General features: G+C 30.7%; 3 protein-coding genes, 1 long non-coding RNA gene and 2 pseudogenes across 4 annotated transcripts; 2 read left to right on the top strand and 4 right to left on the bottom strand.

Annotated features, from left to right (window-relative positions):
• LOC110653941 (disease resistance protein At4g27190-like) overlaps window positions 1–8,924 on the bottom strand; it is a 9,683-nt pseudogene extending 759 nt beyond the window's left edge.
• Window positions 8,925–12,504: 3,580 nt separating this feature from the next.
• LOC131173300 (uncharacterized) lies at window positions 12,505–13,504 on the bottom strand. Its single transcript, XR_009143549.1, has 3 exons — window positions 13,347–13,504; window positions 13,223–13,269; window positions 12,505–12,901 (listed from the first exon to the last, which is right to left on the bottom strand). It is a non-coding gene; the product is annotated as an uncharacterized LOC131173300 (long non-coding RNA).
• Window positions 13,505–24,691: 11,187 nt separating this feature from the next.
• LOC110661343 (uncharacterized) lies at window positions 24,692–50,582 on the top strand. Its single transcript, XM_058134318.1, has 16 exons — window positions 24,692–24,828; window positions 24,942–25,262; window positions 25,379–25,468; window positions 25,582–25,652; window positions 28,098–28,180; window positions 28,430–28,586; window positions 28,839–29,003; window positions 29,120–29,174; window positions 30,560–30,637; window positions 30,861–32,930; window positions 33,784–33,861; window positions 36,528–36,599; window positions 37,080–37,154; window positions 47,011–47,082; window positions 49,820–49,891; window positions 50,419–50,582. The coding sequence occupies exons 1-16, from the start codon at window positions 24,801–24,803 to the stop codon at window positions 50,580–50,582; spliced, it is 3,651 nt and encodes a 1,216-aa protein (XP_057990301.1). The 5' UTR covers window positions 24,692–24,800.
• A 1,037-nt stretch (window positions 50,583–51,619) lies between these two features.
• Window positions 51,620–55,444, top strand: LOC131172794 (disease resistance protein RPV1-like). The gene is made up of 5 exons (XM_058134317.1): window positions 51,620–52,104; window positions 52,369–53,513; window positions 53,598–53,842; window positions 53,926–55,114; window positions 55,383–55,444. The coding sequence occupies exons 1-5, from the start codon at window positions 51,620–51,622 to the stop codon at window positions 55,442–55,444; spliced, it is 3,126 nt and encodes a 1,041-aa protein (XP_057990300.1).
• A 1,845-nt stretch (window positions 55,445–57,289) lies between these two features.
• On the bottom strand, window positions 57,290–60,175 carry LOC131168965 (uncharacterized). Its single transcript, XM_058134316.1, has 6 exons — window positions 60,166–60,175; window positions 60,029–60,085; window positions 59,496–59,557; window positions 58,822–58,963; window positions 57,762–58,324; window positions 57,290–57,622 (listed from the first exon to the last, which is right to left on the bottom strand). The coding sequence occupies exons 1-6, from the start codon at window positions 60,173–60,175 to the stop codon at window positions 57,290–57,292; spliced, it is 1,167 nt and encodes a 388-aa protein (XP_057990299.1).
• Window positions 60,176–63,992: 3,817 nt separating this feature from the next.
• LOC110661583 (leucine-rich repeat receptor-like serine/threonine-protein kinase BAM1) lies at window positions 63,993–68,589 on the bottom strand (annotated as a pseudogene).
• Between the last annotated feature and the right edge of the window lie 3,500 nt (window positions 68,590–72,089).

Raw genomic sequence — 72,089 nt, 5'->3', positions numbered from 1 at the left:
TAGAATCTCATTGCACCCTTCAATTATGCAGCACTTCAACTCATTAATATTCTCAATGCCAAAGTCTGATAGGCTCAAAGCTCCCTTGTGGCCAATTAGTTCAAATGTATCATTGCTTACAACAATCAACCTTGATATTGTTATTGCATTATCTATATTTTCACCATTTGCAGATTTCAAGCACCTACAGTGCAGAGATCATGGGTGAGTATATGTTATAATTAATGGGCTTGGAAAATATATATATATATTTGATTGGTGTGATTACTCGTTATAAGGTGAGTGATAAAAAAAAAAGTGCTTACGTTTTAATGGTAATAATAATAATAATAGTAACTTCTCAATTGCCTAAAAATTATTCATTCAAATTAATTACTCCTATTCATAATTCAATAAATTTAATGTACTATTCATACATGAAAATCGTTAACTTATTAAATAAATGACTACTAAATTGTATCTAAAGTAATCAAGAATCTTTTACCTGGTTGAGTCATGCTGACTGACACAAAATTGGAATGTGAAGTTGGGATCTTGCCATAGCTCAGTATTATGAACAAAGCTCTTAAAAGATTCCACATCATGAAAGCAAAATGAAAGAGAAGTTAATTTTGTCAACCTAGACACCTCTCTTGTTATATGTTTTACAACATTGTTCCACCACCGATTCTGTGCTTTCACTTCAATGACTAATTCTTCCAGCAAAGAGAGATTGGAGATGACACCCTGATGTTCTTCCTCCTTGCCTGATTCTACATCATACCTTGAAAATGACATGCGTAAGCACCGCAGCTTTTTCATTTGGCGAATTTGGATTGGCAAACAATAAATGCCGGTGCCCCGAATGTCAAGAACCTCTAGATTCTGAAGTATCATTTCAGAGGGGAGTTCCAACAATTGGTCACAACAACTTAGGTAAAGCACTTCCAAACCTTCCAAGCAAAATGGAGATGGTAATTTTTTGACTCTGGTGCCATGGAGGTCTAGAACTCGTAGTTTTTGCATAGATTCAAAGAATTTATCAGGAATTGCTGTTAATGCCAAATTTCTTTGTAGAAACAATGTTGAGAGATTGATGCAATTAAGTTTTTCTGGTAAGGAGCTCAATCTATGACTGTTGTCCATCAAAGAGATCCGTTCGCCTCTTCCCATTGCTTATCACTCAGCAGCTCTTCTAATCCACCAGCTTTTACCAAAAACTTCAAATCTTCCCATTCTGATGAGATCTTCAGCGCCATATTTCGAAGCACTTTGTTCATCTTTAGACATTTCTTCTTCTCATCTTTCTCCAGCAAAGATGCATCAATTAGATCACCCACTATTAGATGCCCACTAGCCACATCAAGAATGAATTTTTCGGCTTTGCAGCATTCTACCAAATGATTGGTGGAAATTTCGTAACCTTCTGTGTGTAATGCACAATAGAGAAAGCAAAGCTTTTTATCCTCACGATCTAATTCTTCAAAACAAAATCTAAATTTATTGAGGACTTCAACCATGCCGTCAACATCATAATAATCCCATGTTTGAAACTTCTCAAGCAATTTCCGCCAATTCTTGGAGTCTTTCTGTTTGAAAAACCCTGCTACTTTTTCTATTAAGAGTGGCAAACATGAACAATGCTTAACAACTGGCTCAGCAACTCCTCTAAATTCTAGATGCTTGCCTTTTGTACCCAGTTTTTCTTTGAATAGTGCAACCGCTTCTTTTATTGGCAGTGGTTTCAGGTCTTCAATCGCATCAATATCCATACCCCAACAAATATTTTGCTTTCTTGATGCTAATATCACCTTGCTGTCCTTCTTGTTGCTGCAGATGCCGATATCACCTAGGTCCAATATATCCCATACATCATCGAGAAGAAACAAATACTTCTTGTCTTTCAACTCTTCTGATATTCTAAAATTTATCTCACTTTTGGTCATACCTTCTATTTTCAACTTGAGCCGTCCAGCGATTTCCTGTCTCAACTTTTCTTTTGCCAATTCCAGAGCTTTGAGCTTTAGCTCCCTCAACTTTTCTTTTTCCAACTCCAGAGCTTTGAGCTTTAACTCTTCATTTTCACAGTTCAATTTTCCTTTATTCATTTCGTCTTTCGAATTTTCTTGGTTCATTTCGTCAGGTAGAGTAGCAAAAATGACTATATCGAATGCATTAGCTTTTTCACTATTATTTAAATTTTTCATGATTGCCGTTTTCCCAACTCCTACTGTCCCCCAAAGTCCAATTCTTTCTACATTTTCATCTTCAAAATATTCTGTCATCTTTGTAAAAACCGTGTAGAGTGATGACTTATCTTCTATTTTTGGTGCAGGGACTCTAATAATGGGTGGTATTCTCTCCACCGATACTTGTATTTTGCTCCCCTGGTCCAAACAACTTTGTAGTTCATCATGCATCTTTTCCAGGACTTTGCTAAATTCAAAACGCTCCTTAAAGCTTTTCTCTTCTGCAGTGGGATACTCGGATTCCAGAATCTTCACTGCTTTTTCAAGTTGATTGACCTTATCAATCCACGCTTGGCATTGTTGGGTAGGCTCATTTTCCTTATCCTTATTTATTTTGTTCAGCACATCATTTCTCATGCCATAGAGTATTTGAGCTGCACCTTTCATCATTTGATAATTCGTGTCGGTACAATTCACAAACTCATTCATTACATCAAATGGAGGACCAAACAAGCTTCTCACTTCTTCGTAAAACTTAAGTAAAATTCCACCAATTAACGCTCCCATTGACTCGAGCGCCATGCCTGCACTAGAAGTTTAAAAGAAAGGGTAAATGTGTTTACTAAAGCTATCTATATTTAAGTTGGGACAATTTTTTTTAATTAGACTTTTCTATGATTTACTCGAATTATTTACTCAAATTAATCTAAAGAATGGTCCAATTTGATGATAAAAGATGATTAACCACGACAAAAGTTTATGATATTCCAGAATTCACGTAGCAACTTTGTCAAAACTTATAATTAAAGTTGATTCTTTAAAATTGGATTTCTATGAATTTTAATTTATGTACATATTAATAATTTATAGTCATAGACTCATAATTAAAATAACAATTTTTGATGCAGCGTGTAACACGAAAAAGGATCGACACAGATCAAACACTTGAAAAACAAACAAAATCTAATCCAAGACCTTAAAATAACAAGACTTAATCCAAAATCTAAGATAAAATAAAGCAAACACCACTTTACTAAAGTCTATTAAAATCTACAGAATATAAAAATACATTGCTATGTATAGAGTTTATAATTTCTAATCTAAGTATGAAATAATTAAAAGACCTAATATATATGGGAAAAGTATGTAAAAGACGTAAACTAGATTAAAAAAAATAATGTTTTAGAGCCTTAAACTCAATAGGAAATAAGTTATAACTAATTAGAAACCTAAATACATCAGAAATTGAAATCCAAGTCGAAGTAGGATTGAAAATCACATCTTAACCCAAAAAAAAGCTGCACAACTCATGCCCTGGTCGTAAGAATCAGGAAATCTCATGCCCTGGCCGCGACATTCGCGCAAGCATAATTATCAAAGCTATTAATCTCACGCCCTGGCCATGGGATTTTGGAATTCACATCCTGAGTGTGATTTTTCCAGACCTATGCCCCATCATTCATGTTATGCCCCGCATCATTTTCAATTTCAAAATTAATTTATCAATTAGAGTTGCAAGGAATCAGTTCATAAAAAAAGCTTGGAATATATTTGTTTTACTCCATGCTAATAATAATAATAATAATAATAATAATAACAACAACTTAATAATCTATACTAGCTACAAGATAAAATTTCGAGCACTAAATTATTAATTAGTCCAATAACATTGTTAGTTAATTATTTTATTTTTCAGTGCATTAATTACTATATTTTAGTGGCTACATTAGTATCTACAATCAGATTGAGAGTCATAAAACAGAAAAATAAGTTTATATTAAGTTATGTCAAATTAAATGAAAAAAATTAATATGAATATTTCTTTTGTTTATATTGCTCTTATTGAAACTCAAATTCATGATCTTATAGTTTTGCAGATGACTCTAATATCACTGAATTAAAATTTATTAACATATTACAATTTGTATGTTATTAAAAGTTTGTGTATGAATCTAAAATGGCGCCGAGTAAAAATTTGGTGAAGAGATAGAGGGAATAGAGGAGAGAAATTTCACTCAGAAAAAGCTAATTAAAATATGATTTAATGATTAAAAACTAAACTTTTTCGTGCTTTTTTTAATTTTGTTTATAACTTTTAATTTTGATATTTTTATCCAGAACATTAAAAATTGTCGTAAACTGATTTTTTTAACTCTATTTCTAATTGATCCTCACGATCATACAATCTCACCACTATAATTAATACCTTTTAAATTTTATTTTAACACTCATATTGCATCAAAAATTTTAGCCATTTGAATAGATCGGGTGATTTTGTTATTCCAATCTCTTGTTATCACCAGTCAATTTTATTATTATTTGATATATTATGGGTATCAAAATGAAATTTGAAGATATTGATGATTTTGAGAAGGTTAGATTTATATGGGTGACTATAGAAAAGCAACTCAACTCAACTCAACTAAGCCTTTATCCCAAAAATTTGGAGTCGGCTATATGGATTTGCTTTCTCCACTCTGAACGATTTTGGGTTAAATCCTCAGAAATGTGTAATGCTTCTAGGTCATGTTGTACTACTCTCCTCCAAGTCAATTTAGGTCTACCCCTTTTTTTCTTTCTATCCTCTAACCTAATGTGCTCTACTTGTCTAACTGGAGCCTCCGTATGTCTACGTTTCATATGACCAAACCACCTTAATCTCCCTTCTCTCAACTTATCTTCAATTGGCACCACTCCAACCTTTTCTCTAATACTCTTATTACGGACTTTATCTAGTCTAGTATGGCCACTCATCCACCTTAACATTCTCATCTCTGCAACTCTTATCTTAGATGCATACGACTCTTTCAGTGCCCAACACTCACTACCATATAACATAGCTGGTCGTATAGCTGTACGGTAAAATTTTTCTTTCAATTTATTGGGAATCTTACAATCACATAAAACTCCCGTGGCACGTCTCCACTTCAACTATCCGGCTTTAATCCTATGACTAACATCCTCCTCACATCCCCCATCTATTTGAAGGACTGAGCCTAGATATTTAAAGTGATTACTTTGGGGCAGTATCACTCCATTCAAACTAACTCCTTCCCCATCACCAGTTTGGCCTTCACTGAACTTGCAATGCATGTATTCTGTCTTCGTTCTACTTAACTTAAAACCCTTTGACTATAGAAAAGCACAAAAACAAAATAATAATAATAATAATATTTTGTCAAAATTAATATGTATGTCTCCCGGTTTTTAAAATCAATGGTTTAGTCACTATATTTTGGCTCTGCCAAATTACTGAAAATCCTTTCATCCATATTTGAAAATAATGTATTTTCTTTTAGTTTGACAGAGTCAAAACACAAACGAATAAACCATTGATATTTGAAAGTTCAGGGGACATATATGTTAATTTTGACATAATCCAAGGACAAAAAAATAATTTTTCTTCAAGGATATTTTGGTCATTTCTCAGATAATTAATGAAAAATCAACAGAAAATTGGACAGAGGTATTTGCAGTTTAATGGAGTCAAAATACAACAACTAAGCATTGATTTCTAAAAATCAAGGGGCATATGTGATAATATTAATGTTACTCAGCTACTCAAGAATAAAACAGTAATTTACTTTGAAATTATGTTGGCAAAATATGAAATGTTGATTTTTTTAGTCATTGAGCATTCAAATATTATGCAGTATGCTAACCTGAGCACATGTCAATGTTGTTGTCAGAATAATTAAAGGCTTATTTAAGGCAAGAGAATTTTATTAAAATCAATGTGCCATTTTTTAAATGCTACAAAATGAGTAAATTTCACACATTATTTTTGAATTAGGGGTATTATAATAATGTGGTTCTTGAACTTTAATTTCTAATATAAAACTATCTAAATTTTAAATTAATGAACAATAAAATCCTTGTGATTCATTATTGCTGATTTACAAGTAAAAGCCTGAAGTGGTAAGTGCAAAAGAAAAACATACATACATACATACATACACAGATAAAGTGACTAGTTGAATCAGATATTTCTTTTACGAATTAATTGCAAATTAGCAAAGGCAATTTTGAAAAAAGATATTCAAAATATAGCTTCAAAATAAAATTTTGCAAGATGACAAACTATTTTTAAGTATTTTTTATTTTGATATCAAATATATCAAAGGAGATCTAAACTCTGTTCCTCACTATCCCACTCATAATTTTTACAGAATCCAGCTTGATTCCCAGAAAACCTCCAGGAGATCCAGTTGATTCCTAACAAAATTCTAGAAAAAACTCAATTGCAAAGATTTTTATGCTGCTTAAATTATATTTTAGATTTTCATCCAAATCTAAATAGGCTTCTCAAACCTTTAAATGATTGTTAAAAGAAAAATCCATCGCATCACATTCCATTGGAATTGGCCAAAAGGGACAATAAAAGCAGTTTTAGAGCGATCTTTAGGATTTACCTGAATCTGCTAAAACCCAGATTTCATATCAGACTTTGAGAAAATATTGGCAATATAAAGTTTTAGCACACCATTGGAAATCGGCTGATTGCTATCCAAAAGCAAATCCAACATCCTACTGTGATTACTTCATCTTCAGAAACAAAGCTAAAAAACCCTATATTTAAACCTTTTGAAGTTTCAAATTCAAAATCCAATTGTTCCCAACCCCGGAAGAATATATATATATATATATATATTACTTAAAGGTCTTTAAATATTTTAGTTAATTACAAAATCATCTATATATTTTACAAAATGATCCATAATATTATAACTATTTACAAATAAATCTTTACATTTTTGTAATTAATAAACATATAAAGATTAATTTGTAAATAGTTATAATCACTAAAGTATGAATTAATTACTTTAAAATCCTTATATTATGTTAATTATAAATTCATCCACGTTTTAACAATATAGTATAAAGCATAAATACAATTTAATAGTTAATTTTGTAATTAATAGTTCTGTTGTAAATTTAATTATTAATTATGTTTGAAATTTTAACATGTAATTTATAAATTTTTAATTTGTAAAATTAAAACAATTAAAATTTTTAATTTTGCCACATCAGAGACTATTTTGTCAATAAATCAAATCCTCAAGAACTATTTTGTTTCATATTGAAATTCATAAGTAAAGGGCATTTTAATCTTTTTTTTTAAATTAATGGTAATTTAGATGAAAATTTGGATAAATGGACTAATATATAGGTTTTTAAAATGTCAACAGCTAAATAAATGAGTTTTAAAAATACAGGGACTAATCTGTAGATTTCATTAAACATCAGGGACTAATATATAAGTTTTGTCAAACTTTAGAGACTAAATTGTTTCAGATAGAAAATATTGTAAAAAGCATTTTGATCATTTTTGCTAAACTTAATGGCAACTTAACCGCTGCAATTCAGTTAGAAAATATAGAAAATATAATAAAATTTTAACTCGGTCCCATTTGATTTGTCCGTTCTATGAAGAAAAATAGATATGCTACAATTCAGCCAAATCTAAAAAATGTAGAAACTTGCCTAGCCTAGCTTGGTCTATAGGCTAAAAGCATATCACTCACAGTAGATTTAAGTCCCCACTCCCTCAATCCCCCTACATAAAAATTAAAAAAAAAAAAAAAATCTAGAAACCTCAACAAACAGCTCAAAACAGAATTTAAATCATAAAGTTGCAAACAGAAACATCAAATTCAATCAAAACCCATTTCAATAAATTTGAAAGTAGAAGTATAAGAATCTATACTCAACTCAGCCAATTCAACTATAAATTCGACACTGGGACACAAAAAGTTGAACATATTAATCAAAATTACTGATTGTTTTCCATTGAACAAATTAAACTCAGCCGATTCAACTACACTCAAGCCCCTTTCAAATTCCTGCTTTTTATGCTACATTTTTCCTTTAGTTTCCAGCAACCAAAAACCAAACGTATTAAATTAAAACATACAGATTAAGAAGAAGGGAAAAAAAAAATCAAACATTAAAAATCTTACATTCAAGTGAAAACTAGTGGAACCGAAGTTTATCAGCACAAAATCTTAAATATTTAATCGAACATTAAATTTTTAAATTATCAACACAAAATCGCATGTAATACACGTGTAGTAAAAACCAGTGGAACAGAAGTTAGGAAGATTAACCCGCTAACTTCGCCATCCTTGTTCTGACCCAAACATTCTACAAATGGAGATGCGAAATCGTATACATGAACAAAAAATCCACAGCAGAACAGGCAGTGTATACAATAGATTGAACCACATATCATATTATGTAGAAGGGAAAAGAGAAGAAAATCAAAGAAATCATTTTTCAGAGTAGCGTTTTTTTCCTTTTACCTTTTTGGTGTTTTGCGGCCGAAAATAGATTAATTAGATGGTGGCAACGTCTATCGATCGTTCCCCAGATTCTGAGTTAAAGGTGCATTTTGCCCACTGGATTGAGCTAAGAACGAACCAGAAGAAAGTTATCAAAGGAAAGAGAGTTACAGAACCAAGGAAAAAAGAAAGACACTCGTAAAATCAGTAATGAAAATGAACTGTAAACAATAAATCGATCAACACCTTCCTCAGTCGCCACCAATTTAGTCAATTATAGGATGAATCCAGCGATACTGACCAGAAATTCAAATTCAGAAGAACCAGAACGTGCAACCCTTCTAACACTTAGGTCAACCTCTTGCCCTTGCACAAACGAGCAAAGGGAAGGGGTAAAGTAACTTTCTCGAGGCCGGTTGGAAAATGCTCGCTTTTCAGCTTCACATTTCCAACTCCTAGATTACTGTGTAAATCTCAACCCAAGTTTAAATTATACTTACTGTCCTCAATTTATATTATTATAATATTACAGCCATTTAATTACAAAATATAATATAAAATTCTCTTAATTCCTAAATTTTACATGATAAAATCTCTTTAATTTTTAATTGCTAATTTTCTAATTAGATACTAATTTAAATAGATTTAATGTGGCTAAGGATAACAACTGGTCAGATTTTTACGAGTACACGATCTGATCGAACCCTAATAGGATGAATTTGGGTATTATATAATCGGGTCGAGATAGATTCGAATTTAAAAAATAATACCCATAATGGGTTCGGATTAGATTCGAATTTTACATAGTGAATATCCGTTACCCGAACCGATTTACATAAATAATTAATTAAATATAAAATATATATTTTTATAATAATATTATTTATAAATTTTTATATATTTTATTTTATATAAAATAAAATTTAAATATTTTATGAAATTATTAAATTATTAAAATATAAATTATTAATTAAAATAATTTTTTATACAAAATATTAATTAAAATATATAAAATTAAATGGGTTCGAATTTTTTTCAGGTAATAATAATCCGATTTAAGACGAGTTCGGATAGTTGAGAATAAATATTAAATGGGTTTGGGACGGGTTCAGGTTTTGATAATATTAATCAGATTCGGATTCGGGCGTGGTGATTTTTGCGGGTACTTTACCCGTTGCCATCCTAAATGTGACGATTGATCAGCATTTCTCTCTCTTTTCTTATGCACAATATAAAATTATTTTTTTTACTATGAGAAGAAAGATTCAATTTACATATAGCTTAAATGAGAAAAGAGAAATGTTAATTAAGTGTTATGCTGAAATCGTCCAAATCAGCGTCTGATTGAAAAATCAGTAATTGAAAGCTGAAGGGATTTTACTGTATCATATTTGAAAGTTGATAAATTTTATATTAATTTTTAAATTTAGAAACTGTAGTGTTACAACTATATAAATTCAGGTACGATTGTTAAAATTTATCTTTAACAATATACAATAATAAAATGCCTAAATTTTAATTTATAATATAAAAATTTATATTTAATTTAAATAACAAAAACCCTCTATAACTTTCAGATTTTTACATTATTTTTATTAATGTAATATTTATTAAATTTAAAAAATTATATACACTTATAAAAATAATATTTTAAAATTAATTTTTTTTCTTTTTTGTTCTCTCTTTATTCACAATACTAATAATTCAAATCGCACATCGACACTTTAATAATCTAAAATTTTTTTACCTTAATTACAGAAAATTTTATGTGACTTGAAATAAAAATTAGGAGACTTTAAGTTATAGATTAAAGTTTATGTGATACCTTATTATTTCGTAATAATTTACCCCTGTATAGAAAGAAATTCAGTCAATTTGCGAGTTGTAAACTATTTCGAGTTTTTTTTTTTTTTTGCAAAGTAATTTTTTTGCACTTATTTTTTGCTTTAAAATTTAGATTGATTAAGTTGATTCAAACGGATTATTTAAGGTTAGATCATATTAATAGTCAAGTTAATTCTCAATTAAATTATCAATTTTATAAATGGTTGGAGTTTGAATCATTAATTACTAGTTTTATGTGAATTAAGAACGTTGCACATCACTTTGTATTTGGTAAATTTTGGCCAAATTAGCATACTGAGTCAAAATTTGTCAACTCTATTGATGGTTAATGATGAAACTTTGATGATTTATGGTCAGCAATTGAACGGCAAATTTGCAATATTCAAATTTTAGTGTTATATTTATAATTTTAAAATAATAATAATAATTGATTTTTGAAAATTTATCGTAATGTTATATTTATTAAATATTTCAAGTCAATGGTTGTGAATCTAAAAGCCAAAAATTATTTAATTGTTGAATTAAATGTATAATAAATTATCTAAATTATGAAATGTAGCATCAAAAATTTAAAATAATAAGATAAAAAAGATTATTTTTCAATATAATTGAATTCTTGTATTTTTGTGTTTTTATATTTTATATTTATTATTTATATGGTTAGTAAATTTTTTCTTGGTGTTAAAAATTATTTTAAAATGTTGTGTTTTACGTAAGGAAAAAAGGAAGAGGAAGAACTTTCATATTTTTTCAAGTACAGCTGTTATATTTTTATTGAGTAGTTTATATTTATTAATTTATATGATTATTAAATATTCTTGGTATTAAAAAATTATTTTAAAAAATTCAGTTTTTTAGTCATTCTCTCCCAAGAGAGAGAATAATGTTTTAGCAAAAAATGTAAGAGAGCAAGAAAAACAGTGGATAAATGGAAGAATGTGAGTTGCAATAGTGAGCTCCGGTGACTTTCAGCTCCAGCCGACCCCTTCCCCGTCCTCCTCGAACTCTAGTAATCATGAGTGGATGAGTGGTGGAGAGTCAATAGAACGGTATTGTAGCTAAGGACGGAGCCAGAAAATTACTCTAGTAGAGTTAAAAAATTTTCTTAAGGTTTTGAAGTTATAAATACATGACCACATAAAATAACTTTATTTGATAACGGTGTAAATTAGTAATTTTTTTTTATCTTTCTTTTATTAGAAACATACCATTTATATTTAAAATATTTATATTACATTTCTGAAAAAATAAATAAAAAAAATTATAATTCTTGTGAATATAAAAAAAAAAAAAAAAGACAGAGATGAAAAGTAGTATAAGAGAGAACCATTAAAACTTCTTTGGAATATAATATTAAGAAAATTTTATATTTTTTCATATTAATTGACTTAAAAGTCCAAAAAAATATAGAGAAAGTTTTAAATTTTTTTTTAATAATTTGATTGTACTTTAATTTTATATAATTAATTTTTAAATGGGTCATAAATAGCTTTTGAATGGAGTTTATTCTAACTTATATATATATATATATATATATATATATATATATATATATATATATGGTGAATTGACTCCTCCCTTGTCCATGTAAATCTGCCATGATAGTAGCATCAAAGAAGCGATGGCTAAAGCATTCTCTTTTTGTTTGATTTTGTTGACAGGAATTAAATTTTAGAAATTAAATTATTTTCTATAAAAAATAATTATTTAGGGTTTTTGACATATTTCATAGATTAATATATAATTTTTTCTAAATTAAAATGTAAAAAATATGATAATATTGAAAATATATATATATTAATTTTAGAAAGAAAGACTTGTATTATTTGTACTATAAGAAAGACTTGTATTATTTGTACTACAAGTGCAATTACAATTGCAATTTCATCCGTTGAATTATTTAATGTTTTTATATAATTGCAATTAATGATTAGACATAAATTGAGAAGATGTTTGACATTAATTCATACTATTAGGATCAATTATTAATTTTAATAAAAATGATCAAAAGGCTATTTATTATATTTCCTATAAGAAACAATTTAAACTCTAAGGTTTGGTAAAATCATAGATTAGTTGAGGTTTAGGGAAATCTTTTCCATTTCAAAAATTCAACCGGACAGAATCCGACCATAAAATGGATCATTTAATAGGGAGTTTTTGACTCGCTCGACCTGTAAATACAATATATAATAAATTGGGAAGCTCAGCTCACCCTCCTCATAATCAAATTATCATAATTCAAATGGGAGCTCAGCTCCCTCATCCAATCCCATATCACACGCACGCCACGCACACACACTGCTCCAAATTACCACAAACAACATCCATGACACTTCAACAATTATGAATGCAATATAAAACGTGCCTAATGTTCAACTACATAAATACATTTTTATAAGTGATGCATGGGCATGCTTGATAATTCTAATTTTGAGGAATCCTTTCACAACCAGTCCATTCCCTGCTTCAGAGAATAAAGAACCTTCCTTTCCAGTTCTTCAATGAAGAAGCTAGATTGGCAAATAATTGGAAGTTCGGTTGCGCTTGAAAGAACCAAAACTCATCATTCTTTTGGGCATCTTCCTTTTTTCTTGTTCCCAAACACTACAAATTGAAAAAAAACTTTTTCAATTATTGCTAGATGTTTGGCTCAGCCATTGCTCAGAAGCCCACTAGCAGCTGTCGTACTCGGCAATTAAAATTAATAGTCTCAATCATGTTCTTTCATGAAAGGCATATGTAACCGTGTTTTGCTCATAATTATAATTTTATTGAGTCTATAAATATCTTATGATAATTTACAATTAAATTCTTTAATTATATTAAACTTAAGAAATTTAAAATTTTTTTACTACCTAACATTTGAAGTCTAAAGCCTAAAAAAATGGGTGAAATTTAAAATAAAATAAAATAAAAAGAAATGACCTCAGAGTTGGTGAAGACTTCTTATAATGGGGTAGGATTGGTACAATCTGCATCAAATTTAAAATAAAATAAAATAAAAAGAAATGACCTCGAAGTTGATGAAGACTTCATATAATGTCAGTACCTGGGGGAGGAGTGGTGAAGCCCTTGTGGTCGTGCATAATCAGGAAGTCCCTATAGCCGAAATTTCATATTCATCTCAGCATCATGCTATATTTTTAAAAATTAAAGAAATGGAGGCTATATTGGTAGTATTGAAAAGGAATATGACCTCGAAGTTGATGAAGACTTCATATAATGGGGTAGGATTGGTACAATTTGCATCAAATTTAAAATTAAAAAAATAAAAAATAAAAAGAAGGGAAAAGTCGAAGAAATTGCATTCAGTTTATCTAGACGGAAGAGTGGAAAGTAAAGGGCAAAGCTTTTGTTAAAGTTTCTATGATTGAACCCGACGTCCCACATGCTATGCATAAGAGCCCCACACGCTTTTGTTAAAGTTTCTATGATTGAATCCGACATCCCACGTGCTAAGCGAAAGATCCCTACACGCTATTGTTAAAGTTTCTATGATTGAACCCGACGTCCCACATGCTATGCATAAGAGCCCCACACTCGCCTGTCAAGGTTTCTATGATTACATAAATGCTTAATTATTATAATAGTTAATTAAATATTTAATTTTTATAATAAAGATAATTAAGGTCCATCTAACATCAATAATAAACTCTTCATCCATTAAAATTGTAAATACTTATGCAAGCTGTAAAAGTAGATTGTAATATAAATCCATAAAATTTTATTCAATTTATTCATATATAAAAAAATAATTATAAAATAATGATTTTTATCATTAATTTTTAAGAGTCATATTAATTATGATAAATTATATTGATTCATAATGCTAACAGTCATATTAATTATAATTAGTTATGTTAATTTTATAATTAATTGTGTTAGTACACAACGCTAACTAACAGTTATAAATTGTTTTCCTATCTTTTGTATATATGATTTACAGGTTGTCTAGACGAGATTTTTTTTTTTCTTTTTCTTTTTTTTTTAATTTTTATTTTTAAGATATATCAATAAAAAAACCTTCAAAAATTACTAACCGCAGGTTTTGATTTGTTTTATTATATCTTGAAAGTGATTTGTCAAAACTCTGCAGCAATATACAAAGAGACAAACATTCCTTTAAAAAAAATATTCTCACGCCTCAAAATAAACAGTAAATTTATTTTTACTTAATGTTTATCTCAATAATTTTAAAGTGAAATTCACTTTAGAATCTATGTCAGAGTTTGCAATTAAGATTAAGAATCAAGAATTTTTAAACAGATTTTAAAAAACATCACTTTCTCAATTTTTTGTTTGCATTTTGTTTGGCTTTATCATAAATACTCTAATTCCTTTCGACGAAAGGGCCGGCACAGGCTGGCAACCGACTGATTGATTAAGAATTTTGTTAAGTTTAACAATTAATTAATTAATTTTTAATTTTTTTATTCAATTTAAAATTAAATGGCAACTAGATTTTCAATTTAATATAATTTATATTAATCAATTTAAACCAATAAAAAAAAATTTTTAATCTAACAAAGTTATTTTTTATATATGTTTGTTATTATTATATTATAAAGTGAATGTGAATATATGTATTTTCCTTCTCATTATATTATGACTTTTAAATTAATTAAATAACATATTAAAATTTAAAATACAAATTTATGAAAAGTTATGATTAAGTTGAAAATTTTTAGCTGCACTGAGTCATAATAAAATGAAATGAAAAAAAAAAAAAATTGCAATGGAAGAAATTGCGTTCAGTTTTGGTAGAAAGAAGAGTGGAAAGTAAAAGGAAAAACTTTTGTTAATTAGTTCCTATGATTGAACCCCAGGCGCTAAGAGTAAGGGCCCCACACGCTAAGAGCAAGTTTGGAATTCAATCCCAATGAATTATTAGGGATAAATTTCAACAACTGTCCCTGAACTTATACAGTTGTAACACTACAGTCCTTTAACTTTAAAATGTAATATAAAACCCCCTAAACTTTCAAATTTTGCACAGTAAAATCTCTCTGACTTGCAATTACTAATTTTTCAGTTAGAAACTGATGTGAATAGCTCCTGCATGGCACTTAGTCAATATTTCTCTCTCATCTCTTATGCAAAGTGTAAAATTATTCTCTTTACGTATGAAAAATTATTCTGTCTATAGAAAGAAAAATGATTCAATTTCTATATGGCTTGAGAGAGAAAAGAGAAATACTGACTAACCTCAATGCTGGAACTGTCCAGGTCAGCGTCTAACTAAAAAATTGATAATTGGAGGTTAGAGGGATTTTACTGTGTAAAATTTGAAAGTTGAGGGGGTTTTATGTCACATTTTTAAGTTGAGGGACTGTAATGTTACAACTAGATAAGTTCAGGAACAGTTGTCAAAATTTATCTGAATTATTAGACCCACTCTGCTCTACTGTTTTGCATTTACTTTTTGCTGATTAATAGTCAATTTAGTATTATTATTGAAATTATTGTAGAATATTAAAAAATATTTTTAAAATTAAATTTAATAAATTTTAATTATAAAAATATTAATATAATAAATTTTTTTTTTTTTAAATTATTTTTAGGGTAGTACAAAGATTTAGATCTCTGAGAGAAATATTGTAATTGGGGAAGAAGGTGAGAACTACGCTACTAGCATGTAGAGTAGTGAGACATGTACCAATTACTGCGTGTACATATTGTAGGAATCATGTATCTAGGACAGATACCGTTGCAGTTACTAGTAATCCCCTTCTACCATGTAGTGGTGTGATAGTGCTACTGTAGGTCCTCCATTCATAATGGAAATTTTGCAATCAAAGGAGTCTATTAGGCCTTTTGAAAAAGGGCATATGTAGAATGAAGATAGACCGAATACTGTGTTGTTGGGTTACGAGTCTATCTTCTATTCCATGGACATCCATTAATCTTCAGTACGGGCCAAGTAGCTTTTTCTTTCTGACAACATGATACCGTGAGCCTGAACTATTGATTGGAATTGGGCCAAAAGGCACTTATGAGTTTGGACATCTTTGGAGAATAGTAGGATATCATCTATGTAAATCAGAATACTGTGTAAGATGGGCTCAAAGATTCTGGTCATGGCCTTTTGAAGTAGTTAGGGGGCCGTTTTTAGTCCAAATGGCATTACGGTACATTGATACTGGGCCGTTTCCAACCCTTTACTATAATTTCAAAGCTTTTTTCATTGGCAGAAGCTCCTCCTGCATTCAAAGATCAAAAGGATTTACTCCAACACTAAATAAAGCTATGTGATTCTTCATGGAAGGCAAATCTGATGTCTTCACTATATTTTTTTTTTATCTTTGTTTACTTGTTGATTTCTAATTTTGATTTGATTCACTATGATTTTCAAATTTGATTTAAGAAAATCAAGATCGATGCACAACTCCAATAAAAACTGTGTTTACTAAACATCTAAATTCGGCGATCGAAAGCTTAAATTTTAAAAGCTATTTGTAACCGCTCAATAACATAGTTTTCTCTTGGCTATATACCTTGTCAAAATAGAATTTTTTTTATAATTGAAAATTTTGATTTTTAAATTACAACTATTTTTCTTTAAGCTAAAAATGCGTCATTTTCCGGTATTTTTATATGAGTACTTTTATGGTAGATGATAACTTATTTATTAATAAGTTTTAGTTTAATAATTATTTTTTTAAAATAAAAAATTTAATAATAAGTATCACTATTTTTTTCTTTGTAATGTGTCAAGTCAAAAGTCAAAATTAATAGTCTCAATCATGTTCTTTCATGAAAGGCATATGTAAGCGTGTTTTGGCCATAATTATAATTTTATTAAGTCTATAAATATCTTATGATAATTTATAATTAAATTCTTTAATTATATTAAACTTAAGAAATTTAAATTTTTTTTACTACCTAACATTTGAATTCTAAAGCCTAAAAGAAATGGGTGAAATTTAAAATAAAATAAAAAAAAAAAGAAATAAATGATCTCGGAGTTGGTGAAGACTTCATAGAGTGGGGTAGGATTGGTACAATTTGCATCGCGAAGAAGAAAGAAGCATTTGTTGAAGTAAAGGGAAAAGTCGAAGAAATTGCATTCAGTTTATCTAGACGGAAGAGTGGAAAGTAAAGGGAAAAGCTTTTGTTGAAGTTTCTATGATTGAACCCGACATCCCACGTGCTAAGCGAAAGATCCCCACACGCTTTTGTTGAAGTTTCTATGATTGAACCCGACGACCCACATGCTAAGCGTAAGAGCCCCACACTCGTTTGTTAAAGTTTCTATGATTGAATCCACAGCCCACACGCTAAGCGTAAGAGTCCCATACGATAAGTTTGGAATTCAATCCCAATGAATTACTAGACCCGCTCTACTCTACTTTACCGTTTTGCATTTACCTTCTGTTGACTAAATAGATGGCAAATATGGTTCCACTTCCACATCTTTTTTCTTTCTTCATTTACTTGTTCAAAAATTTTTATAATAAAGACTAATTAAGGTCCATCTAACATCAATAATAAACTCTTCATCTTGTAAATACTTATGCAAGTTGTAAAAGTAGATTATAATACAAGTTGATGGAACTCTATTCAATTTATTCAGATACAAGAAAAATAATTATAAAACAACGATTTCCACCGTTAATTTTTAAAAGTCGTATTGGTTATGATAAATTGTATTGGTTCACAATGCTGGCAATCATATTGGTTATGATTAGTTGTGTGGGTTCACAATGCTAACGGTTATGAATTGTTTTCCTATCTTTTATATATATGATTTATAAGTTTTATGGATTAGATAATTTTTCTTTTCTTCTTCTTCTTCTTCTTATTTGTGTAATTTTTATTTTAAGATATATCAACAAAAAAACCTTGAGAAATTACTGACTGCAGGTTTTGATTTGTTTTATTATATCTTGAAAGTGATTTGCCAAAACTTTTTAAAAAAAGTATTATTACGCCTCAAAATAAACAGTAAATCTATTTTTATTCAATGTTTATCTCAATAATTTTAAAGTGACGTTCACAGTGGAATCTAATTCAAAGTCTGCAATTAAGATTATGAATCGAGAATTTTTAAACAGATTTTAAAAGACATCCCTTTCTCAATTTTTTGTTTGCATTTTGTTTGGCTTTATCATAAATTCTCCATTCCTTTGGACGACAGGGTCGACACAGGCTGGCAGCCGACTGGTTGATTACGAATTCTTTTAAGTTTAACAATTAATTAGTTAATTTCTTTTTAACTTTTTTGATTCAATTTAAAATTAAATGGCAACTAGATTTCCAATTTAATATAATTTATATTAATCAATTTAAACCAATAAAAAAAATTTTAATCTAACAAAGTTATTTTTTATATATGTTTGTTATTATTATATTATAAAGTGAATGTGAATTTATGTATTTTCCTTCTCATTATATTATGACTTTTAAATTAATTAAATAACATATTAAAATTTAAAATACAAATTTATGAAAAGTTATGATTAAGTTGAAAATTTTTAGCTGTATTGAGTCATAATAAAATGAAATGAGAAAAAAAAAAAAGAAAAAGATTCCAGCGGAAGAAATTGCATTCAGTTTTATTATTATAGAGTATTAAAAAATATTTTTAAAATTAAATTTAATAAATTTTAATAATAAAAATATTAAAATAATAACCAAAACTCATCATTCTTTTGGGCATCTTCCTTTTTTCTTGTTCCCAAACACTACAAATTGAAAAAAAAAACTTTTTCAATTATTGCTAGATGTTTGGCTCGGCCATTGCTCAGAAGCCCACTAGCAGCTGTCGTACTCGGCAATTAAAATTAATAGTCTCAATCATGTTCTTTCATGAAAGGCATATGTAACCGTGTTTTGCTCATAATTATAATTTTATTGAGTCTATAAATATCTTATGATAATTTATAATTAAATTCTTTAATTATATTAAACTTAAGAAATTTAAAATTTTTTTACTACCTAACATTTGAATTATAAAGCCTAAAAAAATGGGTGAAATTTAAAATAAAATAAAATAAAAAGAAATGACCTCAGAGTTGGTGAAGACTTCTTATAATGGGGTAGGATTGGTACAATCTGCATCAAATTTAAAATAAAATAAAATAAAAAGAAATGACCTCGAAGTTGATGAAGACTTCATATAATGTCAGTACCTGGGGGAGGAGTGGTGAAGCCCTTGTGGTCGTGCATAATCAGGAAGTCCCTATAGCTGAAATTTAATATTCATCTCAGCATCATGCTATATTTTTAAAAATTAAAGAAATGGAGGCTATATTGGCAATATTGAAAAGGAATATGACCTCGAAGTTGATGAAGACTTCATATAATGGGGTAGGATTGGTACAATTTGCATCAAATTTAAAATAAAAAAAAAATAAAAAATAAAAAGAAGGGAAAAGTAGAAGAAATTGCATTCAGTTTTTCTAGACGGAAGAGTGGAAAGTAAAGGGCAAAGCTTTTGTTAAAGTTTCTATGATTGAACCCGACATCCCACGTGCTAAGTGAAAGATCCCTACACGCTTTTGTTAAAGTTTCTATGATTGAACCCGACGTCCCACATGCGATGCATAAGAGCCCCACACTCGCCTGTCAAGGTTTCTATGATTACATAAATGCTTAATTATTATAATAGTTAATTAAATATTTAATTTTTATAATAAAGATAATTAAGGTCCATCTAACATCAATAATAAACTCTTCATCCATTAAAATTGTAAATACTTATGCAAGCTGTAAAAGTAGATTGTAATATAAATCCATAAAATTTTATTCAATTTATTCATATATAAAAAAATAATTATAAAATAATGATTTTTATCATTAATTTTTAAGAGTCATATTAATTATGATAAATTATATTGATTCATAATGCTAACAGTCATATTAATTATAATTAGTTATGTTAATTTTATAATTAATTGTGTTAGTTCACAACGCTAACTAACAGTTATAAATTGTTTTCCTATCTTTTGTATATATGATTTACAGGTTGTCTAGACGAGATTTTTTTTTTTCTTTTTCTTTTTTTTTTAATTTTTATTTTTAAGATATATCAATGAAAAAACCTTCAAAAAATACTAACTCCAGGTTTTTAATTTGTTTTATTATATTTTGAAAGTGATTTGCCAAAATTCTACAGCAATATACAATGAGACAAACATTCCTTAAAAAAAAATATTCCCACGCCTCAAAATATACAGTAAATTTATTTTTACTCAATGTTATCTCACTAATTTTAAAGTGATATTCACTTTAAAATCTATGTCAGAGTTTGCAATTAAGATTAAGAATCAAGAATTTTTAAACAGATTTTAAAAAACATCACTTTCTCAATTTTTTGTTTGCATTTTGTTTGGCTTTATCATAAATACTCTATTCCTTTCGACGAAAGGGCCGACTGATTGATTAAGAATTTTGTTAAGTTTAATAATTAATTAATTAATTTTTAAATTTTTTATTCAATTTAAAATTAAATGGTAACTAGATTTCCAATTTAATATAATTTATATTAATCAATTTAAACCAATAAAAAAATTTTTAATCTCACAAAGTTATTTTTTATGTTTGTTATTATTATATTATAAAGTGAATGTGAATATATGTATTTTCCTTCTCATTATATTATGACTTTTAAATTAATTAAATAACATATTAAAATTTAAAATACAAATTTATGAAAAGTTATGATTAAGTTGAAAATTTTTAGCTGTACTGAGTCATAATAAAATGAAAAAAAAAAATATGATTTGTTTATATTAATTGGATGCACCAATTCAATAAATTTATATTTAACGTATTATATGAATCATAGGTGTGAATATTTATGTGTATAAATAGAGTGTGGTAGTACAATTTTAATCATTGTGTAAATTTACGATTAATTTTTAAAATTGAAGAAAAAAAAATCTAAAATTAAAAGAATAGAACGCATATAATTTTAAGAACTCTAAAGGAATTGACCTTTCTTAATTGCTAAGCCTTTTATTTATAAAGATGGAATACAATATTTGAACTTGAAACCTTAGTACATCAACTTATCATCAAATCAAGTTTGAGTACATCAACATTTTGTTCTGTATATATCCGATTGATGTCATGTATTTGTGCATAAAAATTTTTTATGACAACTGATTGGGCATTTGTGGGCACCGATTCAACCAACCTCTAATAAAATGAATTTTGGCAATATATAATTGGATTTGGAACGAGTTCAGATTTTACATATTAAATATTTGTTACTTTAATATGTAAATAACTAATTAAATATAAAACATATTTTTTATAATAATATTTATAAATTTTATGCATTATATATATAAATATAATTTAAATATTTTATAAAATTATTAAATTTTTAAAATATAAATTAATAAAAAAATATTTCTTTATGTAAATTATTAATAAAATTATTTAAATTAAATAGCTTTGGATTTTTTTTTTCTACTAATGATAACGGATTAGAGTAGTTGAAGATAAATTTTAATAGGTTCGGGATGGGTTTAGGTATTGAGGATATTAATTGAGTTCGAGTTTGGATAAAGTATTTTTTCATGGGTATCCTACTGTTGCCATCCCTAATAAAAATATAGTTAAATTAAAGAGTGAAAATTTTTTACCTTAATCTATCATAATTTGAGGTCATGTATACTTATTTGTAATTTATATGTTATTCATATATTGTATTGGTATATATACTTTGTGTAGAATAATCATATTACAGAATTGATTTGTAGCTGCACGTATATGAGATGGTGTGACATATATAAATGGAATTCAGCGGTGTGCATTTTTATTATGTCTATATGTAAAATAGAATACAGTAAAAAATTTATTGTGTACCATGAAAGTGTGTAAATTATAAAAAAATAAAATGGCTAATTTTCTTGTTTTCAATAGCGTGGTTTTGTTGTTTATATTCTTGGTTTTTTTTCCTTTATTTTTTCACTACTCATGGTTTTTAATTGCTTAGACAGATATGTATTCTGATAGAGTAGTTTTTGAAACTGCTACCAATAATGTCATTACCTGGGGGAGGAGTGGGAAGCCCTTGTGGTCGTGCATAATTAGGAAGTCCCTATAGCCGAAATTTCATATTGATCTCAGGATGCTATATTTCTAAAAATTAAAGAAATGGGGGCTATATTGGCAGTATTGAAAAGGAATATAACCTCGAAGTTGATGAAGACTTCATATAATGGGGTAGGATTGGTACAATTTGCATCAAATTTAAAATAAAATAAAAAATAAAAAATAAAAAGAAAGCGAAGAAGAAGGAAGCTTTTGTTAAAGTTAAGGGAAAAGTCAAAGAAATTGCATTCAGTTTATCTAGACGGAAGAGTGGAAAGTAAAGGGCAAAGCTTTTGTTAAAGTTTCTACGATTGAACCCGACATCCCACGTGCTAAGCGAAAGATCCCTACACACTTTTGTTAAAGTTTCTATGATTGAACCCGACATCCCACGTGCTAAGCGAAAGTTCCCTACACGCTTTTGTTAAAGTTTCTATGATTGAACCCGACGTCCCACATGCTATGCATAAGAGCCCCACACTCGCCTGTTAAGGTTTCTATGATTACATAAATGCTTAATTATTATAATACTTAATTAAATATTTAAATTTTATAATAAAGATAATTAAGGTCCATCTAACATCAATAATAAACTCTTCATCCATTAAAATTGTAAATACTTATGCAAGCTGTAAAAGTAGATTGTAATATAAATCCATAAAATTTTATTCAATTTATTCATATATAAAAAAATAATTATAAAATAATGATTTTTATCATTAATTTTTAAGAGTTATATTAATTATGATAAATTATATTGATTCATAAGTTAAGGCAGAATCGGTGTTATATCAGGAACAAGTACAAGCTTTTGATTGGAAGTAAACGCGGTTGAGCTCTTAAGCAATTATACACGAAATTGATTCAGTAGAAATAGTATGTGTGCGTCTCTCCAATTAGGAAGTGGCGAGTACTCTGTAGGGTGTAGAAAAAATTCTGAGAAAATAAATATAATATTATAAGGAATAGATGATATGGGTTTTTGGCATGGAAACTAATTGCGCGAGTAAAAGTAAAAAATTAAAAATAAATAAAAGACGCATAAACTAGCAGCTTTTGAAGTGGATTATGAGGATAAAGTAACTGTGTTACATATTTATCTAATATTGCTTGGAACCAACCCTTGATAAGGGGATGATTCGGGAACCTACCTGGTTTAAGTCCCTTAAATTTTAATGAAATAATTTTTTTTAATCATGTTGAAAATAATAAAAATAAACCCTCTGCGACACAATGAGTTTATTAGATCAATAAGATGAAAAATATCAACAAAAAAGTTTAAGGCATATATATCACATGCATAATATCGAACTTCAAATTCAAAATTCCATACATTTGTTAGTTATTGTATCCAATGGCCCTGGTTACATGTTTATATGGTAATCTTGAAATTTCCCAGAACTAATAAGAAACTCATAAGAATAAGTTATTTTCTGTCTAATACTTTCAATAATAATTTTGTTCTTTCCAGGCATTAGCTTCATAAAATACTGTTGACTAATGATTTTGTTCAAAGTCTTATTAGTTTTTGGTGTCACATTCTCTTCCCAAGCAAGCACAACCTTTGCATAATTCTAGTGGAATCTAATCATGCATTTCTGTCTAATGTTCTCAATATCAAAAAACATCTTGTTAGGCTATGACTCAAGATTTTAATGTGGTTTAATTTGGAATAATTTTTTCTAATTTGAATGTAAAAAATATTTCTTAATTGAATGAAGAGTTATTTTCTATGTAGAATATACTTCATATTTTAGCGTTATTCATATTTAATTGAGATTCTTAACTTTTTTTATAAGCTAATTGAGATTCTTATATTTCTTTTACAAGCTAATTGAGATTCTTATTTTTTTTTATAAGCTATATTATTATCAATAATAATAGGAGAACTAAAGCTTTATATTTTCACTTTCTAGTCTCCTATGATTTTTTTTTTCAGACTGAATTTATATTTTCATTGTATGAAGTATGAACTACATTAAAAATACGTAGAATTTAATTTTCTTTTAATCTATTTAAGGAAAGCCGGAGAAAACAGAATATCATATAATATTCTTAATGCACATAAAAATAATATTCTCTTTTTTTAAAAAAAGTGAACTCCCTTATAATATAAAAAATATATCTCACATAATTATAAAAAATGATACATATACTCAAAGCGCAACTAATAATCTCTCCAAGTAAATAAAGCAAAGAGGTAAAATAGTTGTCTAAACTTGTACCACGTAATTTCCAGCCTCTTTCCTCTTCTCTCAATTCTACGCCCCTTTCCTCTTAGGATATATATATTAAATTCTTTTCAGGTTGAGAACAATGTCAAACCTAACCCCTCACCGCCGCCCCCGCGCCCCGCTTCCCCCCCTCTAATAACTCTAACAGCTAGCATACTTCTCTCCGGTTGCAATATTGCTAGCGAAACCCTACAACTTCTTATGAATATCGCTGCGAGGACAAGATGAGCAGTACTGAGTCATTTAGCCCAGGTAATGTTTTGGCATATACATTTTATAATGATAAAACCTGTTCTTTCAATTACATTTCTATTTAATAATGCCTCCATAAAAAATTGTATGATAAAAACTTGCTCTTTCTCAAGCATGTGAACCCAGGAAATTCAAATTTGAAGAACTAGCAATTGCAACTAGACATTTCTCCAATATACAACTCGTTGGCATTGGTGATTTTGGTGATGTCTATGTGGGATACCTTCCAGGAGTTGAGGTCAATATTGCTATTAAGAAACTCAAATATAAGCAGGATGAAAAGCAGGAAGAAGAATTCAAGAATCAGATTAAGGACTTTGGCATTGTGTCTCACCCAAATCTTGTTAAGCTGCTTGGTTACTGCTGTGAAGAAGCCGATAGATTGCTTGTTTTAGAGTTTGTTCCCAACAAATCTTTGAGATTTCATCTAAGTGGTGAGTATATACACATAATTTGGATTGTCAGTATATATTAGTGTCTGGGCAGCCGTAAGTATATGATTTTGATCTATGATTTTGATCGATCTTGCAAATGACAAATGGCATCATAGATGAATATAGAAGATCAAATTTGAACTGGTCAAAAAGAATGAAAATTGCCGTAGGCTCTGCGAGAGGTTTAGCACATCTTCATGACGAATGTGAGTATTCTATATTTTATAAAATGAGAGATATATTTTCATTTTTCTTCTTTTTTAACATAATTAAATTATTTTATATTTAAATTTTTTACTCTTTCCGTATAAATGTTCAGGTTATCCTAAAATCATTCATGGAGACATCAAATCAGACAATATTCTCTTAGACAATGATTTCACACCAAAGGTACAGTATTTTTTGAGTGAAAAAAAAAAGTTACTGTATTTTTGTTTATTACATAAGAAGAAAGGTAAGGTAATTTAATAACAAATATAACTTTTCATTCATGTAAGTATTGATAATCTTACTATATTTTTTTAGGCATTTATTATATTTATATCCATCAAACATATGTTTAGCCATTCATTCTATGATATTACGTATATCCCTATGCATTCTTTAGCGACTTACTTTTTCTAATTTTTTTTAACAACTTTTTATTTTCAGTATAAACTTCAAAATATTAGAGTTTAAAATTTAGGATTTTTAATTTTAGATTTTCAAATTGTAATTTTGGATTTTGTGATTAAGATATTATTAGTGAATGAAAAATTTTTAATTTATTGATGTTTAATTGCTAAATATGGTTAAAATATTATTTAGAAAAATAATAATGGCAAAGACCAAGAATTAATGAATTTGGTGCATCTAATATAAGCTCGAGCTCATATGAGAATGGGTTTAATTACCATTAGATTAAATATTTGTATAGAGATATGTATAGAATTAATTAAAGTGTATATATAGAGTGCACAAATCTATGTGCAAAAATTCAATCTAACGGTAGATAAACGTACCTAATGAATTTACTTTAAAACATACAAAGATAGGAAAATATTTAATGTTTTTATGGGAAAGCTCATAATTTAATGCTAAAACAAGCACAATAATTGCTTAGGGCACCTTTAACGGCATATCCTTTAGAATATAATGGAGAAACTAGGGTGCATCTTGTGGAGTTTTGAATAATAAGGAAATTGTATTTAGATGTATATGATATCATACAAGTGTATGAAGATAATAAAAACAAATAGTATCATTATCCTAACACCCCTCAAGCTGATGACGAAAGGGATTGAGAATTCAGCTTGTTGTAGTGCTTTTCAAACCACTCAACCCAAAGGTTTGGTCATAATATCATCAATTTCATCTTCTGAATTGATTAATTGAACTTGCACATTGCCAATTTTGGACTTGCTCATGGATAAAATGATAGTCAAGTTCAATGTGCTTAGTGCGAGCATGAAAGATCGGGTTTGCACTTAAGTAAATGGATCCTATGTTATCACACCAAATGATTACAGGTTTCAGTGCGGGAAAACCAAGTTCCAACAGTAAAGATTTAATCCAAATCAATTCTGCTATAGCATTAGCTATTTCCTTATACTCGCTTTCAATTGATGACCTTGCTATTGTTGGTTGTTTCTTGGTAGCCCATGAAATAAGATTTTTACCAGGGTACGCTACATACCCACTCGTTGATCACCGGTCATTTGGACATCTTCCCTAATCACTCTCTGAGTAGCATATTAAGTCACTTGGTGAATATTTGCAAAAAAAAATTACCTGGCTACTTATATGTCAAAAATAGCGCAAGAGGCGCTTAATAGCTTGCCAACGCTCGGTGGTAGGTTGATGCAAAAATTGACATAGTTTGTTAATGGAGAATGCATTATTTAGTCAAGTATTAGATACTATAAGGAACCAACCATTTGTCGATACAATTCACCATTTTCAAAAGGTTTGCTACCTATCTTCGTTAAAGAAGGAGCTGTAGCCGTTGGTGTTAAACAGGACTTGCAGGATGCCATTTGAGCATGCTCCAAAAGGTCTGTAATATATTTATGTTGTGATAGCAATAACTCGGATGGCAATTGTTTTGCTTCAATTCCCAGAAAATATTTTAATGGCTCTAGATCGCAATTTGGGAATGCACCTTTTAGCTTGCATAGGAACCATTCAAGTTTGTTGCCATTTGAACATATAACTAAAATATCATCAACATAAATTAACAACAATAATGTAATGTTAGCTTGCTAATAAATGAACAAATAGGTGTCTACTTTTGATGCAGTGAAGCTAAGTGAGGTAAGGAATGAAGTGAGGCTATGAAACTAGGCCCTCAGAGCTTGTTTAAGGCCATATAGAGACTTTTTTTAAGTGGCATACAAAATTTATATTAGAATAATCAATATAGCCTAAAGGCTATTCCATATAAATTTCATGGTCAGAAACCATGTGAAAAGGTAAATAAATAAATAAATATATACAACAACCATGTTTCCCAAGTTTTATATTTATGAAGACTGTCATAGACTGATAGTATGCATCCATCCTTTTCTTATTGATGAGAAACAGAGGTGGTCCAGTGTTCCTCTCATATGTGTTATTTCAAGGCAAATTTCAAACAAGTCCTTGTAATAGGACAATAAAGTGCCATATTGAAACCTGAGCTAAATACTGATTTTTTTTTTTAATATTCTATGCATGTTTGGTTGTCTTGCACCATATACACTGAATCCATTAATTTACATAGTGTCAATTAATTTTGTCTGAGATAATACAAAGGTTAAGTATATAGAATCCTATATAAATCCAAAATAAATTAGCTCACACTACTATTTTGTTCAGATTGCAGATTTTGGACTGGCCAACTTATTTCCAAACACTAATAGTCTCACTCACATCAGCTCTTGTTGGAAGAGAACCAATGTGTAAGAGATTTGATGATTTTTGTTTTAGTTGATTGAGCTTTAGTTCAAATTTTGCTTTAGAAATAGTTTTAACCCGAGTTAAAGTTAATTAACTTTTTCCTTGCTAAGGATAATCACAATATTGCTATTATTTAGTCTACCTCTAGAATAGTTTAAAAAAAAAAGAAGTGAAATTGAAAAAAAAAATGTAATTTTTGGATAGCAGTGATTTTGAATTTTTTTAACTATTATTTTATGTACAAAGTGCAGCTATGCGGATCCAGAAGATTATTATCATCAAAAGGATGAAAATATTCTTCAAAAAATTTCTGAAAAGTCAGATGTTTATTCATTCGGTGTTGTGCTTCTAGAACTTATTACTGGAAGAAAAATTTTCGATGAACATCGAGTTGATATTGTCAATTGGGTAAGACACTTCTCTATATGGAAATTATTGCCTAGACCCGGTCCACTATGAATCTAAAACACAAAATGTATAGTGGAATTCACCTATTAAATACATGAATTCCACATATTTGTGTCTTAGTTGTATGATGAATCAGGTCTAGGTATGAAAAATTCTTTCTCTATAATGGTGTAAATTATTTTACTTGAACAAATCTATCTTAGTATTGACTTTTTAAGAATATGAAACTTGTATAATACTTGTATCATTCAGGCAAAGCCTTTTATGTTCAAAGGAGATTCAGTTGAAATCAATTACAGTTGTCTTGTTGATTCCGCATTGAAGGGAGATTATATAAAAAGTGAAATGGAGCTAATGATTTATTGTGCTGCTGTTAGCGTATATAGGCCTCCTGAATTTCGACCAAGAATGAAACAGGTAAAAATTTAAATATCAAATTTTATTTGCTGCAAATTGTCTTTCAAAGCATTTAAAATTTGAGAAATTACATTGTAAATGTATAACCTTTTAATTACCACTGCTATGCAATGCAGATAGTTGAAGCTCTTGAAGGAAAAATGCCCTCTAATGAATTATGGGTTGCGGAAGGTAACATTTCCCCACAAAAGTAATATTACGAAGTTAAATTCTTACAGATTTGTTTCCATTTTGTTTTTCCAATGAAAACATTTTTTGCTTATTTTTTTTTCAAATTTTTGGAGAAAGGTTTTCCATGGAGGCATTTTTTTTTTTAATCAATGGAGAGTATTTAAAAAATTCAAATATATTGTGATCATTTGATTGATTTTTTTGTTATTAATTTTGAATGTAAGTATCATTTAATTACACATGAATGAAGCTTAAGAGTTTTTCCTTTTTGTAAAAAAAAAAAAATTAGGACTAATTAGTATTACATCAAAATAATAGGGCAAAATAGGCTTTCTTTCATCTAATTGCTTTCAATATATAACTAGGCTTTTAGGCTTTTATTGAAACACGAATTTGAGATTTTATAATTTTGTAAATAAGTATTAAAGAGTTAAAACTCATTGGCGGAACTCTGGTTTTCTTTTTGTTAGACATATTAAAATAAGGAAGGTCTAAATAATTGTCGACTCTTGAAACTCTAAGCTCAAATATAGGCTTTGCATGAGAAGTTTGGTAGACATATTAAAATTATTTTTAAATTTTCACCTAAAAATTATTTTAGATTTTAAATTGAATGAATCGTGATATTATTTTTGCGGTAATTATATTGAAATTATTTTTAAAATTTTAAAATTTTAAATTTAAACTCCAATAATAACCAAAAAAAAAAAAAAAGATATTATATTGGAGCGGATAATTTTGCTAAGCACATTGAATATCAATGCATATTTAAATATAGAATTTCCCCCTTTTTTAAAAAAAAAAAATTAATTTAATTCATAGGGGAGAGAGGCTCTTATCCTATCAATTGGACTAACATACTCAACTCAACTAAGCCTTTAATTTTTCTAGATATATTCTACATCGATTATAAATTTCACATCTCAATCTTGGACGATGTAGAAAACATAGGATTGAAATCGGAATGTGGCAATCACAGAGGTTTTATTACATCTATTTGACAAAGTTTTCATTTAGACAGCTCGCTTAATTTTGCATTTGCATAGTGTTTTTTTTTTTTTAAGCTGTATTTGCATGAAAGATAATATGTGGCAAATTTTTCGTGGAAGTATTTAATAGATATATATATATATATATATATATATATAAAGAAACTCTTGCCTAAATCTGGTCCATTATGAATTCAAAACAAAAATATATGAGACCTATATATTTAATAGATAAGTCTCACCATGTCTCTTGTGTCTTGAATCCATGATGGACCGTGTTTAAGTAAGAAAACTAACACATGGATATATATATATATATATATATATAATTTAGATCTGTCCGAATATGATATTTTGTTACATGGAGGGCTTAATTATAAGCAATTCTATAAATAGTTAATGCGGGAAAGGCGTCAGAATCCAGATCATCAAAAGCGGGAGATATGTCAGAAACAACTTCTTCTCCTTTTCAAGGTATATTAATATTTTGCAATTTGAATTTCTTATACTTCTTTTTTGACATCTTTTATATATATATATATACACAAAAGTGATAACAACAGCATTTAGAGCGGAGATTAAGAGTTGGCCATTATTATTTCTTCGTGAAAGTTTTAAATTCCATATGCTTTTAATTAAATACCAAATGCAAGCCACAGTACCGGACAAAAATCTGATGTCTTAAAATAATTTACAGAACTCAAGGAAATAACTGAAGCTAGTAACCTGCATTGGAGCAAAGCAACGCGATTGTGTAAATTGTTTTGGGAGAATGTTGGTGAAAGTATTTATTCTTCTAACCTTCAACCACTGGCTCAAAAAGTAGTTGACTTGTGCTGCTACCATTCGCATGCCATCTTCCTAATGTCAAAGGCATTGAAAGATGAATCTGATGTTGATGTTTGGAACAACGCGATTGAAACATTGAACATGCAGGCTGCATCTCCTGAACAAGAATTAGAACACATCATGGTTAATGTGTTAAAATTCAGCTATCTTCGTCTTCCTGATGATACAACTAGAAGATGCTTGAAAAATGGTGCACTGTTTTTTGAGAACGAGAAGATTGCAAGAAAGTCATTGATAGACAACTGGATATCTGATGACCTGACAGATACGTATCAGAAAGGCCGAAATGTTCTTGAAACTCTTGTCACTGCTGGCCTGTTGGAGAGGTCCGAGGATGGTCAGTTCTTCACGCTACATGAGATAGATCGCTGTATATTACTAGAACATGTTTTTCCATCCATAGAAGGATTGTTTCTTATGAGAAACGATAGTAAATTGACTGAGCTACCAAAGGATGTGGATTGGAAAGAGTTTCATGAGATTTACCTGATGGATAATAAGCTAACTGAGTTATCAGAGAATCTGAGCTGCCCCAAAGCCCAAGCATTGTTCCTGCAAAGAAACCTCAAATTAAGGACAATATCCGACTCATTTTTCCATGGTATGCTTGCTCTACAAATCCTAAACTTATCTGGAACTCCCATTAAGTATTTGCCGGATCCTCTTTTCGATTTAGTCAAACTTAAAAGGTTCTCTTTGAATCACTGTGTTCTGTTAAAATTATTACCATCCAGAATTGGAAATCTCAGTTGCCTTGAGGTATTTCATCTTGAAGGGACACAGATCATAGCACTACCAAAGGAAGTTGAACGATTAAAGAATCTCACATCCTTAAAAGTGTCATTTCGTGAACCCCTGAGTTTCAATCAGCAAACAAATATGATTCCTGATGGGTTTATACCAAATCTAACCGAGTTAAAAAATTTATGTATTGATGTGAGTCCAGAAGATAATCGGTGGAAGGCATCCGTGAGACGTGTTGTTTTGGATGTTAGCACATTGAAGACATTAGATACACTTCAGTTCTACTTCCCTAATGTGGAACTACTGAGCCATTTTAATTGGAATACCATACCAACATCTCCACCATTATCACATTTCAAGTTTACTGTTGGTGATCATACCAATCGCATCATTCGTAGACTCCCTCATGATGCTGAGATTGAGTTAGGACGATATGATAAATGCTTGAAGCATGTAAATGGTAAAGGTGCACCTGAAGAAATCAAGAAAGTGCTCAGACACGCATCTGCTTTTTTCTTGGACCGCAATACGACTGTTGAGAAGTTCTCAGAATTTGAGATCACAAATATGACCCAATTGAAGTGTTGTGTAGCAGGGGAATGTGACAAGCTTCAAGCAATCATAAATGGAGATCAAATGGTAAGCAATGCTTCTGGAGAAAGAGAAGTTGGTCTTCAGTCACTTGAATATCTGTATATATATTATGCGAGGAGTTTAAGGAGTATATGGGAGGGGCGATTGGATAACAGTAGCTTGAAAGCACTAAAATTCTTGACACTGTACATGTGTCCCCAGCTGACCACCATTTTCACACCAGGATTGCTAGCAAATCTTTCCTGCCTTGAAGAGCTCACAGTTAAAGATTGCTCCCAAGTCACCAGATTAGTGAGCGGCATTGATTCTGAGAATGAGATCAAACATATTAACCTACCCTTGAAGAAGATTTCTCTTCATTTCTTACCTCAATTGGATAGAATCTCAGATGTGTTATCCATTGCGCAAGAAATGGAATGGATGAGCTTTTACTATTGCCCAAATCTCAAGAGTCTTCCAATTAGCAAAGCTTCCCACACGAAATTGAGGAAGATCAAGGGTGAGGAGAGCTGGTGGAAAGATATATTGGAATGGGAAAACACCGAGCGAGATTCTTGGGAAGGCATTTTTACTCCATGCGGTGAGATTTTAAATTATACCTTGAACAGTTAGAATTTAAATTTAAAATATAATACTAATATTGAAATTATATGTGAAATTTTTAATTCAAATTTTAATTAGAATGTATTTGGTAGAAGATTAAAAAAAATTAAAGGTTAAAGGTTACTCTGATAAGTTTTAATTTTTAAAGAGTGTAATTATTAACTTAGGTTTTAAGTTAATATTTAGCCCATAAGAAGGTATAAATATTAATGAGGTGAAAAATTAACTTAGTATTTTTAAATATTTAAATAACATTAATCTCATACCAAACACTCTTTAAGATTTAAATGAATAAAATTATTCATTTTTTTATCCAATATATTTGGTTTTTTCTCCTTTTATGCATTTTTTTCTTATGGTGAATTTTCTTTTTTATTTCTTATTTAAAAATATTTTATTTTACCTCAGAATATTATATATATATATATATATTAAAAAAAAACACTGCACCTGTATATTGTTTTTATTATATATATTTTTTATGTTTACTTAAAGGTTATTTTTCTTCTTTCTTTTTTCTTTCTCATGTGAAAATAACATTTTTTTAGGATGTGAAAGTAACATTTTTAAATATAAAGAAATTTGATTTGTGTTAACTAAATTAATAATGTGTTAGAATGCATTTAATATAAACTTAATTTTATATAAAAATAAAATTTATAATTATTAGATGAAATATTCATATAAAATCGAATTTATAATAAATGCTTTTTTTTTTTAAATTATAAGGTGTAATCATAGCATTATTGCAACGCCAAAATTGAATGACAGTTCTTATTTAATTGCTTATTTTGTTAAAAGCGAGATCTTAAGGATTGTTATGCATACAGGGGAGAGTGAAGAATTTAGCCCATCATTCAAGAGATCAGATGCATTATTAGAAGCAACGGCCTCACCTCTCTTGGAAGGTAATCATACCAGTTACCCTGAATTCTTTTGTCAGTTGGTAATTGAATTATCTGATGAATTGGGTCAACAATGGATCGGATTTAGATAAAGAAGTTATTATATTTTAATCTATTTATATTCTCAATTATAATGATACCATTATCTCTGCTTCCCATATAGCCACCTAACCTAGTTCGTCGTGAGGCATGAATAAGATCAATGCTTTTATGATTGATAGGTCCTAAATTGTTGATATGCAAAGAAACCAGGTTATTTAGATCAAGATCCACATGCTTTTAGGAAGATCATAGCGAAGGGAGGTGTAGAGGCATTCCTTGGTGGTGATGTTGTTGGCAATGTGGTAATGAAAGGAGAGATTTGGTCTAGGGGAATTGGGATTTGGGGTTTTGGGTATTAGTGCAAAGCATATATTGATGTGGCAAGGTCTAAGGAGGAGAAGGATAGGAAAGATTATGAAATATTTAGATGCACATAAAAGTAGTGTGCTATCCTACATGATTGTGAGAGATGATACACATGCATTAAGGGGGTAAATTATACTCACTGAACTTAAAGATGAATAACATAAAAGTATCTCGAATTCAATTTAACAGAAAGGTACCCACATGCTTCTTCTTCGGCTTCCACAATGATGACAAATGCAGGCAAATCTGCATCATATTCTTTAAAATCAAAGATAACCCATTTACCCAATCCAACTAAGCTCACCTCGACCAAATGTGCAACAAAAGATGGCAGTGGCTTTGGATTTAATTTTCATGTCGGAAAAACGAGGTTTGATGAGAAAATGGGTTTTGATGGGAAGCTACGGCCCAAAAGTATAAAATTTTTCTTCGGAAATTTAAGGAAAAAAAAAAGTAAAATTTATCATGATTTCATGATTTCTATTTTAATTTCTCAAGAGAATAGAACTAGTTATCTACCCGCGCAATGCGCGGGAACAATTTTAATTTTTATTTAATTTAAATTAAGTAAATTTCAATGGATTAAATTATTTATTTTGACAAAAAAATTAGTTATATTTATTTATATACTGATAAATATTGATTTTAGTAGTATTTGATGAAAATCAAAATAATTAATTGAAATAAAATAAAGTTAAGAGAAATTTTATAAACAAATATTCTTAAAATGTAAAATTGTAATTTTAGCTCAAAAGATTTTATATATATATATATATATATATATAATCGTGGTTGTTTTGATGGCAAAGATGACAATGGTGTTAAGATCTTATTGGTGAAGAACTTATTAATATTTGAAGAGATTGGACTAGTGAAATGGATTCTTAAAGCTGTGATGTGATGCTCTTAGGGTGTATTAAGTAGTATTCTTTGTAAAAGAAGAATTTTCTCGGCCAAAGGCATTGTTTTGTTATCTAGGTTGTGTTGGCTGGCAGAAGTTGTACAGAGGGAGAGCAAACGAGACCCCAAGATGTATGGAGAATAGAGTGCTAATTTTCTCAGAGGACAGTAAAAAATGGAGATAGAGGATGTGTGGATAATAGGGAGAGTTTGTAGAGAGAGATAGAGTTTACTAACCTGAAGGAGGGAGAAAATTTAAGAGAGCTCAAAAGTTTGCCATTAAGTAACCACCAAGAGTAACCCTTTCCTTACAGCCTAAAATTTTCTGACTCAGGCGGCTTGAATAACCATTGTAACACTCAGCCCATCTAGCCCAAATAACTTTTAGGTCCCTAATCACAATGCCTAAATTGATTATAAATGTCACACTTGTCCCTAACTTATAAAAAGGATTGCGACTCAGGCAATTGACGGAGTTTTCCCTGAAATATTGCTAACAGAAATATGAACACCCACTAAAATAAGGACATACATAAATTTATCTAACATTCTTATCACAGTTAATTGAAATGATGCTAATCCAATCAAGAACATCCAAAAATATAATTATAGATTTTCCTCTATGTGAGGATCAAGAATATATTAATAAATTTCTAGTAGTCATAACCTCTATATTTATACTTACACCAGAAATCCAATAAAAAAATAAATAAATAGAGTCCACAAAGACAAAAGGCTAATAGAAAGGAAGACACCAAAAGCTATGAAAAATTAAAATAAAGGGGTGAGTATATATTCACTGAGCAGATAAATAAATAATATAAGGCAGTATATAAGGTTTTGACACTTAATAATATCACATGGTAAATTAAAATACATTAGCTGAATAAATATCATTTTTTTCAAGATCACTTTATTAAGCTAAAATAAAAATTTATGCTGTAACAATGTTGTTGAAATAATTTCAACTGAAATATCATAAAATTTATAACATCCGCATACACTCATAATATATTTCCTATAAATAATGCTAGCATCTCAAACGTATAAAATAAACTCTAGCAGTCTAAAAGTAAAGTTGACATCTTGAGCTCTACGATGATACTAACGGCCCAAAAGCAATAAAAATACTTATCATACATATATGCAGAGTTACCTCCAAAAAGTTACCACTTGCCTCAAATATATATATATATATATATAAATAAAGCATTGTCCCAAATATAGTATAAATATACTTTGCTGAAATATAATTCAGATTCATGTCTGAAGGTGTCATCTATGTAGTGCATATTATTATTATGAATTTAGCATGTTTTATGTTATTATAAAAAATTTATTAAATAATGTGGTTAATACAGAAACGACATCGAAATCCAAGTCATTAACAGAGGGAAATCCGTCAGAAACAATGATCCTGTCTCAGTTTAGAGGTAATCGCACTACTTGTGCTCGTCATTAAGCATGGAGTTCTTTATCTAATTTTATTAAATGAAATATTCATATTTAAATCCGTATTCTCATTATAATTATTTTAGTTAATTCTAAATAAATTTTAATATAAATATTTTATTTAATAATCATTAAATTTATTATTATATAAAATTGAATTTATATTAAATTCATCCTTCACTGATGGAGAATTTTCACAGAAACTACGGCCTAGTAAATGAGATATATCTCCTCATATCTTCAATGTACTTCGTTTTTCTATTTTTTTTTCTTTGGTCATTTATAAATTTTGTGATATTTTAAAAGCAAATCGTATTATAAATTGTTAAATATGTAAATGTAAAATGAAAACGAAAGGCATTTTTAATAGGGTCTAGTAATATTGCACTCTTAATATTGAATAACATATTTAATTGTTTATTTTGTTTAAAACGAGTTCTTAAGCAGTGTCATTCACACAGGAAAGGGTGCAGAAATTAGCCAATCATTAAACGAGTCAGATGCACTAGAAGCAACAGCCTCATCTCTCTTTGAAGGTAATCATGGCCGTACGTTACCCCGAATGTTTTTTATGGGTCATAATTATAGAGAAAATAGAAATTGACTGAACCTATCAACACTCAAAAGCTAACTATTGGAATAGCTTCATTTCATGTCTAGGCGTAAAAGAGTACATTGTCCTACATTGATTTAGAATAATATATTCATGGACAAATCTTCTCACCTTAAACTAATTTTAAAAGTAAAGTTAGATTCGATTTAATTTCTCTACAATAATTGAATTATCCCAAATTAGAGTTATAGACAATGGATTGGATTTATAAAATTATTTTATAATTTAATCCGGTCACATAATCATATCTATTTTTACCCTAAAATTTTTTCAAAGAAAAAGGGAACTTTTAGAAAAAAAAAATCTACTTTTAAACTCTTTAGTTTTTGTGATTTGAGTAATTTGAATATTATCATATATAACTAAGCACTAAAATTTTATTTTTGATAAAATTAAAACTTTTTCGACCTTAATAAAAACTAAGTGACAAAGGGTGTTAATTAAGAAAGAAAATTAAAAAAAAAAAATCTTGTTAAAAAAGGAAAGAAAAAAAAAGTAGAAGTGACTCATTTTTTTTCTAATTTTTTTTAGAAGTGACTAATGTTTCTCTTTGTAAACTACTATTCTCTGTACTCCTTATTTTTCCAAATTATCCAAACTTTCTCGTGTGTGTGTGTCTGCAAACTACCCAAACACTTCCTCTCTCAATCTTTGAGAATGACAAACAACTTACAATTTCTCCAATTTTTCTTACCTAAACAACTCAAAATTTCTCTAATCCAAATAAAATAAATAAATTATCTAATTCAAATAACACAAACAACTCAAATCTTCATCCATATTCAATAAATTGAGTGAGAAAATAACTTTTAGATTTGTGACTCAAAATCTTAATGGAATTTGAAGAGACATTTTTCTAATTTGAGTAAGAGAAATATTTTTCAGTAGGATGAATGTGTATTTCCTATATAGAGAAAAACTCCTATTTAATATTATTCTTAAATTGAGTTGAATTCTTAATTAAATTAAAATTGAGGTGATTAATACTATAAATAGAAATATTATGAAAGTTATTTAACTTTGCTCATAGAGAGGGGCTTTGCCCATGGAGAGTGACTTCACCCATTGAAGAGAGTAGTTTTCAGCCCATGAAGTGAATGGCTTTACCAATTACTGAGGATTTAGTTTTGCTCATCGATAAGAGGCTCTCACTCATTGTAGTCCCATGAAAGAGAAGAGGCTTTGGCCTAAAATATAGAAAGGATATAGAATTCAAGAAAAAAAAATTCTTATCCATTGGTGAGAGGGTTCTTACCCATATAGTTAAAGACACCCTTTATAGTGCAATAGTTGGAGTATAAATATGTTAGATTATATCTAGAGGAAACTGAAAAGAATAACTAATATATTTACTAATGAGCAATTATGTAGAGAGGGTTCTTTTGGATATAATTGGGTTGATGAGCAGTTAGCTTTGAGCTTGTAATTAATGATTTATTATTGATAGTGGAATATAGCATGCCCATAGACATAACCCTGTATGAAAAGGGTAAACAATGTAAATATTGTTCTTTTGTGTGTTCTCTTTATTTCGTTATAGGTTATACACTTCTGTAGTACACAACAAGAACTTGCCCATTTAATTAACCATAATGGAAACCACGACCTTTATGCTCTCCCTTTCTTTGCCACCATCTCTAACCATCCTCGACAATAATAATACCATTATCTCTGCTTCCCATAATAACAAGCTTAACCCTAGTTCGTCGTAAGGCATTAACAAGGTCAATGCTTTTATGAATGATAGCTCCTTAATTGTTGATATGCAAAGGAACATGTTATTAGCATCAAGATCCACATGCTTGTCATTAATGTCTTTGATTGTAGCCCTAGGAAGATCATAGCAAAGGGAGGTGTAGGGGCATTTGTTGGTGGTGATGCTGTTGGCTATGGTGGTATAGAAGGAGAGACTTAGTCTAGGGGAATTGGGATTTGGGGTTTTGGGGTATCAGTGCAAAACATATATTGATGTGGCAAGGTCTAAGGGGGAGAAGAAGAGAAAGAAGGGGGTTGTTGTTTTGGTTGAACGAGATGGAGAGAATCTACTAGTTACAATTGTAGGGGGTAAATTAGACGCTTGGTAATTGAACTTAAGATGTATAACACAAAAGTACCCCAATTGTAATTTATAATAGAAAAATATCCGAACTTTTATTTAACAGAAAAAGTATTTCACATCCTTTAACATGTGAACCAATTGTTAGAGATTTTATGTTATTTCAATTGAAGTTTTTATTAGTCGAAGTATTTTTATTTACACCTTAAGTTCAGGGATACCATAAGTGTATTTAACCCCAGGAGGAAAAGAAATTCATTGCTAGGGATTCTCGATATGGGGGAATATTTTAGAGTTTTATTGTGTTTAATTTTTAATTATCTAAAAATTAATTTTCTTACTATCTATGCTTTTGCATGCATTTTAGTTCCAGTAAAAAGTTTTCAACGTCATTAAAATAAGATTATATTTGATATGATGTAATCAAAAGTGTAATGTAATCGTAATTATATTGCATACTTGATTATATTATTTGGTAACATAAAAAATTTGATGTAATGGACTGAAAATTACATAATATATTCAATTATGTTTAAAGTAATATAATGATCATTGCATGCAAAAAATGAATGTATTTATGATTACTTTTTTTTTTATTTTTTTTAATTTATTATTAACACTACCAACACTACTACTATCCGATCACCATTGCTATTACCACCATTATCATCACCTCCCCTCACCGTCCCGGCGCCGCCCCCACCCCCCCCCCCCCCCCCCCTCCTTTTTGAGCACCACCATCACCACTATGCCATTGTCACCTCTATCAACACTTGACCACTACAAACCACCATTACCTCACCTTGCCACCGCTGCCACCATGACCACCTTACAATCGCTGTTGTTACCACCACCACCATTTAGCCACCACTACCATTTAATTAACAATCACTACAACTATTACCACTTATTATTAATACTATAAATAAATTAATATTAAAATCAAAATTATCATTATATTACTTATATTTTTATTTTGTAACCAAATATAGGAATATGATGAGAATTACATTATATTATATTACAATTTTAATTGTGTTACATAATTGATTATATTACATTACATTACGCTCTACCAAACATAACCTAAAAGTATAAGGACTTAATTAGAAATAATAAATTTGAGGAATCAATAGCAAAAGTGCATGAAATAAAGGGGATTAAAATGAATATTTTCTAATTTTTATTAATAACAATATATAACATTCGAATCTTAAAAATTCTCCTTTATTAATTACCTTTTTTTTTAAAGGAAGGTCTAAATAATTGTCGACTCTTGAAACTCTAAGCTCAAATATAGGCTTTGCATGAGAAGTTTTTTAGACATATTAAAAGTATTCTAAAATTTTCACCTAAAAATGATTTTAGATTTTAAATTGAATGACTTTTGATATTATATTTGTGGTAATAATACTGAAATTATTTTTAAAATTATAAAATTTTAAATTTAAAGTCCAATAATAACCATATAGATAAAAAAAATATATTATATTTAAGAGGATTGTTTTGTTGGGCGCACTGAATATCAATGCATATTTAACTATAGAATTTGCCTTTTTGAAAAAAAAAAAGGCTAATTTAATGTTTCAATAAATTAAGTGAATTTGCATATATATTATTCTTTTTATTCTGGTCATGATTTTTGTTATTTTTATGTGGCTTGAATTTTGTATATGTCTTTTATGGACCCGAATTGTGACCCGATTAGAAAGCTTCGCATTATGACCCAATTGGGATAAAAAGTGAGATTTGTGGTGATAGCGTGGGGCACGGGCCGATAGGCCCAGGCCCGAAACCCACCACTGATCTCCTTGGGGATGCGAATGCAATGCCTCCACAGTATGGACTAGTATAAATATTGTAATATTCTGCCCTTTTGAGGTAAAGCTATGAGATATTAAAGAAACACACTGAGGTTAGGGTTTGAGAGTTCTGAGTGATTGTATCTTGCTCTTTTCATCATAGTGAAACATTTTTCTCTTATTTTGCCTGTGGACGTAAACCTTATGGTTAAACCACGTTAAATCCTATATTATTCTTCTTCTTTTTTCTATACTGTGTGATTATGCGATTTGTGTGTATGCCTTAGATTTGTGTACTTGTTATCACAAACTGGTATCAGAGCTTTGTGCATAAAACCTAGGGTTTATATATGGCGTCGTCTTGAATGAAGTATGAGATCAAGAAGTTTGATGGTGGATCGAGTTTCAGCCTGTGGAGGATTAAAATCAAATCTTTTTTAATCCTATAAGGTCTATGGAAGACAATTAAGAATAACTTTTCAAAAGGTATGAAAGAGGTGGAGAAAGTTGAATTGAAAGAGAGAGCCTTGAGTGTGATTTTCATGAGCATAACTGATAATGTCCTATGCGAGATTACTGGTGAAAGATCAGTGTCTGTCGCATGAAAGAAATTAGAGGAGTTGTACTCTGCCAAGTGGCTGACCAATGGCCTATATCTAAAGAAAAGGCTTTACAATCTAAGAATGAGTGAAGGTACGCCTATTAAAGAACACATGGATGAATTTAATTCAATCATTATGACCTCAAGAATATTGATATTGAGATTAATAGTGAGGATCAGGCCCTTATTGTGTTATGTTCTTTGCCACCCTCCTATGAGACTTTTATTGATACTCTGTTGTATGAGAAATACAGTATTTCACTAAATGATGTTGATACTCTATTGTATGAGAAAGACAGTATTTCACTAGATGATGTTAGTAATTCTCTAAAATCAAAGGAGTTGAAAAAGAATTTTCCAGATAATAGAGAAAGATTTGAGAGGGAAGGTTTGGTGAGCAGAGGAAGAACACATGCAAGGGAGGGTTCTTCCAGCTGGAAGAAATCTAAGGCTAGATCTAAGTCAAGAATGAAAAAGGCTAACTGTTTTGAGTGTAGGGAGCAAGGACACTATAGGAGAGATTGTCCCAAGTTGAAAAATAAAAAGGGAAAGCAACCAAAAAGTTCTGCGAATGTGGTTGATAGCTTTATCGATTCTGATAGTGATGACAGTGCTGGGAAAATTTTATCCGTGAGTTCAGTTCATGGACAAAATTTCTAAATTCTTGATACTAATACTACTTATAACATGTGTCCACACAAAAACTGTTTTGTCACTTATAAACAGATAAGTGGTAAGGTGTTTCTGGGTAATGATCGTGCATTACCTGTGGAAGAAATCAATAACATCATATTGACGATATTTGATGACATTGTCAAAACTATAAAGTGTTGGCATGTTCCAAAACTAAAGAGAAACCTAATTTCTCTTAGGACACTTGACTCTCATGGATTTAGATACCATGTAGAGAATGGAGTTTTCAAAGTGTGCAAGGGTTCTATGGTACTCATGAAGAGCAATTTGGTTTCAGAATTATATTTCTTCAGGACAGTACAGTTTCAGGAGAAGTTGCAGTAGCATCCGAAAGCAATAATCAGAATCAGACTCAATTGTGGCATCTGTGTCTTGGTCATATGAGTAAAAGAGGATTATCTATGTTGAGCAAGTGGAATTTGTTAGATGGGCAAATAATAGAATCTATGAACTTTTGTGAATACTGTGTGTTTGGAAAATAGACTAGGATGAAGTTCGACAAAAAGGCAGTGCGCAAAACTAGAGGAACGATAGATTATATCCACTCAGATTTATGGGGTCTTAATAGAATCCCTTCTAAGAGCAGTGTCAGGTACTTCATGACTTTGATTGATGATTACTCTTGGATGGTAGGGGTGTATTTTCTGTCAACAAAAGATGAGGCATGTAACACCCTAGGCAAATCCCACATCGACAAAACAAGGGAGAGATGCTGGGTTTATAAGTTGATGGTTCGTAACCCCTATTGACTCGTTTTAAAACTGTGAGGCCTAGTATGGGCTAGGCCAGAGCGGACAATATCACTAGTGGGCCGGGCCATTACGTTTGTGGTATCAGAGCCGCTCCGCGTGCAACCTTGAACGATGGTGGGGCAAACCTCAGCGAGGACGCTGAGTCCCATAAGGGGGGTGGATTGTAACACCCTAGGCAAATCCCACATCGACAAAACACGGGAGAGATGCTGGGTTTATAAGTTGATAGTTTGTAACCCCTATTGACGCGTTGTAAAACCGTGAGGGCTTTGGCCCAGAGCGGACAATATCACTAGTGGGCCGGGCCATTACATTTGGCCCACTAGTGATATTGTCCGCTCTGGGCCGAAGCCCTCACGGTTTTACAACGCGTCAATAGGGGTTACGAACCATCAACTTATAAACCCAGCATCTCTCCCGTGTTTTGTCGATGTGGGATTTGCCTAGGGTGTTACAAGGCATTTCAACCTTTGTAAAGTGGAAAATGATGATTGAGAAGCAGACAAAAAAGAAGATCAAGCATCTTCGAACTGATAATGGTTGGAATTTTATAATCGTGAGTTCAATGCATTCTACAGCAATGAAGAAATAGTGAGACCACTGCACTTGTGCAAGGACACCACAACAAAATGGTATTGTAGAACATATCAATAGAACCCTTTGTGATAAAGCATGAAGCATGCTCTCACATTCAAGATTGGAAAAGGATTTCTAAGCTGAAGTAATTAATACATCATGTTTCTTGGTTAATAGATCTTTATCTATAGCTATTAAGTGCAAAACTCCTTTTGAGATTTGGTTCGATTCACCTACTAATTACTCTCAGCTGAGAGTGTTTGGTTGCCCTGTTTATGCTCATGTGAGGGATGGTAAGCTTAAGCCGAGTGCAAGAAAATGCATATTTCTAGGGTATGCATCTGGAGTGAAAGGTTACAGGTTGTGGTGCAATGATCCAAAGCCTCTAGGATTAATTATCAACAGGGATATGACATTTAATGAATCTGTTTCATTGGATAATCAGAGGGAGAAGTCTATAGCATAATCAGATTACGGTGTCAGAGAATAAGTGGAGCTTGACATTGATACTTCAGCAGTTCAGTCCAGTGATTCAGAGAATGAGGTGCAAGATCTTGATCAACAAGAGCATGCACCTAAGCAATAGCATTATGATAGCATTGCAACTAGCAGAGAGAGAAGACAGATTTGACCCCCATAGAAATATGCATATACAGATCTAGTTGTGTTTATCTTGTCAATTATTGAGACAGTTGATGTGCGTGAACCCAGTAATTATAAAGAAGCTATTTCTTGTTTAGATGTAGATCAGTGGGTCGGTACTATAAGTGAAAAAATTGAATCTGTTCACAAGAATCAGACTTGGGAGCTTATAACATTACCTAAGGGACAGAAAGTGGTAGGCTAAAAATGGGTATTCAAGAAAAAGGAAGGCACTCCAGGGCTTGAAACACCTCAATATAAGGCATGATTATTAGTAAAAGGCTTTACTCAAAGGGAGGAAATTGACTTTAATGAAGTGTTTTCTCCAGTTGTGAAGCACAGTTCTATTAGGGTCTTACTTGCTATGGTTGCTCTTCATGATCTAGAGCTTTGAGCAACTAGATGTGAAGGTAACATTTTTTCATGGTGAGCTAGAAGAGAAAATTTATATGAGTCGACCTGAGAGATTTGTCATTTCAGGTATAAAAAAACCATGTTTGCTTACTTAAGAAGTCATTATATGGTCTGAAACAGTTGCTTAGGCAATGGTACAAAAGATTTGATACATTCATGATTCATAATAGCTTTATTCATAGTTCATATAACAGTTATGTGCATCATAGGAAGCTTTCAGATGATTTCTTTGTCTATTTGTTGTTGTATGTGGATGACATGCTTATTATTACTAAAACATATCACAAATTAACATTTTGAAAAAGTAGTTGAGTGATGAGTTTGATATGAAGGATTTTGGTGCTACAAAGAAGATATTGAGAATGGAAATTACCAGGGATAGAAGTGTTAGGAAGCTTTTCTTATCTCAATAACCATATATTGAGAAAGCTTAAGCTTTTCAACTTGAATAATACTAAGCCTGTGACTGCTCCATTTGTTGCTCATTTCAAATTATCTGTAGACATGTCACCAAAAAACCAAAAACAGATAAGAAGATGGAGCATATGTCTAATATTCCTTATTCCAGTGCTGTTGGTAGCATCATATATGCTATGGTTTGCATCCAACCTGACATTTCGCATGCAGTTAGTATTGTGAGTAGATACATGACGTGTTCTGGAAAAGAGCATTAGCAGGCAGTCAAATGGATTCTAAGGTATTTGAAGGGTACTACAGATGTTGGTCTAACATTTGACAGGGCCAAGATGAGTGATTCAGTTGTTGGTTATGTGGATTTAGATTTTGAAAGAGACTTAGACAAGAGGAGATCTCTGACAGGTTATTTGTTTACTCTCTCTAGAAGTGCTATCAATTGGAAGGCAACATTACAAGCTATAGTTGCTTTGTCTACCACAGAGGCTGAATATATGGCTTTAGCAGAGGCAGTAAAGGAAGCTTTATGGTTACAAGGTTTGGTGGGCAATCTTGGGTTGATACAGAACAAGACAACAGTGTTTTGTGGCAGCCAGAGTGCAATACATCTCACAAAGAATCAAATGTACTATGAGCAAACTAAGCACATTAATGTCAAATATTACTTCATTCGAGATATTATATCTCAGGGAACTATAGTTGCGCAGAAAGTCTCTACATATGATAATCCAGCAGATATGATGACAAAGGGAGTCTTAGTTAGCAAGTTTAGGCATTGCTTCGACTTAGTTGGTATTTGTAGTGCTCAGTAGTGCCCTTGTGAGGGCATATGGTAAGACAAAGAGTTTGTGGTTATTTTGTTGATGATGGAGAGAATTCAAGCCAATGGGAAGAATTGTTATTTTTATATGACTTGAATTTTTGATATGTCTTTCATAAACCCGAATTGTGACCCAACCTGAAAACTTCACGTTGCAACCCGATTAGGATAAAAAGTGAGATCTGTGATGATAGCGGAGGCTATAGGCCCATAGGCCTAGACCCGAAGCCCACCACTGATCTCCTTAGCAATGCGGGGCAACACCTCCGTGGTATGGATCAGTATAAATATTATAATATTCTGTCCTTTTGTGGTATAGTTGTAAGATATTCGAGAAATACACTGAGGTTAGAGTTTGGGAATTCTGAGTGATTGTATCTTACTCTTTTCATCATAGTGAAACTTTTTTCTCTTGTTTTGCCCATGGACGTTGACCTTACGGTTGAACCACATTAAATCCTATGTTATTCTTCTTCTGTTTTCTATACTGTGTGATTGTGCGATTTGTGTATATGCCTTAGATTTGCGTGCTTGTTATCACAATTTTGATAATTTAAGTTGGTTGTATATGTCAACAGTTTTATTAGTTTATATTGATTCATTGATAGCTATTTATAAAAGGAAAATTATTTTTGCAGTGAACTATGGATATGCATGATCATGAAGTTCAACCCAGAAAATAACCATATATAATTCTAGCCAATTAGATATTAGTCTACTAACAAATTAATTAAATTAAGACCTTAATATAAAAATAAAAAAAGGGATCAATTTAAATATATTGAAGTGTTAATTTTCTCTTTGTATATTTTTTCGATATTTTAAAAGTATTTAAAGGAAATAAGAATTTTTAAAATTTAATTTTCCACACTATAAAACATATACTTAATTATTAAATTATTAATTTAACAAAATTTCATTTATTTTATTATTATCAATTTAATTTGTTTTATGTTCTTACAAATTTTTTATTAAATAAAATTTTTATTAAATAATGTGGTTGATACAGAAATGACCTCGGAATCCAAGTCATTAATAAGGGGAGATTCATCAGAGACAATGATCCCGGCTCAGTTTGGAGGTAATCACACTGCTTGTCCTCATTATTAAACATCGAGTTCTTTATTTGTTATTTTTTGGTTATAATATATAATGTCAACTATATAGTATAAACTTTGAAAAATATATTAAAATTATGTGTGTGACTATTATAAACTCATATAAATTTTATGTCTAGAAGAGACTGAGAAGACTAATTAATGTTTTTACTATAAACAGTTATATAGTGAGAGTTCTCTTGGGTATAATTAGGTTAATGAATAGTTAGCTTTAAACTTATAATTGATAATTTATTATTGATAATGGAAGATGCCACATCCGTAGACATAACCCTATGTGAAGATGATGAACTATGTAAATATTGTTATTTTGTGTGTTTGCTTTATTTTTTTTTTATAGCTTACACACTTTGGTGCACAAGAAGAACTTACCCATTTAATTAACCATAGGGGAAACCTCGAGCTTTATGCTCTCTCTTATTGCTTCTCTCCACTTTTTCGCCACCATCTTTATCAAAGCTTACTCGACCATCCTTGACAATATTAATACCGTTATCTCTGCTTCCCATAACAACAACCTTAACCCTAGTTCATCGTGAGGCATTAAAAAGTTCAATGCTATTATGAATGATAGCGCCTAAATTGTTGATATGCGTAGTATTTACATCAAGATCCATATGCTAGACATTAATGTTTTTTATTGTAGCCCCAGGAAGATCATAGCGAAGGGAAGTGTAGGGGCATTTCTTGGTGGTAATGTTGTTGGCGATGGTGGTAGTGGAAGGAGAGACTTGGTCTAAGGGAATTGTGATTTGGGGTTTTGGGTAATTAGTGCAAAATAGATATTGATGTGGCAAGGTCTAAGGAGGAGAAGAATCGAAGGAGAGGGTTGTTGTTTTGGTTGAAGGAGATACAGGGAATCTATTAGTTGCAGTCGTAGGGGGTAAATTATACTCATGATACTTGAGCTTAAGATGTGTAACATAAAAGTACCTTAATTTTCATTTGTAACAGAAAAGTATCCCAATTTTAATTTAACAGAAAAAGTATCCCGCATCCTTTCAACTTGTGAACCAATTGTTAGAGATTATAAATGCTTTCATGTTATTGCAATTGAACTTTCTATTACAAATTAAAGTTGAAGTATTTTTTATATACGCTTAAAGTTCAGGGATACCATAAGTAGAATTTACCTCAGGGGGAAAAAGAAATTCATTGCTTGGGATTCTCGATATGGGGAGAATATTTTAGAGGTTTATTGTCTTTCATTTTTAATTATTTCATTATAAGTTTTCTTACTGTCTATGCATTGCATGCATTTTAGTTCCACTCAAAAATTTTCAATGTTATTAAAATACAAGTATAAGGACTTAATTAGAAATAATAAATCTTGAGGACTCAATAGCAAAAATGTGTGAAATAAAGGGGATTAAAATAAATATTTTCTAATTTTTATTAATAACATTATACAACATTCGAATCTTAAAAATTCTCCTTTATTAATTAATTTTTTTTTTTTTAAAAAAGAAGGTCTTAATATTGTCGACTCTTGAAACTCTAAGCTCAAATATAGGCTTTGCATGAGAAGTTTGTTTGAAATATTAAAAATATTTTTGAATTTTCATCTAAAATTGATTTTAGATTTTAACTTGAATGATTCGTGATATTATGTTTGTGGTAATAACATTGAAATTATTTTTAAAATTGTAAAATTTTAAATTCAAACTTGAATAATAACCAAATAAATTATAAAAAATATTATATTTGAGCGGATTGTTTTGCTGAGCACATTGAATATCAATGCATATTTAACTAAAGAATTTGCCTTTCTTTAAAAAAAAAAGTTAATTTAATGTTTCAATTATATATTTTAGTGAATTTGCTTATATATATATATATATATATATATATATATATATATATATATATATATATATATATATATATATATATATTTCCTTTTATTCTAATTATGATTTTGATAATTTAAGCTGGTTGTATGTGTTAATAGTTTTATTAGTTTCTATTGATTCACTGGAAAAGTTTGTGTGTTAAGCAATTGATCATTTCTGATATGGGGCATTATAGTCATTTAATTTTATTTTATTTTAATAAAAATATTTATTAGTTATTTAATTTCAATTAGGATTAGTTATTTTTCTATTTTATCTAGATTTTTTACTGTATTTATATTTATCTAAAACTTTTAGATAATAGTTATCTTATTCTAATTAGTTTAGAACTATTAAACCCTATAAATACTCTAATTATATTCAGATTTTATAACTTTGCAGATTTCTTCAATTTTCAATAAAATTTCTTTGTTTATTTTTATCTTTTTCTTATTAAGGTTTTGGATTAAACCTTTGTTGCTCTTTGGACATTTATTTTCGTGACAATCTCTACGCGCTACACGTTGTGTCAATTTCCTTATTAATAACTACATATAATTCTAGCCAATTAGATATTAGTCTACTGACAAATTAATTAAATTGAGACCTTAACATACAAATAAAAAAGGACTAATTCAAATCTATTGAAGGATTAATTTAATTTTCATCTATTTATATTTTTTTGATATTTTAATATTTAAAGAAGATATGAATTTTTAAAATTTAAAATTTTAACTTTCTACACTATAAAACATATACTTAATTATTAAATTATTAATTCAATAAAATTTTCATTTTTTATATTATTATCAATTTAGTATGTTTTATATTCTTACAAAATTTTTATTAAACAATATGATAAATACAGAAACAACCTCGGAATCCAAGTCATTAACAGAGGAAGATCCGTCAAAAACAATGATCCCGGCTCTGTTCAGAGGTACGCACTACTTGTCCTCGTATAATGTGAACTATATAGTATAAATTTTGAAAAACATATTAAAATTATGTGCATAATTATTTTAAGTTTAATTTTATATAAAAATAAAATTAATAATTATTAAATTAAATATTTATATTTAAATTCGTACACTCATTCTTCTCACTTTAATTAATTATATATAAATTTTAATAAAAATATTTAATTTAATAATAATTAAATTCTTCATTATATGAAATTGAGTTCATACTAAATTCATCTTTCATTGATAGAGGCAATTTTCACAGAAAATGAGATGTATCTATTCATATCTTCAACTTATTTCATTTTTCTTCTTTTATCTTTTTTTTTCTTTGGTCATTTGTAAATTTTTCTGATACTTTAAATGCACGTTAAATATGTAAATGTAAAATGAGAGTGAAAGGCATTTCCAGTAGGGTGTAGTAATATTGCACTGTTAATATTGAATAACGTGTTTAATTGTTGATTTGTTAAAAACGAGATCTTAAGCAGTGTGATTCACACAGGGAAGAGTGCAGAATTTAGCCCACCATTAATGGAATCAGATGCACAAGAAGCAACAGCCTCATCTCTCTTTGAAGGTAATCATGGCCGTACGTTACCCCGAATGTTTTTTATTGGTCATAATTGTAAAAAAAATAGACCGGACCTATCACCACCCAAAAGCTAACTATTGAAACAGTTTTATTTTATGTCTAGATATAAAGGAGTGTATTGTCTCACATTGATTTAAAATAATATATTTATGGATAAATTTTCTCCTCTTAAACTAACTTTTAAGATAGGATTAAATCCAATTTAATTTCTTTATAATAATTGAATTATCCCAAATTAGATTAATAGACAGTGGATTGGATTTTTAAAATTATTTCGTATATACCCTAAAAATTTTTCAAAGAAAAAGAGAATTTTTAGGAAAAAAATTTATTTTTAAACTCTTTAGTTTTATGTGATTTAAGTAATTTGAATATTATTATATATAACTAAACACTAAAATTTTATTTTTGATAAAATTAAAAACTTTGTTAACCTTAATAAAAACTAAGTGACAAAGGGTGTTAATTAAGAAAGAAAAAAAAATTGAATTTCAAATTACGACCTTTTTTTTTAGCCAAACATGCCTTATTTTTCTTTTTTTATAAGTAAAAATTTTATTAATAAAAGATGAATAAAAATTTAGCACATTTTCTAGTATTTTTTTTTATGATAGGTGATAATTAATTTAATAATAATTTTTATTTTTAAAACTATAAAATTATAAATTTCATAAAGTGTCAAGTCAAAATTAATACTCTCAATCATGTCCTACGGTCGTAATTATATTTTTTAAAATAAAATAAAAGAAATGAGCTTAATAAAATGTGAAGTTGGTGAAGACTCCACATTGGTGGGAAGAAGCACGGTGGAAGAGCTGAAAGTAAAGGAAAAGCTTTTGTTAAAGCTGCAATGCTTCAATCCCACACGCCAAGTTTAGAATTGAATCCCAATCAATTATTAGACCCACTCTACTGTTTTGCATTTAATTGTGTGGACCAAATGGAGCTATACGATCCTTCCTGGAAGGCAAATCTGATGTTGACTAAAAGCTCTTCATTTGTTCATAAATTTCTTGCATCAGACTAGTTTACCCAAATATTCATCTCTTGTATTTTGCTTTCTCTACCTTCTCCAAACTCAGGTGCACAAGATCCTCTGTCATCATTGATCATGGCTTCTACTTCTTCCACTCCTCCAAATCAGGGGAAGAAATGGGATGTTTTTATTAGTTTTAGAGGCGACGATACGCGTTATGGTATTCTCTCCCATCTCTCTAAAGCCTTGAAGGACAAACAAATCAAGACTTTTACGGATGAAGAGCTCCATAAAGGAGAAGAGATCTCACCAGAGCTCTTGAAAATAATCCGGGAATCAAGTGTCTCAATAGTTATTTTCTCTGAAAATTATGCAGATTCTCCATGGTGTTTGGATCAGCTTGTTGAGATACTTAAATGCAAGGAAGAATCAGCACAAATAGTTTTACCGGTTTTTTACAAAGTAGATCCAACTGACGTTCAAAAGCTTTCAGGGAATTTTGGGAAGGCATTTGCTATTGCTATGCATGGGGAAAAAGGCAGTTCACAAAAGGTGGACAACTGGAAGCGTGCTTTGATGGAAGTAAGCAACTTAGCAGGATGGGATTCACAAAAAATCAAGTAAGTTAATTACTCTTTACTGCAGTTTTTCTAAGTTTGAATTTAAGGAAATAGAATCAAAATATAGAAACTTTTAATACAGTACATTAATCTTAATACTGAGCACTAATCGAAATATAGATAGCACTAATATTAAAATGGATATTTGTTACCTTATCCTAAAATCAAAGCATATTAATTATATATTACTATTTAGTTAGAGGTGTGGGTCTATCACTGTGATTCTATCATTACTCACTAGTGTTTGTTTTTATACGTGACTAGGTCTGAGGCCGAATTAGTTGATGGAATTGTCAATGATGTTTCAAACAAATTTAGCGATATGTCTAAAAGTGATGATTCTTATGATCGCAACTTGATTGGAATTAAACTGCGTGTGGAAGAAGTGGAACGGTTGTTAAATGAGAAGCAGATTGTAGGAATTTGGGGGATGAGAGGCATTGGCAAAACAACTATTGCACAAGAAGTATTTCATCGAAACAAGAATAAATTTGATGGTCATTGTTTCGTTGAAAATGTTAGGGAAACAATGACAAAGCAATCATCAAATTCAGTGCGAGTCAAAATCATTCAACAATTATTAAGGGACAAACATGTAGACAGTTTGAATGATTCTACTAGGAGAAGGCTTAAGAGTAAGAAGGTATTGATTGTTTTTGATGATGTAGAGGATCGAAACCATTTAAAAGATTTAGCAGGAGAGTGTGATTTGTATGGTGAGGGAAGTAGAATCATCATAACTAGTAGAGATTCACTTGGTTTATCAGAAGAAGACATATATAAGGTTGAGAAGTTAATTGATTCTCAAGGTCTGAAACTCTTTAGCTTACATGCCTTCGAGCAAAATCGTCCCAAGGAAGAATATAAGGTGCTATCAAAGAAGGCGACAATCTATGCTGGAGGCAATCCACTAGCTCTTAAAGTTTTGGGATCTCATTTATTTCGTAGGACGATAGAAGAATGGGAAAGCGAATTGGAAAAATTGAAAGGCAAATCTCTTAAAAAAATTGAAGATGTTTTGAAAAGAAGTTATGATGGGCTAGAAAAGAATGAACAGGAAATATTTCTTGATATTGCATGTTTCTTCAAAGGGGAAGATAAAGATAAGGTTGAGAGAAAATTAAAAGCATTTGGTTTCTATCCAGAAAGTGGAATACCTCGTCTAATTGAGAAGTCTCTGATAACTATTTCAAACAATAGGGTAGATATGCATGACTTGCTAGAGCAAATGGGCAAGGATATTGTTAATGAGGAATGCAAACAGCCTGGCGGACGCAGCAGGTTGTGGAATTATGAAGATATTAGTTATGTATTGACAACAGAGACGGTAAGGACCAAATTAATCAATGAAGCTTTGATCATTATCATATTTGAATTTTGTAAGAATTGTAGATCTCGTGACGAATTAAGTATTAATCAATAATCCTTTTTGCTGTTATTTTACTAGGGAACCGACAATGTTGAGGCCATATCGTTTCGTCCTTGTGGGAGAGGTATTTTGAGGCCAAGTGCCATGGCCTTTACGAAGATGTGCAATCTTAGATTCATCGAAGTCTATGAAATGTCGAACAAAGTGCTCCTTCCTAAGAACTTTGAATTTTGTCCACAAGCACTAAGATATCTTTACTGGGATGATTATCCTCTGGAATCTTTGCCATTAAATTTTTGGCCAAAGAATCTTGTAGAACTTCATATGCGTGGGAGCAAACTCATACAACTGTGGAATGGAGGAGATAAGGTACAGTTTATAAATTTTAGATACATTTTATAGAAGTTAATTTGTATCTTCTAATTTATTGATATTTTTCTATTTAATTACAGCCTTTTGGAAGTTTGAAATTGATGGACCTTAGCGACTCTGATGACCTGATCAGGATTCCGAACCTGTCTAGTATTGCCCCAAATCTCGAGTTTTTATATTTAAATTTCTGTGGGAGTTTGGTTGAAATTCCCTCTCTTCAAAATCTGACCAAGCTTACTGAACTTGATCTAAGTGACTGCCATGAAGTCAAAGATTGTCCAGAGATTCCGTGTAATATAAGGATTCTAAAATTAGACGGAACTGGAATAGAACAACTGCCCTCATCAATTAAGCATCTGTCTCAACTTGTCATATTGTTCTTGGATGGGTGTACAGCACTCGAGAGTCTTCCAAGCAGCATTGGCAATTTGAAACGTCTTGAAGAACTTGATCTAGCTGAATGTTCAAGACTCGTGACTATTCCAAGCAGCATAGGCGAGTTGAAATGTCTTGAAAAGTTAGTTCTCCGGAATTGCTCAAATTTAGCAAGTCTTCCAGAAAGCATCAAACAACTTTCGAAGTTGAAACTGCTTGATTTAAGCGATTGCGAGAGTCTTAAGAGTTTGCCAGAGCTTCCGTCATGCTTAAAATTATTAAAAGCAATTGATTGCCACTCTCTGGAATCTGCATCAATTTCTTTCAATTTCTTAGAACATGAAGATGAAAATGAAGAAGCAGATAAAAGTGAACATGAAAATGAAGAAGCACATAAAAGTGAATCTGAAGATTGCAAATTTCTTGATTTTAGTAATTGCGTCAAATTGAATGAGAAAGTAATGGAGGATGTTTTTGAAGCGCACCTGTTGGGTCAGAAAGTTACATTATTGATGGCAGGAGGTGAAGTGCCAGAAAGGATGAGGTATAAGAATAAAGGATCTTCGCTTTCCTTCAAACTTGACCTTCGTCACGTAATTGCCTTCTCTTTCTGCGTTGTTCTTCGTCCCAGCGGTTTTATTCATTTTCCTGGATTTGAAGTGGATTTCATATGTGAATCTGGAAATAGGCGGGAACGTAATGCGTTCAACTTATTTAGCTATAAGGACGTTGGGAATTGGAATGGTTATCATGCAAGTCCGTATCTTTGGGACTCATCACACGTGTTGCTTTCATTCAATGGATTGAGGACACGTTTTGATGAAGAGTGTTTCGTTAAGGCCTCATTTTGCTTCACCGATAACTGTCACGTGGATGAGGAGAAAATTATGGAGTGTGGGGTCCTTCCTATATATAGTAGAGATAAAAGGAGAAGCAGAAATGAAAAGCATCAAGATGACAAATCGAAGAGAAGAAGAATAAATAATGAGGAGGAAGCTTCTTCTTCTTCTTCACTCGATCTAAATCTCTCTCTATCTCTTCCTGCTTCCTCTTAACCAAACCCCACTCACTTTCACAACAGGTATAACTCATTTCTAGTTTGCCGTTACTTTTTAGCATTCTTAATTGCTTTACTCTTACAAATAACCGCAATCTTTTGCAGCTCTATCATCTGCCGCTCTATTGTCATTTGAGAGAGGGAAGACTATACAGGAGAATAATTAAGCTCAAATCAGGGGAAAAACAACAGGTGAAATATTAAATAGTATCTTCGTTGTATGTAATGTGAACAATATTACAATATAATATGTTGTTATGTGAACATATAATCTATTCTGTCATCCACATTACAACATTAGCTTCCAAATCTAACGATTGACTGAAACTGAACCCCACTTCACTCCCAAATCAACTAAGATACACATTGCAAATAAACTACAACTCTCTAACCTGAAGAACAAATAGCCTTTATAATTATAACAGGCTTATAATGGAAAGCTAAAGAAATGATAAAATAAGGACGAGGAACAACAACATCACATTAGAGTAGAATAAACATTGTAAATAACTAAAAAACCTCTAAAATGCCTATGGTACAGGAACAACAGGAATTGAATTTTCTATTGGCTTCTTTACATAATTACTCTTTGGATTGTAGCCGTGGAGAGAGAGATTCTTCATTAGATTGATAAGAGTCATGGGATTAGTAGTTTTCTTGATCGTCAAATCATCATCACATTTCCTATCTCCTGCTTTTATATGCTTCTGCACGATAAAAATAGAGTTGCAAAATTAGCAACTAAAAATGAACAAACATTAAGCAGAATTCAGCTAACTTCCATAGCAGTCGGCAAATTTAAAATGGAGCACTAATACAATTCACAGCAGTCATTCAATTTTAGTTAAAGTATCTAGGCAAGACTTAAGGTTTAGTTGTTGTTGTATCTAGGCAAGATCCCTAACATTGCACAGCAAAATTCATAGAATTCAGCTACTAGTCCAAAACTGATAACAATAAGATCATGATTTTAACAATAGCAAAATTTAGGGAATAAATGCATCTTCTCAGAAGATGCAATGGTCAAACCTGAATTGTTGACAAAACTATAAGGCTAGTTTTCGAGAGTGAACTTGCAGAAACTCACCATTTTCGTGTATCTCCATTTGCAAAGTTGCAGGCTTATTGTTCTTTTTAGTGTGTAGAGATTTCTCTCGATTTTCATAGAAATTGAAGTCATCTAACTATGAGGTCTTAGCTGAATAACTCTTAAATATATTCAGCATTTCCAAACCTTGCTAAAGTCCAATCTGCAAATTATTATAACAAATCGTGTCAATCCAACCTTTAATATATTCAACAAGAACAGAGGCCACCATGCACAAGTTTCTATTCTAGCAGCATCTTTTGCCAGATATATTGAAATATCAAGCCTAAATTGTATAGTACAACCACTGAAAATAACAAAAAAATGGCAACATACTCTGCTAAGTTGAGTTTTTAATGCAGCGGAACCATATGCACAGCATATTGCAGAAGACTTCCACAAATAGAAGCTGTTGTGTAAGAGAACAGGTCTTTTCTCAAAAACACGAACTTCAAAAATAGAGAGTAGTTTTTTTTTTTTTTTTTTTTTTTTGAGGTTAACATGAACTTAAAAATATTTCTGCTCCATTCCCAACATGACAAGGTCAGGTATAACAAATATTCATTGTAAAGCAGTACTACCATGAAGTAAACACAATTTTCGACAATCAATATGTATTTAGTTCTAGCCATATTTCTTAAAATATAATAAAACAAATTAGAAGATGTAAATGTAGAGCAGACTGGCTTTCACAACAGAAACACCAGAAGACAATTGAGTTCTAAAGCAAAGGAGATACCTCTTGAGTGTCTCTGCTATAAGTTACAGGCCGCCTACCATTATTTTCAAGATCTCTGTTCTGCTTCACGGAATGCTGCATCTAACTTCTTATTGCCATTTGGAGTGCTTGCCTATACATCATATTTAATGCTCTTATGAATGTCATCTTCATTGTAAGATTTGATAACATAGAACTTAGCATCTGCTACTTAGTTTCAAAATCTGGTTTGTTATACTGATCCCTTTGTACAGTGATTCCCAAGTCTTCCTTGACAACAGTCTCCAGAGAAGGAAATTTGTTAGAGCCCCTAGGACCAGAAGTTAGTTCATTTGAGGTTTCAAAATCACTGTTTTTATAGAATCTGTCTCCAGATTTATTTCTATCATTTCCATTCCATATCCTTCCGTTCTGTCTATAGTTCATAAGACAATTATGCGGGAATGGACCATGTTTTTGGATAGAAAAAGGAGGCAAATTTCCTACAGGATGGTATCCTTTCGAGAGACCTGCTGAGAAATCAGAACCCAATGCAGACACCTGTAACAAAAAAAGTTAAATCAGCAAAAAAACTCAAAACTGAAGACTAGTGATGACCAACAAGCACAACAAACTTCAAAATCAATTCTTTTTGGGAAAGTTTAAAGATATAGACATAAAAAGTAAGAATATTTCATACCTTGTTTAAAGGTCTGATTGCTTGTGTATTTGTAGACTTAGAGGATTTGCCAGCGGTATTGTCATTAGACTTCATAGAGTTAAAACCACTGGACTTGGCAAAAGTGGAAGCTGATCCATATTTTCCATTTTGAGAACCAGTATTGCCATTTGAGACATCACTAAAATATGCTGAATCCCATGAATAGCGAGGCATGGCTTCTAATCCATAGAAAACAGGATGTGGAAGGTATCCAGGTGAAGAAAAATATGCTTGTTGACCAACACTTTGCCCATCTACCCCAACCACTGCCCCAGAAGCATATGGATTATAGCAGGTAAATAATAGACTAGTGATCCATTGTCTGATTGCATCCCTGATGTGATCAACCGATACACTAGTATCAATTATCAACAAGACACAATTATACAAAACTACCCTTATCAGCCAAGCAGAACTAGACATAGTTTTGCCTAATTTTTGCAAATAGAAATGAAAGTATACGTCAGAAGAACATACCATATGAGATCCATGTGCTTGAAAATAACCATGATCATCCAATTGTGTGAAGGATCCATTATACTCTGCAACAAAGAGTAAGTTTAAGAAATAAGATACCATAAATTAATCTAATTCTCAAATTATAAACTTCAGAGCTGCAAATCAAACTGAAAAAAAAAAAAATCTTTAATTGAAGCAAAGTAAAGTAACTTAATATTTTCAAAATTATCATGCTTGAAGACGTGCTAAAGTATTATCTTTTCATTTTTCACATGATTGCACCATTAGCCTAAAAAATGATTCTGACTATATGGAAGTCAACTAAGAAATATGAGTACTTAATCACAAGGCCGATTAACATCATCCTATGCAATACATTGAGGAGTATATTACCAGACATCTCAAGTCTCAACTTTACTGAAAAACTATTATATGAGTACTTTTAACTAAGATTATGGCATTCCATTTAATTGACTTTATCACAACTCCAAAAGATTATATATAAGAAGAATATATAACCGTCTCAATATCCCACCTGGGTAGTAATAATTGTAACTACTAGTCGGTAGATTGTAAATACCGAGGTCTCCAACAGACTCTTGGTCAGTCTCCCCTTTGATACTAGAATTACCATCTACTTCACCTTTGGTATTAGAAGTAGCATCCCGTGAAAAGCAACTGAATGATGTTGAGCCACATGGTAATCCATCTTTTCCAGAAGCCTGAAAACAAAGACATACAAAGGAAAATAAGATAATAAAAAGATAATCTTGTTCTACTAAGCATTAAGTAAGTTTGTTGTTAAAATAACCATCTAATCTTGTTCTACAAAGCATTAAGTTTGTTGTTAAAATAACCATCTACCATGCACAGAATATATTTGTGCAATGTGGATGCCTAGAGATACACATACAGAGCCACAAAAATCTAAGATCCAAAAAATTTAAATAAAACACTAGCAATCCTTTTAAACAAGAAGAATGGATCTCATGGTACTCACACAAATAGATCATATTCTTGAACTTAAGTTATAATGACCAAAAACATATTTCCTTGACCTTTTAGTGTTTTATAATTCTCAGTAATCCAATGCATACCATACACCAAACCGCAAAGTGAAAGTTGGCACAACTACAAGAAAGATAGGAATCCACAATAAATTAAAACCAAGCCTTTTCACCTTCATAACGCCATTTTTCCAAGCAATTATCCACAAGGAAGAAAACAAAAGCAACATAGATTAATATGACATACCACATCACGCCCAGCCAATTTCCTAATGGACTCCGACTTCAATCCTGTAGGAACAGATTCAGCTGCATTATATAGTTAAGAATACAATACTTATTCAATTAGCCAACAAATCATGGAGTTGCCAACAATATCTACACCATTAAACAGTCAATACAGAATTTTTCTTTTTTTTTTTTCCACAGGACAAAGCCAATACGCAATTTTAGCAGCAAGAGGAAGGACTGAAAGGGGCGAAAAGGGCATAAATCAAACAAGCCAAACAATTTACTTTCCATAAAATCAAAATCTTGATCATCCACGATAATTATTACCCATCTTCAATATAAAATGAACAACCCAGATTTTTTTTTCCCATTTTCAGTTAAAAAAAAGTAACACAAATGAAATTAAAAACAGAACCCACAATAGCTTTATATTTAAAAAGTTGGGGGGGGGGGGGGGGCGGCGGCGGCGAGGGATGGTGGGGTTGGGGAAGGAGGGGGAAGAAGAGGAGGAGGGGGAAAGGGGAAAAGAAACCCAATAAGAGAGGATACGTTTCTCAAGTTCTGTTCCAGCGGCAATCGTCGACCGATAAAAGCCCAAGTTAACACCTGCAAACAGAGAGACAAAATAAATAGCAAAAGTGTTAGTCAAAGTCAAAGCACCAGTACTTTTATACCAAAAGTCTTACGATTTAGCATTGTATTTTGATGGATGAAATTATTTTTTTTTGAATAAAAATATTATTTTAAATATTATTAAAAAATAATTTAAAAAATTATTTTATTATTTTTATATTTTTATAATTAAAATAAATTAAATTTAATTTTTAATTATTTTTTTAATATTTTATAATTAATATATTTTAAAAATAACTTTTTTAATAATAATTTTAGTAGCAATATCAACCCAACCTAATTCAATCCCTATCGATAAAATAAAATATTTATTCTTATAAAAATTGAATTTTATTGTTTTCCTTTTAATAATAAATTTTTTTAAAAAAAAAAATCTCATCTTCAAAAGCAAAAACGCTGGTTGCACGCTATCCAGTGTCTTCCAGGCACACGTTGGCAACTTACACAGAACGGGAAAAAAAGAGATTCAGATTCCTCTTATTATTAATTAATTAATTAACTAATTAATGGAAAGCATAAAATTCTATTTTATTATTATCTTTTGATAGTTTTTTTTTTCTTTTGAGATAAAAATCAAACAGAAAATGGAATTTTGTATATAAATTATATAAAAAAAAATCCCTGGAGAGAAAAATCAAATGCAAAATCTCAACTTTTTTTTTTTCAAAAAAAGAGATCTTTTTGAGTAAAAGTGGGAAATTCAATATATATCTTACAGAAAACAAACAACTTTCAAAGATTTTTCGTTTTTAAAGAGGGGGGGAGGGAAATCTGCTTGGTTGGAGAGAAATCGTGAGAAAATGAAATTTCATGACTTCAAGTCCGCATAAATAGAATATCAATTTGCAAAATGGAACATTAAAAAAGAAGTCACCGAATCAAACTACTCATAGAGAGCAAAAAAATTAAAACTTTTCATTTCCTTTGATACGCATACGCTACAGAGGAAGCAACAGAGGACTAAAAATGAAGAAAAATGAGAAATCGGAAGTGGACCTAGAAGGGATGGATCGAGGCCGATACGAAACCGAGAGACCCGATCTGATGTGTCCAGAAAACCGCTTTTCAGTAGAGTAGAAAAGCGGTTTTCCAGAGAAGGAAAGAAGAAGAAGCAGTGAAAGTAAGGTCGAGAAGGAGAAGAGGGAAACAAAATGGTCTAATTATGGAAGGATCGGACAGGTCAGATGAGTTCCTGGTTTGAAAAGAGGAAATAGTGACCGTTGGATGTAGGGTTTAAAGACAAAAAGGGTGGGAAAGCGCCAATATTTTGGGAGTGCGTCCAGTTTTGTGCTAACCTTGTTAGGAAATTAAATTCTCTTTGTTGTTTTTTTTTTCCTCTTTTTTCCAACATGTTTAATAATGAAATATAGTTAGTTTTAAAAAATAACGAAATAAAATTAAAAAAATTATATTTTATGGGTATATTTTGGCTAGTTACCGATTCAAATCAGATTAATTTTGAGTTGAAATCGGCAATTCAAGATTTAATTAGGTAATAATTAGGTAATAAAATTAATCTTGATTTGATTCTAATTTTAGTTTCAAGTTTAAAAATGTTTTAATTCACATTGTACCTTATAAAATTATCATTTTTTTTTAAATCTGATTTCAATAAGATTAAAATTGTCTATTCGAACCATCAATAATAAGAGAAAAAAAATTAAAAGCCATCACTATAAATTATAATCAGTTTGATTCTAATTCAAACCCTTAAATTATTAATTTGAGCCAATTTCATATTTCAATTTCGATATAATTCAAGATTTATCTAGGTAAGTTCAATGTTATTTTGTTATTGATTTGAAAAAAAAATAGATATTAATTTGATTGGTGAAAGATATAATTAAAAATGAACAAAATATATAAATTATAATTTACATTAATTATATATCATTTATAATGATATGGCTATATTTATATATTTTATGATATATTAAAAGTTTTTTAATATAATTCATTAATTAAAATGTCTATGGTTTAAAAAGATAATGTAAATATAATCATTAATATTTTTATATAAATAAGAAAATATTTATATGTAATGAATTTCTAGTATGAAATATTAATTAATTGTTGAGAAAATAGTTCATACCTACATGAGGGATGCTCCATGTGATTTTACTTCATATTATTTTGAAATTTGATGATATGCGTCTGTATTTTATTCATTTTAATTTTTAGTTTATATTTTATTTTTTTTAATTATTATAAATTGATATATATAAAATACAAAAATAATTACTCTAGTTAACATTATTGTTATAAGAATCGGATCGGTTTAATTAGAAGAGAACTAATAATCAAGTTGATTTAGATAATAAATATGAAATGTTAAAAAATTAGGGTTCATTGGTTACACAGTCGGATTTCAAACGATTTAATTAACCAATTTAAAATAAAAATAATAAAAATAAAAAATAGTGTGCTAGGAGATTTGAACAAATGGTTGGTAATCAACTTTAGAGTATATATATATATATATATATATATTCATGATTGTAACAATATATTATTAGTATTATTTTTAATATATTGTTAATTATATAAAATATAATTAATATTTATTTAATAATATACCCATTAAATCTCAGTTGAAATAAGAATAGATTTAGTATGGGGGCAATGGGGCGCTGCTCTCAATTTTCCTTTTAAAAGATAATTTTTATATAAAATTTTAATATTATCCTATATTTAAAGATATTAATTTGCCCTACATTTAAAGATGTGTCCCATAATTTCTTTTGTTAAATAATTTTCTCTTGTTCCATTAAAGTTTGGATGATTCTATTAATTGAAATAAATTTATTAGTTTTCTTAGGAAAAATAAATTTATTAATTGAATATATATACAAGTGAAAATGAGTATTTTTTATGTTTATATATTACCCCTATTAATAAGAATTTATAAATTCATTATTGATTTAAATCTTAAATTTTTAATATTTTTTTTTTTGGCAAATTTAAAAAACACGCTCAGAGCAATTTAAAGCTAACCTTTTTATTTTTCAAAAGTTGAGAGTTCTCAGCTTCTAGTGGAAATTTAATTTTTTTTTTAATTATAAATTTAAAAAATTGGGGATGGAAAATACCAGCGTCAGCTTGCACATTCGATGGAAAATTTAGAACAATTATTTTATATTTATTTTTATTATTTTTATATAGATTAAATTTTTTATCTTTTAAATTTTTTAATGAAAATTTCATAATAAAAAATAAAAATATAATAATATAACAAAAATATTAATTAAAGATATGAAATCATTTGAAATTGGTTTAATCATATGGTTATTTTTATCATTTTTAATATTATATTATATTTTTTTAATATATTAAAAGAATATATAGAATATAATATTATATTTTCATATTAAAAAGCATAACATATTTAAATATTATTTTTATTTATTAATATTAATATTATTCTTAAAAATAATATTTTTTAAAGAAAAAAAAAAGAGAATTAACATGATAGAGAATGTCATGCAGTAATATTATGAAAAAGAATATCACATGTCAACTCCTTGAAATCATCTATTTTAATATATGGATTCAGTGTTTAATTAATAAAATAAAAATAGGGTTTTTGAGTTTAAATTTATTTTTCTAATTTCTTTAAAAAATTATTATATGGGATGCTTTAGATTTGCATTGGCTTCACATATTTAGAAAGAATTTTTCTTGAATCTATAACATAGTATATGATGAAATTTACTTATTAAATATATAAATCTCACGTACTTATGTCTTAGTTTCGAAGTGAATCGAGTTTACATATTATTAATGCCATCACTTCATATCTATAAACATTGATTATAACACGAAGGGGGGACAAAATGTAGAGGTGGGGCAAAAAATGAAGTAATGTAAAGCAATCAAATATAGCATTTGTATAGAGAAGAGTATATAATACAAAAAGCATTCATGATCCCTTTAATAAAAGATTGCAAGCTCTCCACCTAAGGAGGACACTCCTTAAAAAGAAGGTAACCCACAAATTATTCCTACATCTATATGCCTAATTCTATGCCCAAGAATTATAAAGAAAAAAATTATTCTTTGCACATTAATAAAAAAAAAAAAGCTATAACAAAGATCAAGCCAATTTAAAGACAGCATTAAAATTCAAAGGGAAAAAGAAAATTATTCAAGCTTAAACTAAAAGATCTTGTTTGGATTTTGCAAGGATTTTCTCATTTTCCCCATTTTTCAATTGTTGGGAAACAATAGAAGATGATGAAGAATGGTAATTTGGACAGTTACGAGGAAATTCAGAGAGCATTTGAATTAATTCTCTCATTGTAGGACGTTCAATGCTATTTTCTTGGCAACACTGTCGTCGTCCTGTTAGGCACCATTGGCACCATTGTTAGTCTTGGATCAACAATGCGCATCACATCTTCTCTCCGATTATTCGTTACTCTTTTGCTCCATTGTACAATATCCACCCCTTCGCCGAAATCACCCACCGGTCGTCGTCCTGTTAGCAGCTCCAAGAGAACAACTCCAAAACTATACACATCACTCTTCTCGTCCACCTTCAATGTGTATGCATATTCTGCAATATGAACAAAATTTAGTCATGACATAGCTAAACCATGGGATGAGGCCCATAAGACCACCACAATCCAAGCCCAAACACAACCCAATTTGCAGCATCTTCATCTTGGGATTAAGTAAAGTACCCCCCAAAAAAAATCATAGATATTAGGTCAAAGGACAAAGACAAAAAGAGATGCCAAACTTGCCAAGAAAGCTCAAAGCAGCCAAAGAAGACTGGTAGATGGGAAGAAGAAGAAGAAGAAAAATACGTTTTACACGTAAGACCAAAATCAGCTAGTACACGAAAGATTAGTGTTGTAAATAGGTGTGCATGCATAAATGTGTCGGTTAGCTTTCACTAATCTCAATGTGCTGTTACTTTAGAATCATTATCAGACTGAAAATAAGCAACAATGTGTCAGATTTGGACCTCCAAGATTGCTAGATCAGAGTTTTTCGTGGGTCCCAACAAAGTGCTTGGGCTCTTTTGTTTCTGTGTGATGTTGTGTTGTGAATACCAAGAAAACCTATGCGCCTGTCTCCCTTTGGCACAAATCACGGGTGGTTTTTCTGCTCTCACTTTTTTTTTTTAATTTAAGAGTTTGAAGTCGAGATCCTATAGTTTCTCAATGACTTCAGTTTCACTGAGGTAACACTATTGCGTACAGTACCACTTATAAGGGATCAAAAGTCAGCTATACGTGGCTTGTAACTGTTCTTACCTTGGGAATATCAGATGGTTGCTGTTCATCTTGAGTTCTTGAATTATTCAGACAATTTTGACATTACAAGAAAAATTTACTACACACAAAATAACTAACTGAACTAACAAGGTCACTATCAATCATCAATCATCTACAGTATCACTGTGCACAAAATCAGAAAGCAAGCATTAGTAATGTGTGTAAAAATGTGATGCAGTGGTTAAAAACTGGCTTAGTGGTATCATTTAATTGCAAATATAGTGAAGTAATGAACTTACCGGGTGCTATGTAGCCATAAGACCCTGCAATTGCTGACATACATTCTGATGCTCCCCCATCAATAAGGAATTTTGCTAATCCGAAATCTGCAACATGTGCTTCGAAGCTCGAATTTAACAGAATATTGTTGGATTTTACATCTCGATGAACGATCAATGGTGAACAATCATGGTGGAGGTAGCATAGGCCTTTAGCAGCCTCAATGGCGATTTTGTACCTCAAATTCCAACCCAAGAAAGAACCCTTTTTGCCATGTAAGGCTTCTCCTAGGCTTCCATTTCTCATGCACTCATAAACCAACAAGTTGGTTTCTTTGTTGGAGCAGAAAGCAAGCAATCTAACGATGTTTCGATGCCTAATGCTGCCTAGTGTTTGAATTTCTGCTCTAAAGCCATGGTCATGGCTATTGGTGCCAAAACCAAGTAGTTTTTTAACTGCAATTTCAACCCCATTTGGCATTTTCCCATGGTATACAATCCCAGCTCCTCCTCTACCAATTACGTTTCCATCTTTTACACATTCCAGGATGTCTGTGACAGTGAATTCTAGCTTTTGGAAAGCTGTCATCTTCCAAGAATCTGAGCTGTTTTTCTTGAAAGACTTGGCCTTTATTATGGCAGCAGTTGCAAATATCAGAGAGCATATCAGCAAGCCTAAAGCGAAGATGAGCTTGAAATCACTGGGGGCTTTCCTGGTGTGTTTGTGATGGTGGTGAAATTGCAAGGATTGTTAAGTAGAGGACCACAGAGTTGAGGATTTCCTGCAAAAGAGGAGGCATTAAAGAGGGAGAACTGACCGGATTCTGGGACCTTTCCGGAGAAATCATTGAAAGAGAAATCAGCAACAGTGAGGCTTTTCATGGAACCAATGGATTTTGGTATTGTTTGGTTCAAGTGGTTTCTTGACAAGTTCAAGTAATTCAAGATATGGATGTTGGATATCTCTGGTGGGACTGAACCAGAGAGGTTGTTCTGGCTCATGTCAAGGGAAGTGAGATGGAAACAGTTTCCTGTTTCAGGTGGAATTGCACCTGAGAGTGAATTTCTGCTAAGATCAAGCATTAGTACTTGCTGGAGTTCTCCTAAGGAAGTTGAAATTGGACCTGAGAATTGATTTCCACTGAGCAGAAGGATTTGAAGGGAAGAGAAATTTGAAAGCGAAAATGGCAGAGGACCCGAGAGGAGATTGTTTGACAAATTGAGTTGGCCTAATTTAACAGGTTTAGATGAACTATTACCATTCTCTGATAAATTCCCTGACAGGACGTTGTTCTGCAACTCTGCTAAATTCAACCGAGGCAAGTAAATGAAACCATTTGGAATGCTTCCATTCAAGTAGTTCTGCCCCAACCTCACTCTAGTGAGACTATAACATGTCCCCAAACCTTCTGGGATTGGACCAAACAGGAAATTCTTCAAGAGAATGAGAATCCTCAACTGATTAGAGGAACACAAGTCTTGCGGGATTGTACCAGTGAGCTTATTTGAGGACAAATCAAGAATGTGAAGCTTCCCATTTTGACCAAGTTTTTGAGGAATCTCACCGGTGAAATTGTTCATCCACAGCCCCAGCGCTTCCAAATTAGGCAATTCCGCGACATAGTCTGGAATGGAACCGTGTAGTCTATTCAAGAAGAGATTGAAGAGCTTCAGTTGCTTGAGATTGATGAACTCAAATGGGATTTCACCAGTGAGTGCATTGTTGGAGAGGTCAAGATTCACCAAGTTGGTCAGGTTGCCTAACTCCTTTGGAATAGAACCTGAAAAATGATTGGCATGCAAATATAGAGTATCAAGCAGCTTCAGGTTTCCAAGCTCCCTCGGAACTAGACCATCTAGTCCACAGTCTGGTGAATTCATGTGAACTAGATTCACCAAATTTCCAAGCTCTGCAGGAATCCCACCTTCAAAAACATTGTAATACCCCAAGTAAATCTCCCTCAAGTTAGTGAGGTTTCCTAATTCAGCAGGGATTTTTCCATGAAGATCATTTCCTGCGAGTGATAGATACTCCAACCCCACTAGTTTCCCATAGCTTGCAGGGATTTTGCCATAGAAATAGTTGCCACCAAGATCCAAGTACTTGAGTTTTTTCAGGCTCAAAATCCCAAGAGGAAGGAAAGCAGTGAAGTTATTATTGTAAGCATCAAACACTTCCAAGTTTTCCATTTCAGAGTAGTTCCAATCCAAGCCACCATTGAATTGATTGTTTGAGATGTTAAGAAACAGAAGATTACTCAACCTGAAAATCTCAATGGTACCGGTGAAGTTGTTTCCTGCAAGAGACAAGTTGGTGAGCCTATCAATCCTTGAAATCAGAGGTGAAACAGAACCTGACAGATTCAAATCTGTCAAGTCCAATGACACAACTCGCCCGCGAGAGCAACCAACTCCAGCCCACGAACAAACTGATCTTGGATTCGATGAATTCCACGTGCTCAAGACTGGTTCAGGGAAAGCAAATCCTTGTTTAAGCACAACTAAAACGTTAAAATCATTAAGTAAAGAAGTAGAACAAGAGGTGCTAAGAAGAGAGAGTAGGGTTAAAGCAATGAAGGGGACCATGTTTTGGTGAAAACTTACTCAGGGGAATTGAGTGTGGAAGGAATTGAAGCAAAGACAAAGGGATTTAAGCACCTGGGTATCAATGAATTTTCTACGAAAGGAAGGAAAAGTGAAAGAAATCTGAGAAACTTCAAGTGTGCGTGGGCTGAAGGAATCAAACATCTTCACAGAAAGAGTCTTGAAATACAAGGAAGAAGCTAAGCCTCCCCTTTTCTTTGCTTCTCTTTTCTGTTCATTCTTTTCCTTTGCTTTTCTTTTATTTCCCTTTAACAAGAAAAGAGAAGGAAGAGAAGAAGAGGGATATTGAAATTCCGGAGGAAAATGTTCTTGATTGTTTTCTATTCTTCTGTGTCTTAAGTCTCCTTAAGCTGAGAAAGCTAAAAGAACACTAAAAAAAAAGAAAGCAGAAATTAAGGAAAAGAGGAGGAGGAGAAGGGTCTTGCTAAATTATTTTTTATTAACAGTAATTATGTTTATAAAGAAAAAAATAATAATAAAGCCGTTGGATAACAGAAATTTAAAGTTGAGAATAGGGGGAGAAAAAGTAAAGTTGGATGCTGCTGCTGCTGCTACTTCTCTTTCTTTCAATTTTTTTTCTTTAATTCATATGACGAAAATGCCCTTTAGCTTTAATCAAAGGATGCACCTTATTGCTTTGAATGGGAGATGTTGGAATTGCACTCTCAATCATTTAAAATGGCTGCATTGTCCTGTTGCTTTTAATGAATGACAACCATAAATGTATCCTCTGATTTTTACAATGACTACTCTTTATTATGATGTCAAATTAGTGGACAGAAAATCATTTGATGCATGACACTATTACGATGTTATTTTTACTTTGTATAACCTCAAATCTTTTATTAATGAGGTTTATTAACATTGGAAAAGTAGTTTTTTTTTTCTTGACAAATTAAGAGGTAATGGTGATTAGCGTACTAGTGGAATCTCTCTTCGTGGCTTAAACTCGTGAGCTCCAAATCATAATGAGTCTCTTTTCAGACTGCAGTGGGTGTTTCAAGTCATTCTCTATTTATTATCCACAATGGGTGTTTCAGTGATGAATTATTAGTTTTTCAAGCAGAGAATGACTGAAAAAGGCAAGAGAATGGCTCTTTTTGGTAATGGGTATTGATAAAATGCTGTATAATGCAAGAAAAGCATCAGAAGTAGCTGTATGACCCCAAATTTCCTCCAAGCGGTTTTTTTTATTTTTTAGCAATGGATTTTATTAATTATGAGACAGAAAAAACTTAGTATAAATCACTTGATCAAACCCGAACAATAGGCTTCCAGATAAAACTTAAACCTAGAGGTCACCTGTGGTTGACTCAAAAGCCGAGTCCTCGGCAATGACTGCCGTGGCTATGGTGGTTGTAAGAGGGTTTTATCTTATAATTTTAAGCTTTTTTCAGTATACAAGTAAAAGAACTAAGCATCATTTGACAACTGGTTGGATACCTTTGGGAAATACATCTCATTCAGAAATCATAATGTACAGAGAAATTCCATTACCAAGAGTAGTACTAGAGCTATCCAATCTTCAGTCCTTGTTATGACAATATATATATATATATATATATATATATATATATATATATATATATATGCAAGGGTGACATAGAAAAGCACATTTAGCTCCTAGATGATGCATAGAGGACCCATCAAAAAGTTGCATAGACATATTATCAGAATCATATACTAGTACTACAATATAGGTTGGACCAAAACTGGATTTGAAGTCAGACCAATTGTGTATTTTGATGCAATATGTGTAATTTTCTATTACCTATAAGCTGTTAAATTTTTTTATCTTGAGTTGGGAACATGTGCCTGCAAGGAAGAGTGGGGACTAGGGAGTTGTAAGAAGTAAAAGTTGATGATTATTAATACATCATTACCATGTTTGTTTGAATGATCAATATATAATTGTGTTGTATGCATAGGCTGCATGGAAGAGGGAATCAGTGGAAGCTTTTTTTCTTTCTTATCAAATTTGTTCCTTCTCTTCTTCTTGGCGCTGCAGGGTTGGGACCAACACCTTGTCTATGTTTAATGAATATTTGAGCTTTATTAGAAAATGGAATAGTCTTAAAGAGAGAGCTGAAAAGTAAAAGCAAGATATATTTGCTTTTGATCTTCCACTTCAAAAGAAAAAAGAAAAAAACATATACCGCCCCCTCTCCTTCTCTTTACCTAGCTAACTCCTTCTTTCCCTCTTCTCTCTCTTTATTTTTTAACCATATATATTTACAAAAAAATTTGTCTAGACCTAATTCATTATTTATTAAAGACATAAACATGTGAATCCCATCAATTTTACATATGAGTCTCACTATATATTATATCCTGGGTCCAAGATGTATCGAGTCCAAATAAAAATTTTTCGTACATTTATTAGATTCACTTCCATAAAAGTCTATATTGTTAATGAACTAGTATTAGTGAAGAATTATAGTAGGAATGTGTATATTTAAAGAATAAATCACCTATCATTGCTTTTTTTAAAAAGGGATGAGATTAGAACCTCATACCTTCCCACCATTTAATTTTAAGATTAAGGTGATGGCCAATTAAGCTATTCTAATTGGTTCCCTCCTCTCTCTTTCACATGTAAAAGAGTGCTGTTGTATTAACTTGAACACAATCAAAAACCTTTCACCCTTATTCCCTCTTTCTTTCTTTCTGTATCTAACTCTCTTTCTCAAAAGAAAAATAATGGCCCATCATACATGAGAAAGATTGGTCTTGTATTAACATGAACATCTCTATTTCATGTGGGTTTTGTCATAAAATAGTAGTTGGCTTCACTTGTGCTTGATACTATCTCATGGGTTTGGGACTTGGGACTGGGAGGGTGCTCTTTTGAGGTGTCACTATCTGTCTTATTGATGGGCAGGTCTGCCCCCCTCTTCTCTCTTCGAAGGGTCACTATCTTGTGGTCTGCCTCTCTTATAGGCTGGAAAACCCTCACGTGGTCACTCAATTCAATTGTTAGCTTAATTGGTAATAAAATATAAGTGGAAACATGTAATCTCAACTTCAACTTTTGGCTAGATCTTCATGTCCAAATCCATGAATCCACATCAACCCATTTTAGATTTTATTAGTCTTTTCTTTGATTTAAAAAAGTTCTGTCAAAGAAAGAGCAAATCATCATAATAATTGCAAAGTCACAGGAAATTAAGAACAACTGACTTGATTTTGTGATTCATATCAGTCATATTGTTTTCTATATATTATTTTCCAAATGACAAGTTGTATGTGTCTATCCAAAAAACACTGGGTCCATATTTCTCATATTTATAGCATCACAATTAAGTACTCTGCTGAAAAATCTGCCAGCAATTATATGGCAAATACATTCAATTTATTTCTTTAGGAATTTATAAGCTCTAATTTCTATTTTTTTTTCTTTTTATTTAATTTTCTGAAGGCTTCCCCCACCCTTTTTCTTTTGCCAAAAGTCTAATAGAGGCAGGCTAGGATAATGAGATTGCTGCAATTTTACACCAAAAACATGGCATTGCACTGCAAAGCATTATCATGGAAATAAATGTAATGATGATCATTTTAAAAAACCCAAAAAGAGAATGAGAAAAGGATTGGAAAATGGAACCATGCATATATAGCACACAGAAGAAGATAGAGAACTAGCAAGTTCTTCCTTATCTTTCTTAAGGAATTATAATTAAAAGCAGCTTTAGATGTCACAGGTTGTGAAATGCCTTCTCTGGCAGCTGCATTATTCATCTGAGAAGAAATGGGAAAAAGTTTTTCTTTCGGCTAATCTTGATTGCTTGCCTAGAGAGATGGGGAAAAAAAGGGGTTTAGAACCATCTATACTATAAGGCAATTAGTACACGACCAACAAGCTAATAATTAACCTAA

Source organism: Hevea brasiliensis, chromosome 14, assembly GCF_030052815.1.
Source record: "Hevea brasiliensis isolate MT/VB/25A 57/8 chromosome 14, ASM3005281v1, whole genome shotgun sequence".
NCBI classification, from domain to species: domain Eukaryota; kingdom Viridiplantae; phylum Streptophyta; class Magnoliopsida; order Malpighiales; family Euphorbiaceae; genus Hevea; species Hevea brasiliensis.
This window is presented reverse-complemented; position numbering and strand designations above follow the sequence as displayed.

What these genes read in the sequence shown, in the direction of transcription:
- LOC110661343 (XM_058134318.1), top strand. Translation starts at nt 24,801, where the DNA reads ATGAGCAGTACTGAGTCATTTAGCCCAG. An exon ending in GAGTTGATATTGTCAATTGG is followed by an intron (nt 28,587 to 28,838) that starts GTAAGACACTTC and finishes TGTATCATTCAG; the next exon opens with GCAAAGCCTTTTATGTTCAA. An exon ending in TGAATTATGGGTTGCGGAAG is followed by an intron (nt 29,175 to 30,559) that starts GTAACATTTCCC and finishes TTCTATAAATAG; the next exon opens with TTAATGCGGGAAAGGCGTCA.
- LOC131172794 (XM_058134317.1), top strand. Translation starts at nt 51,620, where the DNA reads ATGGCTTCTACTTCTTCCACTCCTCCAAATCAGGGGAAGAAATGGGAT. An exon ending in TGGGATTCACAAAAAATCAA is followed by an intron (nt 52,105 to 52,368) that starts GTAAGTTAATTA and finishes ATACGTGACTAG; the next exon opens with GTCTGAGGCCGAATTAGTTG. An exon ending in TGAGGAGAAAATTATGGAGT is followed by an intron (nt 55,115 to 55,382) that starts GTGGGGTCCTTC and finishes AATCTTTTGCAG; the next exon opens with CTCTATCATCTGCCGCTCTA.
- LOC131168965 (XM_058134316.1), bottom strand. An exon ending in AATTGGCTGGGCGTGATGTG is followed by an intron (nt 58,964 to 59,495) that starts GTATGTCATATT and finishes CTTTGTTTTCAG; the next exon opens with GCTTCTGGAAAAGATGGATT. An exon ending in AGAGTCTGTTGGAGACCTCG is followed by an intron (nt 58,325 to 58,821) that starts GTATTTACAATC and finishes TCTTTGTTGCAG; the next exon opens with AGTATAATGGATCCTTCACA.